The sequence below is a fragment of the Wasmannia auropunctata genome, unplaced genomic scaffold (assembly GCF_000956235.1).
Source record: "Wasmannia auropunctata unplaced genomic scaffold, wasmannia.A_1.0 LD335365.1, whole genome shotgun sequence".
Taxonomy (NCBI): Eukaryota; Metazoa; Arthropoda; class Insecta; order Hymenoptera; family Formicidae; genus Wasmannia; species Wasmannia auropunctata.
In genome coordinates, this window is record NW_012027525.1 from 392,270 (window position 1) to 453,217 (window position 60,948).

General features: G+C 39.4%; 6 protein-coding genes across 13 annotated transcripts in view; 2 read left to right on the top strand and 4 right to left on the bottom strand.

Moving 5' to 3' along the window:
* LOC105457137 (transcriptional repressor p66 alpha) overlaps window positions 1-9,594 on the top strand; it is an 11,395-nt gene extending 1,801 nt beyond the window's left edge. Inside the window, exons 1-9 of one of the 8 annotated variants that reach the window (XM_011701623.1) lie at window positions 2,860-3,120; window positions 3,842-3,910; window positions 4,307-4,593; window positions 4,701-4,929; window positions 5,020-5,308; window positions 5,604-5,669; window positions 6,220-6,650; window positions 6,888-7,186; window positions 7,354-9,594. In XM_011701623.1, coding sequence (XP_011699925.1) covers window positions 3,861-3,910; window positions 4,307-4,593; window positions 4,701-4,929; window positions 5,020-5,308; window positions 5,604-5,669; window positions 6,220-6,650; window positions 6,888-7,186; window positions 7,354-7,607 — 1,905 coding nt within the window. In that variant the 5' untranslated portion in view covers window positions 2,860-3,120; window positions 3,842-3,860 and the 3' untranslated portion in view covers window positions 7,608-9,594. Of the gene's footprint in view, window positions 1-2,859; window positions 3,121-3,599; window positions 3,723-3,841; window positions 3,911-4,306; window positions 4,594-4,700; window positions 4,930-5,019; window positions 5,309-5,603; window positions 5,670-6,219; window positions 6,651-6,887; window positions 7,187-7,353 lie in introns of those variants that run through there. The other 7 variants (XM_011701622.1, XM_011701626.1, XM_011701621.1 and 4 more) reach the window with 7 other exon arrangements.
* A 1,208-nt stretch (window positions 9,595-10,802) lies between these two features.
* On the bottom strand, window positions 10,803-15,836 carry LOC105457138. The gene is made up of 3 exons (XM_011701630.1): window positions 15,288-15,836; window positions 14,250-14,367; window positions 10,803-11,917 (listed from the first exon to the last, which is right to left on the bottom strand). The coding sequence occupies exons 1-3, from the start codon at window positions 15,456-15,458 to the stop codon at window positions 11,727-11,729; spliced, it is 480 nt and encodes a 159-aa protein (XP_011699932.1). The 5' UTR covers window positions 15,459-15,836; the 3' UTR covers window positions 10,803-11,726.
* A 1,010-nt stretch (window positions 15,837-16,846) lies between these two features.
* On the top strand, window positions 16,847-21,237 carry LOC105457139 (MAU2 chromatid cohesion factor homolog). The gene is made up of 8 exons (XM_011701631.1): window positions 16,847-17,158; window positions 17,881-18,060; window positions 18,147-18,425; window positions 18,517-18,766; window positions 19,044-19,291; window positions 19,494-19,699; window positions 19,895-20,097; window positions 20,164-21,237. Exons 1-8 carry the CDS (start codon window positions 16,934-16,936, stop codon window positions 20,358-20,360), a joined length of 1,788 nt encoding a protein of 595 aa, XP_011699933.1. The 5' UTR covers window positions 16,847-16,933; the 3' UTR covers window positions 20,361-21,237.
* A 1,132-nt stretch (window positions 21,238-22,369) lies between these two features.
* LOC105457140 (probable NADH dehydrogenase [ubiquinone] iron-sulfur protein 7, mitochondrial) lies at window positions 22,370-23,767 on the bottom strand. The gene is made up of 3 exons (XM_011701632.1): window positions 23,663-23,767; window positions 22,694-23,263; window positions 22,370-22,624 (listed from the first exon to the last, which is right to left on the bottom strand). The coding sequence occupies exons 1-3, from the start codon at window positions 23,679-23,681 to the stop codon at window positions 22,527-22,529; spliced, it is 687 nt and encodes a 228-aa protein (XP_011699934.1). The 5' UTR covers window positions 23,682-23,767; the 3' UTR covers window positions 22,370-22,526.
* A 2,943-nt stretch (window positions 23,768-26,710) lies between these two features.
* On the bottom strand, window positions 26,711-47,726 carry LOC105457143 (anoctamin-8). The gene is made up of 16 exons (XM_011701645.1): window positions 47,442-47,726; window positions 39,740-39,825; window positions 37,262-37,422; window positions 36,878-37,154; window positions 36,534-36,722; window positions 36,145-36,330; window positions 35,750-35,902; window positions 35,263-35,398; window positions 34,741-34,796; window positions 33,618-33,692; window positions 33,223-33,543; window positions 31,624-31,821; window positions 30,910-31,201; window positions 30,289-30,597; window positions 29,573-29,843; window positions 26,711-29,374 (listed from the first exon to the last, which is right to left on the bottom strand). Exons 1-16 carry the CDS (start codon window positions 47,680-47,682, stop codon window positions 28,807-28,809), a joined length of 3,519 nt encoding a protein of 1,172 aa, XP_011699947.1. The 5' UTR covers window positions 47,683-47,726; the 3' UTR covers window positions 26,711-28,806.
* A 574-nt stretch (window positions 47,727-48,300) lies between these two features.
* On the bottom strand, window positions 48,301-59,191 carry LOC105457147 (mucin-12-like). The gene is made up of 10 exons (XM_011701648.1): window positions 59,144-59,191; window positions 58,174-58,521; window positions 57,493-57,864; window positions 55,262-57,039; window positions 54,632-54,890; window positions 53,762-54,403; window positions 52,671-53,145; window positions 51,761-52,230; window positions 50,899-51,519; window positions 48,301-50,742 (listed from the first exon to the last, which is right to left on the bottom strand). The coding sequence occupies exons 1-10, from the start codon at window positions 59,189-59,191 to the stop codon at window positions 49,285-49,287; spliced, it is 6,471 nt and encodes a 2,156-aa protein (XP_011699950.1). The 3' UTR covers window positions 48,301-49,284.
* Window positions 59,192-60,948: the final 1,757 nt, after the last annotated feature.

Here is a 60,948-nt window from a genome sequence, read left to right on the forward strand (position 1 = left end):
GCATTAGACTGTGTATAGAACAGTTATAATTGTTCATTTTCTCTTTTTACATCTCAAAATTCTCGTCGTAATTCATATTATTTCATTAATAAATGACGCGAATAAATTGTACAATTTATTTTGCATTTTTTAAGTAATTTGTAATTCTTGTAAGAGCAAAAAATAACAATATATATGTATGTATTCCTCACTTACATTGATAATTTGGCTTACATTGTTAATACATGTTTACGCTTTTGAGGATTACATGAATGTTGATATTTCTCAAAATTCATTAATGGTAATATACATTTAACTATATATATATATATATATATATTAGTAAATCTAATTGTAGCAGCATATTCTCATTTTAAGTATAAATTCGGAAACGTAAAAACTACGAGAGTTTTATTAAATTATTGAAATTATTCAAAATTCAATTTACAAGATATAATTGGATTTGTGATTACAAAAGTATCTGTATATTGCGCCTATGGATAAGTAACGGATTTTGGAAATCGGCGTACATCTTTCGCGCGAAGCATCTATAAATTATCCGGAACGAAGTATCTGGGACTCATGCACGTTCATACCTGATTAAACAGATATGAACGTGCATATTGTTTCTCTATTCCTTTTCTGTTTATTTAAATTGTGATCTTGTTTTTCTTTTACGCGTATAAACACGTCAATTCGGTATTTCCAATTCAAGCATAATCATAGGAAATTGAAAAACATCGAAACGTTGGCGAAATCGCTGGTGTTGTCGCGATAGCTACGAAACATCTGCGCGTATCCGAGGTCGCGTTCAGACATATATATATATATATAATATAATTTTTTTGGATGGAAATTGATTTTTCTGTCACGCCCGAGATACGAATAATAACTTCATATATTCGCGAACGAAGATGCAAGCCGATCTTGCATGCTGTGCTCGGCGAAAGTCGGAGGAAACTATAAACCTATGGTAGTCGCATGAATTACACGCGATAGGGAAATTGTATGGACCGACTGTCGTTTTCTACCTGAGAAAAGGTACCGTTTCATTTATCTTATATGACCAAACTTTTTTCAAGCTTATTGATTGGCTGTAAGATAAGAGAACTTAGACTAGAGAACTCGTCTATTCTTTAGCCACACAGTCAGCGCGCGATGAAAAATTTGTCCTTGAAAACGTAGGATTTTCAATGGTCTCGCAATTCGTCTCGCAATCCCGACGAAACTCGGATACGCAATTCCGGCGGGAAGGTGATCCTTAACGTAGCGACGTGAAGGAAAAAAAATTTAACCTATTTAGATAAGGTCGGATCTCTAACGAGTCTCGTCACGTTCGCGATTTTTCTTTTGGTTTTATCGATAAGGAGATGCTAGACGGTCAATCAATTAGCGCATCTTCCACGTGCCACGTGGCGGATTTCTTCTCCTTGGCGTGTCCGCGGCGAGATCGGAAGCTACCGTGTCTCTTCGGGCCCTCGCGATCTTTTTCCGATCGCGGCTAAGAACCGCGCTAAATTTACAAGTCAGCGTCGAGAGATCGCTATCGGATCCTCGCGGCGGAACTTCGGCGTCGTCGGGGACGTTCGCGGCGGCGGCGCGGCACGGCGATTTCCCGGAGTCTGTTCGGGCGCGCGAAATGACATAACTTCGCGCTGTACGACGCGCGAGAAGTTGCATACTTGCGCGTGCGGAAAGTTTAGAGACCCCTTCGGGATACATGTACGGACGGTCACGTGACACCGCATGCCTGCGGGCAGAAGACGGGGCGAGAGGGAGAGAGGGGGAAAGATCTAAGATGAGCAGGGTGTTTTTCCATCGGTTTGCGTGCATGGAAACTAAAGGGGGTAAGAGAAGACCGTCCACGTGCGGCTCGCGACTCTAAATTCGCGCAGCGAAAAGGGCAACTCGGCGGCGGGCGGACGGGCGGCGGCGTTCGGCGTTCGGAAGACAAGAGCGATAGTGGGCCGGTGTGCTATCGAATATCGCCCGCAACAACTCGCGTGCGGTGTGCGAGGAGGTGTAACGGGCCGCTTGGCTAGGCACGCGCTGGCCTCTCTCCACACGCAAAATGACGATCGTCCGCGCGCGCGGCAGCAGCGGCAGATCGGGCAGAGCGGGGACGGCGCAAAGGCGCGCGAGAAGACAGCCCGCCGAAAAACGTCGCGAGCCCTTCGTTCCACCGGCGGCAGCGGCGGCGGCGGTGGTCGTCGCCGCCGCCGCCGCCGCTGCTGCAGCCGGCAGTGGGGACCCTGCCGTCGAAAAATCGATTTCCCGTAGGGCATAAGGGCGCGCGAGCGACCGGGAGGGCGGCGGTGGGGGCGGGAGACACGTACGGAGACGAAATTCGGGAAAACCCGCAAGGGGGTGCGAAAGGGAGAGCGCCCCGGGGGAGCGATGGACCGATACGTCCGAAAAGAGCGGGTGTACGTATGTGTATACATGTGTATATATATATGTATGCGTGCCGTGCGCGCGCGAGAGCGAGGGAAATGAAGATGGAGAGAAAGAGAGAAATTGGTTTCTAGCCCGTTCCCGATGCGGCCGCGTGTGTGGGTGAGCGGCTAGCGTGCCGCGGTCGTCGTAGTAGGGGTGAGAGGAGAAATAATTAATGTGCGACCATTCCTCTCTCCGCGCGCGCCGCGCGTACTCCTCCCGTCCTCACCCCCGCCCGTGCTCCCGCGTTTGCCCTCCCTTCCCCCGCCGCCGTCTCCCCGTCTCGACCGACCTACCTACTCCGCGGGTCTCGTACCGCTACGCTTAGCTGCCATTGTGTCGGGGACGCCACTTCCGAGGCATCAAATTTAATTCTTCAATTGTGGAGAGAAAGAGAGAGAGAAAGAGAGAAAGAGGCGGAGAGAGAGCGAAAGAGAGTGTATGCGTGTGTGCACTCCGCCGAAAAAAAAAGCAACGCGCGACGCGAGTGATACGCCGGCGGTCCGGATACCGACGTGGCCCGTGTTGTTCACCACCACCACCACCACCACCACCGAGGACGACGTCGTCCTCGTCCTCGTCGCGGCGAGCAATCGCGTGCATCCCTCGACCTCGTTTTCTGAAAACTCGCTCCACACCGATTCGCGTCCTAGCGATTCTCTTTAAACTCTCGTGGAAGTTAGGTTAGGACAGTTACTTCCGCAGGTATTGGCCGATCGCGCCCGCCCCGTTCTCCCCCCTGTCTCTCTCTCTCTTTCTCACTCTCCCTTCCCCCGCTCTTTTCTCTTCGTGCCTGCACGCTAGTGGCGTCGTCTCCCGTCACGGATGTTCCTCGGTTTCGCGCGTCGTCGTACGGGATCTCTCGTCTCGTCGCCGTCGTCGTCGGTGCCGTTGGCCGCGTTCGACGTCCGCGCGTGTAGCGTCCGCGGTAACTCTCGCGTCCGTCACGCGGGTGTGTATGTGCGTGTGTGATCGGCCGATCGCCGGAGGATTTTCGGGGGGGATCCGCCGTCGGGCGCGTCGTCGCGTATCCGCGGGGACGGCGGCGGGCGCGTACTCGAGAATGCGCGCAGGAGAGATTCGGTAACCCAGTTGTATGCAAACGCGAGTAACGAGTAACGCGCCTGTGCGTAGGCGTGTGTGTGTGCATGCGTGCGTGTCGCCGCCGCCGCCGCCGCGTATAGCGTAGCGTAAGGCCGGTGTGTGTTTTCCGCGCGCGAGTCTACCGCACGCGGCGGAGACCAACGGCACCGCGCGAGATCAACGTCATCGTGGCTGCGTCTCCTCGCAACGCGCGTTTTCAAAGTGTAACACGATATCTTCTTTTTTTCCGTTTCTCCCCTTCTCCCGCGAATACAATGCCCCCCTCCCCCTCTCTCCCCTCGCCTCGTGTCGATCGACTTCACGCGTGTATTTGTGATTGCAGAGTGACCACGGTCGAAAGAATGGAGGCCATGGATGTGGACGGAGATTCGGTGGTGGATCTGAGCATCAGGTAAAAGTGCCGCGTGTCCGCGGCTCCCGTTACTACACTTGTTCTAATTAATTGTGAAATAAAGGAGGAGTAACAATAGCCTGCGTTTGTTCGTTCCCCGTGGTGATCTTACCTTAAATTGCATAATTTCGAATGTAAAAATAGAGGACGGTATATTATTCAATGGTAATTGATGATAATGCCGCCTTTTATCCAGGCAGGAGCTTCTTATCAGTATTTAGGTTCTTATCACCGTGTGTGATGGACGAAGAAGTAGGTTGTTGTTACTTCTTAGCATGACGCATGAATATACTTAAGAATAGTAGAATATTTTTTTTAGCCTCGCGTTTATGCTGCACGATAACAAATATTTATGCGACAGGTCTCCCCTAATTCTCGTAATACGTGATCTTTCAGCAGCAGTGGTAGGCGTAATTCCCCGTCCCTTTCTGTGAATTCCGGCGACATCCCGTTGGACTTGGGCATTCACTACTCCGCTAGTTCCAACTTGGAGAACAATATGCCAGAGGCACGCAATATACAGAACGCGGCTCGCGGTATTTTGGCTCCTAAACGATCCCACGGGGACGAACGTAAACCACGTCGTAATCTTAGACCTAGGATCGAAAGGAGCTATGCCGAGAGTCCTGACGAGCCTAGAATGAACGGATATCTGAATGGAAATGCATCGGACAGCGACGAAGGTTATTATTAATCTTTTTTCTTATTTTATTACAAAAAAAAGAGTATAATTTATGAATTTTTTACCCCAATAACGAATCGCGTCTCATTATGCTGAATGCTTAAGCAGGCAATGACATGCCGCCGCTGCTGCCAATCAAGGAACTGTCGTCCGACGAGCTGGCTGAACGCGAAAGAATGCTCAGAAAATGTAGAGAGGAGCTCAAATCGGAGGAAATGAAACTAGTGCTCTTGAAGAAGTTGCGTCAGTCACAGCAACTGAAGGAGAACATCGCGGCGGCGCCCAAGGTTCTCAGCAAATTACCACCGCCGATAACGACGCAGCAGGTGCCTCACAGGTAAAACTTGGCAATAATATCGCTCTCCGAGTTGTAACTTGGATATATTGTTGCGTTAAGTCGAAATAAACGTCGCTTTTCTCATCGCAGAGCCGGGAAAGCGCCCCCGCCGTTGCTTAAGGGACAGCCCGCGCCCAGCAGAAGTAGTAGTTTACACGCTCCCCCGGTTGGTATGGTACTAACTCCTACCGCTGGTAGAACTGCTCTTCCAAGCGCCGGCGGAATGCCCCCGAACATGGTGATACCTCAGCCACCTCATCCGAGAGGAAGACCAGCCAGCGTAGCGGCGGCGACCGTCTCGAGCTATCACGCGCCAACGGACAGAACGGAGAGGTCTACGAAGGATCCGACACCGACTCCCGCGCATCAAGTAAGTAAGGTATAACATCACACTTTTCTTCATCATTTCCGTTTAATAACCTTTACGTAGTTGTAACTGTAGTTTTACGTGAACGTTAAGAACAAGTCAATAAGGCCCTTGGAAAGCTCCTTTACTGAATAATTTTAAGAACTAACACTTTCACTGCTATAATCATTACTCGGGCGATCGCTACAATACGATGCATTACGAGCGATCGTTGTCGCGAACTGGCCCCGGCCGTGAAAGTGTTAAATAATTCTTTAATTATGAACAACGTATGTAATCGATTTATTGTGTTTTTCTAAACACAAAGCTGCTTGCTGGATCGCAAGAAAATAAAACCACCGCATCCTTAAGCACACCTGTGAATTCGGAACAGGTATATTTATACGTCGATCAATGTATAATGTTCTCTGTCTGTATTCTCTAAAGGCTGTTAATCTGTTTTGTTTTCCTTACATTGATTATGATATTTTAATTAAGCTTTTCTGTTTTTTATTTCTGCTTTTTTAACGATTCTTTATTTTGTTTTATGAATCACATACAGGAAAGTACTTGAGTCTTCATTAACGCATAAGTTGTAAAACGTGCAGCATTGTGCTAAACTTTTACTAACATATCTATTTTTTAATTGCACATTATATTATTCATATATATATAAAAAAAAGAAGAGAGAAATATTGCATAAAGAATACATTCTAATTTGCATGCAGCTATTAAATTTATACTTTGATATGTATCTATATATCATACAACACATATTCCCACGTACATGAAAATGAATTATCTAATTCCTTTAACCTTTATTTTATGTGTTTACTTTTCCCATTTATTTAAGCTGTTTGTCTTTTGTGTTACTGAGAGATTAACTGTATAAAGTAAAGGTTATGACGACAAACGATGTTTATTCTATATTTTCGATAATGTAGGAGAGAACAACGCGAGAGGAGACGCCTGCTCAACGTCAGGCAGCCGCCAAGATGGCCCTAAGAAAGCAGCTCGAGAAGACATTGTTACAAATACCACCGCCGAAACCGCCGCCTCCCGAGATGCACTTTGTGCCGAATCCCTCCAACACGGAATTCATATATCTGGTCGGTTTGGAACATGTGGTCGATTTTATAACGAAGGAACCGGCAGTACCGCCACCTCCGGAACCATTCGAGTGCTCACAATGTAAAACAGATTTCACGCCCGTGTGGAAATGGGAAAAACCTTTGCCTGGCGGTAAGAAGGATAGTCCTAGAGGCCAACATGCAACTTTCCAACGACCACCAGCGGGTCGCGATCCGAGGGTCATATGTGAGCATTGTGTAACGACTAATGTGAAGAAAGCGTTAAAAGCAGAGCACACTAACCGGTACGTTTTTATGTTCATATTAAAATATTAAAAATTTTCTTATTTTCTTTAAATCCTAATAATAAATTGTTATTACTAAATCTAAACTAATTTATTACTAAATCAATTTGTGTAAGACAGATATGTTCTTTATTATAATTTAGATAAAACGAATAATTTAGTATATTTTTGCATATGAAATGTAAAAGCTTAAATAACGTTATCCTCGCGTCTAATGGATTTTATATGGTGTTACAGATTAAAAACTGCTTTCGTAAAAGCGCTGCAGCAAGAACAAGAGATTGAGCAAAGGCTAGCGCAGACAGCATGTCCGAGTCCTGATCCTCCCGCTCCGAAACCAGTTCCTAAGGCAGCCACTCCTACACGTAGAGTGGCTACACCGCCTGCGCCTCCGCCGCAGGTACCACCGGCACCTACGTTGACGCCGACACCACCCGCGCCGAAGATGCAGGAGCATCCCCTGATGAAACTGGACGGGGGGAAGTTCAGTCCGCACGCAGCTGCTGCGGCAGCCTTGCAGCAACAATTGCTCAGAGGTGAGTGAAAAGATCCTTGAACACATCTTGACTGAAAACTAATCTTTTTTCATTCTTTGTCATACTCTACTCCCTTCTTTAGCTAATAATACTAAAAGTAGATAAATATTCTATTCAGGTTATAAAATAATGAATATTCTATTCATTCTCGATTATTATTGTTACAGAATTGGCGAAGAATCCAGTACCGGGTCTACCACCGCATCAACCTCTTCCTGCTCACATGATGCCGCATTTTACCTCGATACTGTATCCTTACCAATTAGCAATGGCTGCCAGTGGCAAAGGCCTCGTAGAGTTACAACGACAAGCGGCGGATCTTCAACGTCAATATCTGCTCGACATGATTCCGTCGCAGGCGTCCCAGGCGCAAGGCAATCAAGCACCGCCAAGAGCCCATCCACATAACTGGAAGACGTAACCGGACGCATTTAAAGGATGATGTAGTAGCAGCAAATGCGAATAAACAGTGAACGTGTAGCGGAAGAAATGGAAAGAAAAACTAAAAAAGGGGCAGTTATAAAGTGTGCAGTCATAATTTGGTGCACCTTACGCTGTCAACACTAGTGACTCAATTAAGGTGAAGCTCAACTTGAAATACATCGGAAGATTGACACCGATTAATATTGTATAAAGAATAATCGTTGTGAATATGTCAATTGACGTTTATGACTTTATTGTTATCTAAGGGGTAAAGGTTTTATTTCCGTCACTGAAAACACGCACTCTACGTACGTATGAGTTGGGACATAGAATTTTGTGTCACGTCTAAATAATTCGTTGTTTAGTGGAGACCAATCGAACTCTCTCCCGGAATTGGAAATGTGTCGTTCATTTCCTTTTTTCCCGATCTTTCCTCGTACATGTATGCGTTATTATTTCGTTAACGTGTCGTTAACATTGTCCACTGAACAACTGATATATAAACATAATAATTAATTTAAGTGTATCGACAAGCATATAGTAACATTGAATGCAATTGCTTGAATTATGAACACCGAGTTGCCTAACTAGGCGCGAGTGGAGCGATCACCTCGCTTTTTCTATAACTATTTTTGTTCTTTATCTGTATGATATCCTATGTCCTCTTTTTATTATTATATAATGTCATTATTAGCAAAGTTGTATTATCTATTTGTCCAAGATTTTGTTGTTTTCTTCTTCGTCTTTTTTTCTTGGTCTGTCGTTTATTCGCAAGGATTATCTGACGTGGTGAAAAGCAAAGTAAAAATGCTCGCTCGCTCGCATGATAATATCATAAGTTAGACAACTCTGTTATACAACATAATATAAAGAACCAAATAGACATTTACAAGGCACTAAATAAATCAATAATAAGTGTAAAATGACTGCAAATCGGATTATTAACAATAATAGGGATAATCACGAGAGGGAAGGCACGAGTGTAAGACGAGGTAAACGAAAGTTGATGGAAAGGATCTTTTTCGGCCCTTAGATAGTTAAGACGATTTTTGCCGCTGTTTCCAACGAGTTTTTGCGATCATCGGCAGTACCTGTAATATGTGTATATTTCATTATTTTCTCCGAACTGTATTTTTAAGACGAGTTTAACGCAAGATAGAGCTGTAGCTACATACGAGGAAAAAGAAAAAAAAAACCTTTGTAAGAAAACGCGTGCGTGAGTGAAGATAAGCCAGCACATGTATAGCAATCTTTTTCTCTCTCGACATACGGAGGTACGCATCGGCGAGTTTCTAATGGAAAGGGGCACGAATGTTGTTCGCACAAAATATGATTTTCTTGTGCGACACTTAAGTCGTACGTTAAGATATACGGGCTCGCGCGAAGTATGCACTTGGGCGATGTGTGTGACACACGACTTAAAACTTGGACAGTTCTTGTACGTTAAAAAAACGAGACTCACACAAACGAATCTGTAATGGTAATCGGGACTCGAGTTAACGCAGCGCGATTGATTTTCATGTCACATTCGATGTAAAAGTATTTAAAGAAACTTACTAGAGGAGATACGTAATCGAGATTTTTGCGAATTGTTACAACACGGCGACCGCCGGATTTTTACGACGTCCTCTACGAGTCTGCACTTGAACGAGTTAAAAAAAAAAAGTATCCGGCACTTGTCCCCAGTAATACCAGCCCTTCCTACCCTCCCCGGTCCTACCTTCCCCCTTCCTCCTCCACTAATAGTCTGATTTAATTAATTCTGGGCTAACCGATCTTGGTCTCATACATTTCCGAATCAATTAAATATATAGTACTATAGTCTTGATATTTCTCGGTATATGATACAACTTAATAAACTAAAATAGCGCATAATCATCTCTCTTTGTACTACGTGATAGATTTTGAACTCGTACTTGATATACATGTACACCATAATAAGTCTACGATCGCATAATAGATCAAGATCTGTGTTTTTTGTGTAAGAAAAAACGTAATAATATGTCGTCAACTAATTATCATCGGGGCACTACCGTCGTCGTCGTCGTCGTTGTCGTCGTTATCCTAAGATGAGATCCGGGAGCGAAACAGAATGACAACGTGAAGGAGGAGAGATTCTTAAAAGCTTGAACGTACTTCCCCGAGAAAATCGAGCAATATTTTGTATAATTTTGATAATTAAAGACTATTTCCAAGTTGTTTATGTTGAACAATTGTTCTTTAAATGAGCAGCAGTTAAAATTAGAAATTATAATCTTTCACTGCTTATTAATTAATTTGTTCAATTGATTAAATTATTGATTCACATAATTTAAGAATATGGGAAGGAATTTGGATGCGATTTTCGTGGAACTTAAAACTACTTGGAAATAAGCTTATCCAATTCCACAATCGCTTACGATATGTTATAATCTCAAACGAAGGAATCAATGTAAGAATTTACATTTCAATTTATTTTCCGATCTAAACAAATGATAAAAGATATCTTATTTCTCTTTATAAGATTAATATAATTGGCGCGAAGATGTGCCTGATGTATGACTCTCGGAATTTACGCCAATTCGATGAGAAGCAAATTGTCGTCACCATTATTATTATAATCATCATTATCATCTGCAAACAGACTAACCGCATATGGTAATCATATCGCGTTTCGTTTCTCACAAACAAAAAGAATACGTTTCTTTCTATTTTTCTTTTCTAGTCTTGTCTCTCTTTATTCTCTGTGTGGTGCTGTTAGCAGTTAAACACTTTCAAAGTGCGAGAGAATTTTATATCCTAAAAAAAAAAAGGGAACTCTCTTTTCGCTACACGACAGAAACGAGGGATGGCGAATATTTAGCAGAACTAGAATTCTAAGGCATTTGCAAAATACAAGAAAAAGAAAGAAAGAAAATACGGATTGACTCCGCTCGTTTCACGGGGACACAAACATTTCACGACTATGAATATTGAGCCGTTTAAGACTGCGTGACGTGCGCACATTTTTTATTTTGTCAAGAAAACAAAATTGCGAAATTCGTACACCGATTTTGGAACATCTGTCCGAATGAAAAGCGTTGTCCCCACGATTTATAGAATTAGTGGATAAATAAAGATTACCGAATACTCTGGAAAACTATACGAATAAAGCTTACCAATGATTGTATTAAAAGGTGATATTTATTTATCTTTTGTAATATTTTCGTTTCTGTTTTTTTTTTTTTTTTGGATTAACGCATCTGCGAGATTTCCGATAGTATTGGTAATCATATATGTTTATATCGACGAATCCAAGATTATGTGTGTTCTGTTATATAATAATTTCTTAATTATTCGATGTCTTGCCAAGGATAAAAAAAATAAAATGCTGGTGGTATATGAATCTATGTATTCGCAAATTTATAATCGCATGACTATTAATTTATACAAAATCTCAATCTGTAAAACCAACTGAAAAAACCCAAAGATTTTCAATTTTGTAGAAATCAGATTTCTTTGAAAGGAGATTTATAAAATATGTAATCACATAATAGTCGAGATTCAGGCTAAGAGAATTAAATAATAAGTTATAGGGTAATAAGTATAAATTCGCAGAAGCGTTCTCCTTAATATACATCCAACTATACTTTTACAAATTTTAATTACAATTTTAGTTCCTGTCTATAAATTCGAGGAATCGAAACAATTTCTGTCTCTAAGTAACAATATTTTGCAACAGTATTTTGTAATACCATTGTACAAATAATATAAATGTCTGATTGTAGATTCGTCATTTTAACGATAATCGAGATTCAGGTACAATCGGTTGCAGGACGAAAAATCTTTGTTCGGACAAAGTTGGGGCCCAGAAGTAATCAGGTTGGACCAGTTTAACGGCTTCGAGGGTGAACGCTATATTTAGAGGCATGGCGGTAAAAACTTCGGGTTGTGCAACTTGCGATACGATTAAGTTAAATGTCTCGCGTCTCCCCGATCTCGTTAGTGGCGTTCGGTCAGAGCGTCTACGATGCAAAACAATTTGATCGCGAAGAGAGGACAAGTCGAATGCGCTTCCGTTCACAGGATCGTCGATGATCGTCATGGTAAGCCAACTATCACAGTTGAGACATCGTCGAGCCGGGAGAGATCTCGGCGCCTAATTCAGTTTCTTCTCGTTATACTGCGTCAGGCATTTCTTGAAGTGCTTGGCGCAGAAGGGATACAACGTCGGGTGATCGCATGTCCTGCAAGCCGCCGCGAGATGAGAGCAGCATCTCAGGCTTTCACGGCAACAGGAGGCCCACAAGTCGGGTCCGGCGGCGGCGCAATCGTAACAGAAACAGTCCCCTGCAATTCACATTGACATATCATATTGACACGTAATTTAAATGTCAATGATTTACCAATATAACGATTTCCCTTTAAAATTTCCCATAAACACTTCCTCGATTTCACTTGCGTCGACATCTTTTATTTCCGACCATTCAAACGCCGCGATAAGCAGCTTCCGCGTTTCAGCGAGGATGATTAAACAAACGGCTATACCGGATTATGTTTCACCGTTGCCAGCGCGATAAAATCTGGTTGTAAGGAAATGCGTTCCGGATCACCATTTTCTAAACGTTAATAAAATAAAATAAAGTTTAATTAGAGATTAATATTTTTTAGTACTTTTTGGAGAGCGTTTCATCGACAATATTTTAGAAATGTTACATATATGTATAAGGAATTTTGCATTAATAGATACTTTATAATTGATGATACTCGAAGCATAGATAATGAAGCAGATTAATTTATTCGTATTAATAGATATTTATAATTGATGATACTCGAAGCATAGATAATGAAGCAGATTAATTTGCTCAAAATAGATTATTTTTATTACTTTAGAAGCAGTTCGTGTTGTATGTATGTTCATTTTCTCATAATTTTTAGGACGACGTTTAAATTTAAAACCTGTTTCGCATTCAGTTGTGCAATTAAAAAAATGTACGAATGATTTGCCTTCCGATGCTCTCACTGTATTACTTTCTCTTATCCGTTTGTATATTTCGTCTTACATATGTCCGTATAACGCAATTGCAGTAAACCCGTGACGTAAAGACGAAGGCGTATATAAACCGCACGGATTTTATTGCGATGAATGTAGGATAATTAGATGAAAAAAATTATACGGGTTTTAAAAATTTTCCGACCGAGATAGCGCACGTACGCTTGTTTCTTTACTCGAAAACTGGTTGTATACGACAATCAGGACACACATTCGCGGCAGTGACATTTACGAGATATACATATATATTATGCTGTTTCTCAATCGCGCAATTATTATGATTTGAGAACAAACTTTTAATTTGTCGACTGAAATTATCCGGAAATACGCGTTTGATGGCAAAAAGCTCACGTTATTCAATGTCAGGTTGATTTCGGTTACATTCAGTGTAACTTGTACATAAAATTAACCTACATTGAAAGAGCGGTTTTACTGAGGTATCTGAAAAATTTAGCTATATAGATACGGATCTAAAAATAATTTTTTGGACCATCTAAATAATTATTTTAGACGCTCGAGCAGGTTGCTTATAGGATGTCGAAACTTTTTCGCAACATGATCATGCTTGAACGATCTCAATCTTAATTATTTTAATAGACTAACATATAATTATTCTCATATCTATAAGCTAATTTTTAGATATTTTTAGCAAAATCGTTCTCTTTCCATCTAACTAAAGTAATATTTTATAAAAATTATTACTAGACTATTAAAATCCTGCCCGATGACTGAAATGTAGCAGTAATCTCTTTGATGTATTTTGAAATATTTTTGGTCGCGCAAAAGTGTTTTCGCTCTTGCAATATCTGATCCTTGAGAATCACTCTGCCATACTTTGCGTGCACTCTGATGTATGTACATACATGTATATTACTCGAAAGCGCCTTGCACGTAACATGTGTCACCTAGTTAAAGCAATTAGACTTTCTCAAGCACTGATGACAAAATGCGAAAAGTATTCCGCGAGGATCCGCGCGATGCGTTTGAACATTCGTCCGCGCTCTAACATTTCAAACAACGCCTCGATTATCGCTTTCCGACGTTACGTGAAATCTCGTGAGCACGTAATAATACGACTGCCGTGAGCTGAATTTTCCTCGATTCGAATTCATTACATAGAGAAAGGTGCGATGCGCGCGATGCAGACCTAAAAACGCGGCTGCGGCGCTCTCCTTTCTGTGATGTCACGCGACCGTATTATTATCTCGGAGACGGCTAAATAAATTCATAATCCGGAGATAAATTCAAATCCCGAATCGAGGGATAAATTTTAATTCCATCCGCTTCACTCGAGTCTACTTAATTTGTTGCGAAATCAGATAACGCTCTAATGTTTAATGAATATCCCCAGTTATTTTTCAGAGCAGTCGCACCGGGATGCGAGGCGAGGCGTTAACGCCGCGCCGCGCGCGGCATTAAACACTGCGTCGGCGAACATAGTCAGTCATCTGGGAGCGGCTATTGTCAAGGTCAGAATCTCTATTGTCAAAGAGCGAATAGCGATGTTTTTTTCTTTTTTCCGTAATAGCGAGGAAGCTCGCTGCAACGGTATGTGGATCGCATTGCGGTCAGACGTACACAGCCGAGCCCGGCGACGACGACGCCGCGACGCGGCTACGCGGATTTTACCTCGAGGACAGTCAACCGATCGTCGAGCCTCCGCCCTTCGGCACTCCAGGCCCTCCTCGCCCATGGGACAGCTCGTGAACGACGCCTCGATAGTGTTCTCGCCAAGTATCGCGTCGATCTGAAATTTAATTTCGTCATCATATCGCTACCTGATGAGCGTATGGAATTCCGTCGCGAACACTCGCCGCCGTTGCGAAACTCATTTCGACGGCAAATGTTAGTCATTGCGTCAATTAACTCGCGACGTCCGTCGGATTTTTTTTTTTTTTAGAAATTCTTTATCGCGTTGCGCTCCCACAGCCGCTGATGGAAAGTTCTCCCTCGAGTGCAGCCTCGAGAAAGTTTGTTTTTAATCGTTCGCTTTAGTGGCTCGAAAACCACTGTTCCGGCATTGTCTCGCGAAAGATCTATAATTAATTAACGATTAAAACTTAAAAACTGAGATTAGAAAATGATTTAAGATCGGCAGAAAAATTTGAATTTGCGCTTAGAGAAAGACACCCTGTGCGCCGTGCACGTATATAAGGAGGGCTTAACCCATTGCGAGGCACATTTGTTATTACGGGCGACGTAATAGAACGCACCGGTGATTATTTCTCCTCGTATGCCGCGCGCGTTTATTCCTCATGCGACGACGTTGCATCACGAGCGAGAGACACGATTTGTTTGGAATTATAAATTTGACTCGCGGGAGAGGGACCGCGGCAAAAACTGGACGGCCGTTTCATCAAGGTATCGAGATTTTCATTTTCGGATCTCACGTGACACAGATGCACTCGTGATTCTACCTTAAATTTTGTAAAATTCCGACAGAGTCAAACTGCCAAAAGTGGCACTTCGGTCGTCTCGACCTGTTTTGGCTCACAATGATTTTGGTACCAGATTTTTAACGCAAAATTTTGTTGGAAACGAGAGTTTGCGCAGCACGACCTCGAAAAATGAGAAAAATGACAATAATAATATTAATAATTATTAATTATATTTTTAAATAACTAATGCGAAATAACTAAATCGAGTTCGACGTCCGCGCCGGCTTACCCGCTTGAACGCGCCCGGTTTGGAGAACATCTTCACCAGTTTCGCCAACGCGTTTTCCGCCTGGACATGCTCCGCGACGTTGGTGACGTTCGTGGCGCAGTGGGTTTCGCGCGGCGGAAGAACCGCCAACAAGCCGAAGAGGAACGCGAGCACGCACCGGCCGGAGAACATTGTGCGTAAAATAAAAAAAAAATTGAAAAAGAGATAAAGATCGCCGAGCTCTCGCGCGTTCGATCCCGCGCGATTCGAAACAGGCGACTGCGATGATCAGCTGGCGGCCGGGAACTCTTGCGCTTGCTGAGTACCTGGTGGGGATATCCCACATCGACGTGGAAAAGCATCGCCTCGTAACGCGGAATTTATTCGGTCTATGAAAACAAGAACGCCTTATGTCCGACCGCGTAATGTAGGCGGACTGCAAATACAATTTAATCCCGTATTTTCTTAATTATTATGCAGTTATTCCCAGATAGCACAGAGAGTTTATAAAGAATTCAGTCGTATTTCATCAATTCTGAATATTAATTTTCAAAAATTATTGTAAAAAGAATTATTTTTCTACAAGTTCTGAAAAAGATTTCTTTTTGCACCTAAAAATGAAACTCAGAATTGATGATATACGATTGAATCATCTTTTTGAACTTTCTATGCTATCTTGTACAATTTCCTGCACAACGTTTGTCGATGATTACATGAAGCTTTCGACATGATAAAAAATATATAAAATGATTTTTATAAATCAAGAGGCTGAACGACTGAGCTACGTACGACTGAGTTAATTGAACTAATACTGCTGTACGCACTCCAAGTAATTAGCACGCGTATTAATCCACTTGTTTTATACATATTTCTTAAACATATCTAATGTTTTATAACATTAAAGTTTAAAATATACATATTAACATTAACGAGTATTACTTTGGGATAGCTCGATTAAAAAAAATTTTTTTAAATAATAAAAATAAGAATGCAGATCAAGAAGGAAAAAAATTGAAGATGTTTCTGTTCGATAGTGATAAGATATATCAAGATGTAAAAGAGAGTCTCTCTCTACACACACACATACACATACACACACTATATATATATATATATAATATATATAGGTATATAATTGCATTTTATCTCAAAAAATCTTTTAGAGGAAAAAATAAAGCTATATAATTAACACGCAGTTGCGTTTCGTTTCAATAATAGATTAGCGGAAAGCCATTGTAGTGGCGCTTAGTAATTAATCAAAAAGATAAATGTTTTAAAAATTTTAATATTACAAACCATTTAATATAATATATATGAATCTCGCAGATGTGTAATAAGACTAGATAATTTAACATCCGAAACGTCGAGCCGATATTTGGAAAGACCATTTAAATTTTTTTAGATAATTTAGAAGATTCTAGCCTAATTTATTGACTAAAATCATACAAGTTCATGCGAGTTCGGTTAGACGCACTATACATACTTCCTCTTTCATGTATGACGAATGTGTATGACATGTATATGTATATGTATATGTAATCTCCTCCATCTGTTTACGGTGAGCAGCGTCCTCATTCTGCTGCTAGGCGCATCACTTCAGTCACTGGGGAGAGAACTGTAGAGGCGGTAGAGTTCGTCTGGCATCGTTTGTGTGGTGAAATGTTAAAATGGCGTCTTCTCAGGACGCTTGGTATCTCTCGTTGCTCGGCCTGGCCGAGAATTTCCGCACGTCGAACCCGCCCAACATCAAGTCGTGCATCCAGTGTCTGCAGGCGGTCTTCTATTTCAAGCCGCCGCAGCGCGTCGAGGCGCGCACTCATCTACAGCTCGGCAACATCCTGCTCACGCACACGAAAAACATCGATTTGGCGCGACAACACCTAGATCAAGCGGTCAGTCTTCCGTTCACGTTCCGCATCTACCGCGTCGATTACGAGCGACACCGCCGCCTCTTTCTTACTCCTCGCTCCGTTTCCACATCCCCGCGATTCGCGCGATTCTGCACGCCCGCCTGTCCTAACCTCTCCGCGCGCGATGACAACAAATATGACGTCAAGCTTGTGTCAAACTGCGCGCGATTCGGGACGATTCGCGTCCTTTGATCTTGGTCGAAAACACCGCTCCGCCGACGAATTGGCTCGAGCGGTGAGCGAACGCTAACCCGTACGTCCGTTCGTTCTATTCGCAAATCACTACGAACAGCTAATTTCGAATTTCGAACTGCTTCTTGAATCGCGCATAATCTGGCGCAAGCTTCAAACGTCACGTCAATTCACGGAGCTGCGTTAAGCGTCGTACAACTGGACGATTTAAGAAAATTGATCAGTCGTATTTCCATTTCCACCAATGAAGATTAACGTTAATCTCGGTTTAACCTACTCTTCATCCATTTTCAATTCTCAGAACTGGAAAAAGATGAAGAGAAAGTTGAACCGAGATTCACTGCATAGAGATATGTAAGATTATTGCTTTACATTTTTCTATGTGCCACGTGCTTAATCGATTGTTATTGATCAATTTTCTTAAATCTTGATTGTAGACGCTTGAATATTCGATCGGAGCTTTCATCGTCTTCGACGATATTTGTAATGACTCTTGGTTTTATTCCCTTTAGTGGCGGCTGAGTCAGAATATAAATACATTCGACGACGTGAAGTTCGAAGCAGCTAGCATCGTCGCGGATCTGTACGAGCAACAGTTGCAGCCGAACTTGAGCAAACCGATTTTGAGGAAGGCGATAGAACTGTCTCAGCACAATGTCTACTGGCATTGCAGGCTTATCTTTCAACTTGCGGTAAGGCTTAACAAGCTGAATTCTTTGCATCACGGAGAAATAACTACGTAACAACAGGTACTCGACTGACGACTTTTGGATTGCAGCAAATTCATGCTTCGGAGAAGGACTTTGTCGCAGCGAGTAGCTTACTTGCAGTTGGCGTTGATTACTCCCACATAAGTAACGCCGGTTATACCAGAGTTCTCTTTCTTCTAAGCCGATGTATGCTGCTGTTGATAGATAAGAAGTTCACCGAGGTGCATCCTCTTTTAAATTCAGCGAACCATCACATAGAGAATTGGCAGGGTAACTCGTATCAGAAGGAGTATCTGAAGGTGTACTTTCTAGTTCTTCAAGTGTGTCACTATCTTATGGCAGGCCAGGTGAGGAATAGTTATAGGTGTTGCAATTTACAAAAAAAAAATTGTATAGGCCATTCTGTTCTAATATTATCTTTCCGTATTATTGAAACAGGTGAAAAGCGTGAAACCATGTTTGAAATCATTGCAACAAAGTATACAGACGATAATGTCACCTAGCTGGCCGACAGACGACGTGGTGGTCACGGGCTCCAATATCGGAGATATGTTTATATGGATGCCGAAGGATCATCTATACGTCTTGGTCTATTTAGTAACCGTTATGCATTCTATGCAAGCCGGATACATGGATAAAGCGCAGAAATATACCGATAAAGCGCTTAGTCAAATTGAAAAACTGAAAAGTAAGTATATGCACGACGTTTTAATTAATTTAAGTAAGTTTAATGTTCTCGAAATGGTTTACACCAATTCATCTTGTATTCCCTCACACAAATCTTTAATTTTCCAATGAATCTCTTGAAAATGGAGGCATATGCGGGATGAAAGAGAATCGGGATCCGCCGAACTATGAGTTGGCCGCTCTCTCATGGAGCCACGTGTCATCCCGCATTACTTCTTATTTTCTTACATTGATTTAATATCCAACGACATTGAATTCTTTATTGTTACTGTTTACAGTTATCGATAATAAACCTATCCTGTCCGTGTTTCAATTAATGCTCTTGGAGCACATAATCATGTGCCGGCTTGTAATGGGAAACAAAAGCGTGGCCCTTACGGAAATTTCTCAAGCCTGCCAGCTCTGCAGGCGGCAGCCTAGGTTACTTCAAGGCCATAGACCACAATTACATGTATTACTAGGTTTATATGCAATGTCTATGAATTGTATGGAAGCTGCGGAGGCACAGTTCACCGCTGCACTCAGAGTAAGAAAATGAAATTGTTTTATCATATATTATAATTTAAGATCTTTTTATGTTTCTGATCTATATTGTATATGCTTTTTTATAAGTGTTTTAAACATTTTTTGTATTTTTATTCTGACTAAATTTCGCACGCAAATGTAATGTTAATTCTTGTTATAACGAGAGGGCAGAGATTAAAAAATATTATTTAATTTTTTTTCAGACGTCACAAGAGAGGGAACTCTGGACATTCGCGAATTTGAACCTAGCGATAGTATATCTCAGATCGAAAAAGGAAACCGAGCTGGGGGTATTATTAGAAAGGATAAATCCAGAATCTCTACCGTCGCAGTCTCATTCACTAAGGGCAGCTGCATATTACGTACAAGGACTCCAAGCTTTCTTCGGTGCTAGATACAATGAAGCAAAGTATGTAACATTTTTTCAAATATTTATTCTCATATCCTAATAAATGCATGAAACTTGTAAGTTTAATTTCTCGAAACAGTAAAAAGATGAAAGATAGAACAGTCTGATTCTCAGTTAATAATATTAAAAAAAAGCTTAACAACGTGCGATATAATTCGAATGCATCGATGTAAATGTGCAAATATGATTTTTTAGGCGATATCTTAGGGAAACCTTAAAAATGGCTAATTCAGAAGACTTGAATAGACTCACTTCCTGTAGTCTTGTGCTTTTGGGACATATATTCCTTTCGTTGGGAAATAGTAGAGAGTCAATGAATATGGTCACACCTGCGATGCAATTAGCTTCTAAAATACCTGATGTACATGTACAACTGTGGGCTACTGCCATTTTAAAAGGTATGTATACATTGAAAGTAGTAATTTTTCGATTTAACTGTGCACTATATAATTGAAATATTGCAGATTTGTACAGAATTTGTGGCGACCCTACTCACGAGGCCGAGGCGTATCAAATGCACTGCACATTCTCTCAAACCCTCTTGAAGGACCATTTTCAGAGTACTCAAATAAGCGAGCACTCGCTCATTCATTGGATAGACGGTCCGGTGCCTGCGTTGTCAACCAATCCACCACCATCTACGTCGCAAGCAATTCTCTAATGGCATAAAAGATATTTAGGTGTGTCCTTACTTAAATTGTACAGAACTGTCTGAAAACCATGTATATTTGTACTAATTATTCGCATTGAGTTGTAAAATGAAGTTGGGTTCAGCCTCATCCAGTCTCAGATATTAAAAGGACTATGATGTTTCAGAAAATCGGATTTAATTGCGAAACAACGCGGAAAAATAGGATTAATGGATATTTGATATATCCAAACTTTTTTAATACGTGAGATCTGCAGAGAATATGGCAACTAGTTGTAACAGAGCTTGATAAGCAGTTTGTAATATTGTTTGAAGCATCGAAATTTTTCACGGCAGGGACTGACTATATATTTAGACCATTGATATTTTGTTTATTTGTTTATCTGTGGATCATTTTTTGTATGGAAGTACACAAGAGAATGAGGGACAGATGCTTAAATCATCGTAATGCAGAACAGAGACGCGTTTTTTAGAATTGTATAAATCGTTCTGCCGCACAATGCGTTTAGACAAGAAGATTTGTATTGCACATATAGAAAATAGATCGGAATACAGAATAAAGGTTTTAATTTTTGTTTGTAAATCTTGTCGGCTGTACTTTTCTGATTAAATGTGACTTCGGAAATCTTTTTATAACTCCACTATCTTCATCACACGGAATAAAAAAATATTAATAAATTTTTTAACCAAACAATTACATATATTAGAACATTTTAAATTTGCAATTTCAATATTATGATACAGATAAAATTTTGTTTAGAAAAAACAGAATTGATCTTCGAAATGTTAAAGCGTAAAGAAGATGGGGAACAAGTATCAAAATAGATATTAAATTTTTGTATATACTTTTTGGATTACAATAAAAACCAATCGAAGTAATTAACTTTCAGCAACGTTTAACAAATTGTCCATACGTCCAGTGGATTATCGAAATGATTTTTAGTTCTTTTTTTAATGGTTTTTTTTTTAATGACCAAAGTAAACATTAATAATTTGGCTGTGGCACAACAGAATAATAACGATTCATTAAGCGGTATAACGAAATAAAAGAATGATAGGTACGAAACTTTGCAAGTCGGTTAAAAAGAGGCAAATTCTTTACCTATTACATGTACAAGATGTTTCGGTATATATACATGTATTTTTATTAAAATGATATATGTATGTATTGTATGAGTATATAATAAAACTGTAATTGTTATATATTAGTATTATAGTTACAGTAATAAATAAAAAAAGGGGCCTTAGAACATGGTAACTTAAACAGCAAAGAACTTGTGTGTAAAATTCTTTACTTTGTTTAAATTATTCTAAATATATTTTTTCCACATTTTCTGTATATTAAAAGAAATAAAAAGTACATGCAAATAGTAGAATAGAGAATGTAATAAAACAAGTTTGTACAAATATTTCCTTAACATAATACAATACAGTACAAGCTTCATTTATTGTAGCACGTTTTATGTGTGTATATATATGTATAAAGCAGTATTTAAAAAATATAGATTTTACTGCATAGACTATTAATATAACATAATTTTATGATTATTCTAATATTGCTATCTTCCGGAAAAAATAAATTTAAAATATAAATTGGTAATAAAGAGAAAAAGAAATAGAGAAGACAATTTTTTGACAAGATAAAATTAATAAAGTTTTTCACAACACATTGCATCCAAATTTAATTATGTATAAAAAGTTTTTTTGCGCCCCTTTTTTTGTATTATAGTATGTTAAAAAGAAATCGAAATTTTTTTTCATTCTCACACAATTAATTGTGTGACAAAGTGTATATATATATTTGATTATATATTTAATAAAAATAAAGATGAAAATATTAAACAATCTTCTATGTATCTTATGTAGAACATTTTTGAACATATTTTCAATTTTACAGTTACTTATATAGATATATATTTTAGTAAACTACGTTTTCATCACAGCTAATATATAATGATGCAGAATATGTTAGTTTTATATATTTCTTTTTTTAAATATGCGTACGAAGTGAACAAAACAGATTTATGGTAATAAAAAAAATTTTATTTTTGAAATGTGATTTATTTCGTCAATCACATTTTCGAATAACGTTCAACTCCTCTAATTACTTAATTATATATCAATTATTTTACAATTTTATGATAATTTATACATTTATTACTATAGACGTCAGGTACATTACTTTCTGTACCAAACTTGTGTGGTTTGCATACGTTTAATCTTTTTCTGCAACTGAAGAACACCGTACAATAATGCTTCAGCTGTTGGGGGACAACCTGCAATATTGAAGCATATAATAACGTTGTATACATAAAATAAAAAAATACAAATAATTGCAAATTTACCAGGCACGTAAATGTCCACAGGTATTATCCTGTCGCAACCTCTGACCACAGAATAGCTATAATGATAATATCCGCCTCCGTTCGCGCAGCTTCCCATGGAGATGACCCATCGGGGCTCAGGCATCTGATCGTAGATCTTCCTCAAGGCAGGTGCCATCTTATTCGTTAAAGTGCCGGCGACGATGATGACATCCGACTGTCGGGGCGAGGCGCGGAACACCACGCCGAATCTGTCCATGTCGTATCTAGGCGCGGCGATGTGCATCATCTCCACGGCGCAGCAGGCTAAACCGAAGGTCATCGGCCACAGCGATCCTTTGCGTCCACAGTTGAGTATGTCGTCCATTCGGGCCAGGGCGTACTCTGCCATGTTACTGGGCTGTTGGAACGGGCTGTACGGCTCGACCTTCTGTTTCTCCGGCAGCGGCGCCTTCGCCTCCTGCACGGACGACTCCGTGGCCTGCTTGGCCATGTGTTTAGTCTGAACCTTCAATGTAGCAGCAGCAGCAGCGGGTCCCGACGCCGCTACATTATTACGCGCCAGGGACACCAGTCCCTGAGGGACGTTATCTACAAAAAAGAAGAAAGATATAAACAAGTCATTACGAATGATAATAAATATCAATAGCCAGGTTGCGTTTGAGAGGTTATGACAGCGTTTATTATTTTTAATCGGTCGAACGTTTCGGAATGGGAACTGGTACAGCTGGTGCGAGCAAGTAGACGCACGTCGAGCGTGACGTATGTCAGAATGCAATCTTATGCAATAGCGCGGCATCAAAACGGAAAGTACGCAAGAAGTGCGAAATTTGCTCCGGGACAACATCGATCGTCCGCGGTCCAGATGCACGGCGGCATCTCACCCGACGTGGGATTAAAATACGCGTTATGCCTGAACGGTGCGTCAGGATCGAGCATCGTGACGTTCATTTAACGGCAATCGGCATAATTCACGGTGATATAACTCACGTGTAATAGAACGAAACATTTTCGACCTCACGTCACGGACTTGCTGCTACATCGCAGGTTATGCGGGCGCATGCGCCGGTTTACGATTGAGAGACATGCGATTTAAATACCTACTACGCATTTGTGAAAATTGAGATCATATTGAGATCTCATGGAATTCAATCAGTTAGGATAAAGGGAGAAAAAAATCTTTCTCTCCGTTAATACCGGAATTTTAATTAGTGCGATTTTTTATTTGATGATATTTCCTGCAATTTGTGCTGCATTTCGTGGGCTCGGTTGGACTATTTTATTTTGAACGATACGCATATATATTTAGAAACATTGAATATATGTATATATAATTTTACATAATATATATTTTTACGAAATTAATAATTTCTCCATTTGCGTAATTTTGGTTAACCAACTATATGCAGAGAGAAACCTCAGAGAGGACATAATTACGGTCTTTACCTCAAAATGCTCTATATATGTGTACCCACGGTGCAGAAAAGTAATGTTGCTATGTAGTTTACATCCACTTCTGCAGGGGGTGTTAGTGCACGAGGGCATTTTGAGGTAAACAGGCAAAAGGCCGACTCGCGTGGTATCGCAATGTGATCGGACCAAAGTTGCCGGAATCTTCGAATATTCCGTAGCCATTAATTATAACGAAATGTAATGGACATATACGCATGGACATTCGGCTCTGGGACGAAATGATACATAACGTTCGTTGGTAAGCAAATAAATGTATTAAATCTGCATTTACTTTTTTACAACAATATCTAACTGTCGCAATAATATGTAGGTATAAATATACGACATTCGTACATTGACAATCCATTAGAATGTGTACAAGTCTTAGATTTATTTGACGGAATATCTATCGCGCGAATAGTTTTATATTTTCGAGCAAATAGCTAGTATCACGAATATCTATCTTTAATATTAATACGCCTTATATTCTGACGTGTTACGCAAAATAATAACCGTCACAAAAGGCAGACGTATAATATATCTGTTGCTTGAAATGCGGAAAATGCATGAACATGAAATTAAAAGCAGAATTCATTATAGCAGAACGCATATAGTGTCTCTCCTGGCGCGTGAAGTTGCCAACGCGAGAGACGAAGCGTCATATTGCATTTATACGTTTGCATGACGTGATCATGGACGCGCGGAACGAATCGGCTCTGGAACAAGTATAGCGTCGCGACTCGATCAATTGCGGTAAGCATGACATAAATTTACTCTGCGTTTATTAGTTATTGCAACACATCTATCGCGTAATACATGAATTTGGCACTGATAATCCGCTTGTCAGACGCGTGTATTTTCGCAAAACTTGGTCGACCGAAGATCTATCGCGCGAATTAATCGAGTTACGGCGGCGTCGCTCTTAGCTTCGTCACGCCAAAAAATCGGAAACCTTTTCGCCATCTTAAGACACATTTCGTTGCGCTTCGATATTTTATTTGTAACACATCGCGGATACACGTCGAACGTTTCATAATTTCGAATAAGATGTAATTTCGAGTGAGTCGAAATTACGAATAAGATAGTACTTGCATGCAATGATTATTTTTCCATATATTTATTTAGGATATCATTTTTATTTAGATATATTTAATGTGTTACAGAGATCAGTGTTGTGTAATTCTAACTTGTACATCCGTAACGTGAATGTAACGCGAGAAAGAGACAACTTGTTCTGACAACTTGTAAGGAGATGGAGGAACCTTGATAATCTGAGGGGAGGAAGAGGTCTAGGAAAGGCATCGGGCGCCGGTGGAGCAACCTTGTGGTAATGCAAATGATTCTAAGCAACACGAATGATACAGAGTTTGATAGCGAGGCAATTATATGTTTACGAACCTTAATAATACCACGTAAAAACAGAAGACGCTGGACAAGAGACAAAGGGCCTCGACGGAATGAATATACATTTATAAAACTTAACTATTATGTATATAACCTTATTATTAGTTTATACATAATAATATAGTCTTATAACGTATATCTTTTGAGACCTTTTGCTTCTTATCAAGCGTATCCTTTTTTGCGTGGTATTATTATTGATTTCGAGAACGGCATAATTAGAGGAGTGTCCTGACCAGATATACTCTCTCGATGGTTTACCATTGTCTTCCGAGAGGTAGCGATCGAACAAAAGTCCGATGTTTCTGGCTGAATTTGAACCAGGTCTTTGACCCAGAAAGCAGACGCACAATTCTTTATACCACAATCGCTACAAACATTGTACGCGCTCAGCAATCAGATCAGCTTAAGCGCTCAGTGATTCTTTGTTACGATTGATTTATTCCAGCGAAGAGCTAACGGCAAAAACCAATTATATTAAATAATTACTGAGCATTCACTGATCTGCTTCGTCTGCTGAACGCGCCCATTATTATTTACTTGCGTAAAATTAGTAGTTTTTCTTCTTTTATTTGGTTTGATTTATTTTGATAGTTGAAAAGTAATAATTAGATAAAAAGAAAGCTGAAACTTTATAAAAGTTTATTTTAATAAAAGTCTGTCTGTAAAATGTATAATTATTTTAATAAATATTTAACTTAGAAGCGATTAAAATATTCTGTACGTGTAAGAATTCTCTTTTAAATCATTGATTATTTTAAGCATTATTTTAATTTGGATCTTATGTTTGTATGTTATAGAATCATCGTAGCTACGTGGCTGATAACTCCACCCGTTGCGCATCAATCGGTGAGTGACAAAAAAGTTATAATTTGAAAAAATTCGGCATACATATACTATTTCTATTGCAATAAAATCCATTTCTTTTTTATTGGATTTTGTAATAAAAAATTATTAAAAGAAAGCTTGAGAATCGTCTCGCTTTTCAAATTCATTCTCGCAAAGAACAGAAAAATTTGCGTTCTCTTTGAAAGTACTTATCTAAAAATTAAATTATAGTTTCGTTCGTTGGATTTTTTTATCATTTTAAAGCTAATTTGTACTATTTTATCATTTAAATAATTAAATATTTGAGTACACATTTCGTACATATTTTTGAAACAAAGAGCAAATAAAAGATCGTTATTTTGTAGAATATTTTTATTGGCTCAATTCTCTTGTTTTATACAAAACATCTAACAAACACAGATGCTTCCGGCTGAATTTATTCCGACCTGCCTTTACGAAAAGCGGCTAATCTATCAATTTTGCATCTAATGCACTTGTGTCTCGCAAATTCCCGAAGGGTACGCTACGTACAACGCGATTATCGGTTTGCTCAACAGTGCTCAATGTGGATGCATCTAATGGTTAATAAATACTAAGCTAACAATATCGGTAGATGTAATAAAATGTCATGTATCTGCGTATGTTTTGTACATATGTGTATGTATGATGTGTGTGTATGTCTGTGTGTATGTGTGTTTTTGTATGTATGCATGTGTATTCGTGTGTAATACTCAACAACTCTGCGCTAAAGTTCAGCCGCGGACGGGGACATGAGGCTAGGCCATGGAAACCGATTTTACAATCTCTGCGTAACATTTTTTTTTCCGCTATATACAAAAACGACCACTAGATCCTTTTTAACTCGTGTCTGGACGAAGAGCTTCGCGTGCACCTCCGCGCTCTGCTCACTTGACTCTAATCTCATTTCGCCGGCGAGTTTCGCGGCGTGGGCCGCGAACTCATCCTGCATCCACGCGCGCGTCCGATCTTAGGGGACGAAGACGCGAAAACTTGAGTGGCGACGGCGACGACGCGGATGGTCTCGACAATGTGATATGCCTTCGTAAGAGATCTATTTAGCAAAAAGTTCGTTTAAATCCATTAATGCCTAAAATTTTTATAGATTAATTAACAATTTATTACCGCAACAACAACAAAGTTTTTCCTCCTCCAGAGTTTTTCGTTGAGTTTCGCGCCGAGAACTCGGCGGCTCGCTGTTTAGCGAGAAAGTGTAATCAGATACATTACAATCTTCTCCGAAAGGGACCTTCGTGACTATATTCCAGCCGGTATTTTTCGGTACATCTCTCTTTCTTTTTCCGCGGTGAATCGGATCGTCGCGTGGGACCGCGCCATCGGGATTCCGTTGCACGCGCGTATTATGGAGCACAGCCTAGGATACTCTAATTTCGGCGTGGAATACTGACGATACGAATGGAACGTTTGAGGCTCAACGGTCTACGACGTTGAGCGATCTAAAGCTAGGAGAATGTGCCACTTAGCAGAGCATCGAATCGAAGGAAAATTAGAATTATCGGAATGAATACGTTCGGTTTCGGAACTGCGCGTTTTTAAAGCGTTTAGGAAACAAAAATTCATAATAAAGATTTTATCGCCCGGGATTAATTTCAGCCGTCAGTGCGTACGCGTGTTCTGATAATCTATTTGTAATTATCTATATAATAAAGATCTCCGCGAGAATTGGGAGTTCAAGGAATTCTTAAAATCAGCTTATAATGCATACTTTCATGTATTTATTAGAAAATTAGTAATATAGCTTTTCTTCATAAAATTATCGCTTTAATTTTTTTTTTAGAATTGACAAAATTTACGCTTTTTTGCTTTTCTGTCCGTACAAATTAATGCTCTTAACGATCTTTCGTGAAATCATTCCGCCACAAGTCAGCGAAATTTTCGTTTTTACTTTTCCCCTTTCTTTTTTGGAAGTAATAGTCATTTTAAAAGCCTCATGTTGCTATTCGCGATGTCGTTCAAAACCGCGTATAACCGTATTTGAGGATTTTCAATCCTCATCGCGGAACATGGTCATTATTTGCATAGAATCTTCGAAGCGCCACGCGTAGTCGCTCCGTTCCGGAACCGAACCGAGCTGCAGGAGACCATCAGGTTCGATGCCCTGGGCCTACGATACCTAGGGAATCGGTATCGAGAGTAGTTTCTACGGAATGTCATCTATTAGGAAACCTCGTGTCTCTGCGATGATTCGTAAATTGTGCGCCTCGTTCTCTCGTCCGGTAACGCGCACCTGCACGCGGCCGTTGGGATCCGGGATTTTTTTTCTCTTCTCCTCTCCGTCGCGATTCAATACGCGGAGAATCTCGCGATCTCGTCGTCGGTTGCGCAATTGACCCGCGTGTCGCGGTACGCGAACGGCTCTCTACGTTAGCGTGGAAACAAAAGTGTGAGAAAGACGGTCAGAGTCGTCAAAGCGGCTAATGATTCGTCGGTCGGCGCATCTCCATGGCCGCGATGTCGTCCACGGAGATAAGCTTTTCTATGGGGATGCACGAGAGCTCGCCGCCGACGCACGACTGCGGCTGTTGCCACCTGGCCTCCCTTTCCGCCTCCTTGGCCTTAAGCTCGGCCTCCCGCGCGCGGCGTTCCTTCAGCTTGAGCGAGAAGATCGCCACCGAGCGCGCCCGTTTCATCAGGCTTTGCTTCACGCGCGTCTTTTTCGCCTCTCGTTCCTCCTTCGTCGGAGGCCTCTCCTCCTCCTGACTCGAGATAGTCTTGCTGGAGTCCGACAGCCCGCTCGAGTCCTTCTCCTTTTCGGCGTGATAGGAGGACTGTCGCTCGCGATGTTCGTGCGTTTCTCGCTGATGATGATGCTGCTGCTGCTGCTGCTGCTGCTGCTGCTGCTGCTGCTGCTGCAGTTGTTGCTGCTGCTGCTGCTGCTGTTGGTGGTATTGCTGCCTCTCCGCTCTCTCGCGCTCCTTTTCCTTTTCGGGCGAGAAGCGGAACTTCTGGTTTCTATTAGGTACCGCCCACGGCGGTGCCGATCTTTAAGTAGGAAACTAATGTATTAGCGCCGAAATATGAAAGAGGAATAAAAACGAGTGATTAAAAGACACGCATAAGAAAAATATATCTTCATGTTGTTAGGAACGAAGAAAACTATTTAAACACTATCGATAAGCTAGAAGTGCAATCAAAACGAGCATTTTATCAGTGAAAAATCGCGGTACGTATTCCTTGTACCTGAGAAGATCGCTATCTGAGGAGGAGGCGAGTTCTTTCGAGACGATGCAATCGGTTGACCTGTGCAAAGTTAATTCCTCCTCCCGTACGCTCGCCGCAGCGGCACCGCTAATCTCGGAATCGCTAGATTTTCGGCCACCTGGCTCCAGGCCTAACCGACGTACCCAGTCAACGCCGCCGTGTGGTCCGATGGTCAGATGATGGCTATACTGATCGCTGGTACCGGACGCTTCCGGTTCGTTGCTCAACCACTCCCTCGCGCGTCTTCCTACTGAGAAACTTTTCGTTTCAACGCGATCATTTTTCCGCTTGATGAAAAGTCTTTCGCGCGGTTTTGCCGCGAACTTCTGCGATAATTAACACGTCGTCTACCCAGCGAGTTTCATATGTCTTACGTACACCACAGAATTGTTATTATTATAGGTATATAATGATAAAATATCGCGTAATATAATTAAACGTAAAAATTATTAATTGTTGAGTAACATATTTTTTTATTTTACATTGGTATGTAACTATTTATGTTATGTTGTTCAAAATTTTATTTATTTTTAGGTATTAATTTTTTTTATAAGCATTAAAAAAATTTTTTTTCGTAGCGCACTGACTACTGATGATCATGGCAGAGAACGTGTTAATTATTATTATTGTGATTTGGGCGTTGTATAAATTTTTCTTATATAAAATCGCTTCACATGAGCGACAGAAAACCGGACCTCGTTCGCCTCCGGGTATGGAACATCTCGGCGTGTTACGAATGTCTCGGACGTTGGAATTGCTCTCGGGTAGGAACGGGCTGGTCTCGCTGCTGCTTCCGCCGCTGCCGGGGGTTCCGGCCTGGGGTGGCGTTTCCGCGATCCTCGGCACCGCCACGGCGCTCGGCGTGGTCGGACCGCTCGGCGTGTGGGTGGTGGTCGAGGCCAGGGTCGGGGTGTCCGCACGACTGGACATGGTCGCGTAGGCGGCGCGATCGGAAAGCAACTGCTCTTCGGTCTCTCCGTCTGCTGGACTCACCACGAATCTCCCTGAGTTCGAGCGAAATTAATAGCTGGTAGGAGGAAGGAATGCAAATGCGACGGACAAAGCGACGGGCAAAGCGATTAACACTTTCTCGCCGCTCTAGAGCGGAGATCATTCGCTACACAGGATGCCGGATAGGCGGTTAATAATGGCCACTAGATCGGGAAAGATGAAATTGGAGGATACGAAGATATTTTAATTTGCATAAAGGTGTCATTTAAAATAACGTTGATTGATAGGTAGATAGTTAGATAGTAACATAGACGAGCGGTAAATAGTATACATAGATGAGCGTCACATAAAGATGAATTATGTACCTATCACTGTTGTCGGTTGTTGCTCCGGTGACGGAGTCGAGGACAACCTTCGGACCGCCTCGCGCCTTAAGAATTCCACTTTGGCCATCTCGGTGGCGACCCAATGAGGTATATCAGGAATCGCGCAAATAATCACGAATCGAATAGCGAACATGATGTGTTCCAATGCCACGATCAGTAAAATCGTTTGCGTTGCTGACATCTCCGGAAACATTCGTTGCACCTGCCCACTCAGTCCGATTAGGGCGCAGTTTACCAGTATAGCGACCAAGCCCATCGCCTCCATAGCATTCTGTCATCATATCAAAGTTGCAAAATTAAAGTTGCATCGATTGAACTATATATACATACACAGTGTCTCCTAATAATTTCGAAGATGGATTTAGCACGCAGATATAAGAAAGAGTTTATTCTATTTGATTTTAAATTACAATTATTTTTATCTTTTAATACTTTATTTTTATATCAATAACTGCTATAATGATTTTTTAATAGATATTAACGATATATGGCGAGGCGAGAGTTATTATTATAGTCTAAAGTAATTATTTTGAGCATTTTTTGTACTAACTGATACAATATAAAAATTAATATAATTCGTAAGAACGGTATTAAATATTTATTAAAATTTTTTTTAAATTATTTTGCTAAATATTCATTCTCACGTTTACACTCGTGTTTATTATGAGCTTTCGCAAATCGTTCTTCACTTACTTGCCACGTCCCGATATTCGAGACTCTACGTCCGAAAGGTCGTTGAAGCACGAAACATAGTTTGAATGCGTCACCGCGTAACTCGAGCAAATTCCCAAGTAAAGCAGCCATCGCAGCTAATGGGAATGCGGAAGAGAAGAGACAGACGTATCCCAGTTGCGATAACATTTCAAGATGCTCCGAAAACGCTCCGTCATACTGCAAATTGAAAATCATTATTCCTTAAGTTTAAGCAACACATCTTATTGTATTTTTCTGTAAATTACTTATTATAAATTTCAAAACTACTAAAAAGAGAGAGATATTTTTATTAGAGTACACATATAAATTTATATTATCTAGTGCGACTCTTTACTCTGTTAAAAATAGAAAACGCAATTATTTTATCGTCTAATTTATAACTATAAAGACTTTCTATTACATTTATATAAATTCGTATCTATTTAATGCTAAAAAATGCACAATTTGCTAGTTCTATTGCATATATTGTTTAAATAATTACATATAGAACTTTTAAACTAACCTGGCAATATTTGGCAGTAAAATAAATAATGTTCATTTAATTAATATTATTAACTTAATAAAAATGTCTAAATCTAGTTAACACGATGCTAAAAAAGTATGTATATTCAGCGCTGATCTTTGAATAATTGAAACATTTGATAACTTATCATATCTTGGGTGTGGATCTACGTGCATACATTAAAAAAAATTAAACCTCGGCAAAGTATACAAATTGAAAATACGTGGGTGGGCTCTGCGTGATAAGCCGTAAAAACTTTATTTATTCCTTTCGGTCACTCTGCTTATACTACGTAATACTAAAAAATGTATTTGCAAATATTCCGACAGTATACATATTATGCAAGGAATTAGTACTTGGAGCTAAATAGACTTTTTTTATTATCAAAATATTATAAAATCACTATTATTTACAGTGTATAAATATTTAATAAAATTGGATTTTATATATAAATTTAAAATAATATTTTGATAATATCATCAAATATTACACTGTTATATAATGCATTTCGAAAATAGTTCAATTAATCAAAATTATGCATTTTGCATTTTTGAGAAAAATCGCGATTATGACAGAAAGGATTGATTTTTAATGATAGGATGAGTGTGATATTACCTTCCTGGTCGATACCTGTGCGTCGTCGGTGGAATGGGTGTGAAACGGAAAAAAATCATTAAAATTCTGCAAAAAAGAAACGACCAACAAACGCAACGTGACATTGATATTGCTATTAATAATTCGGCTCAGTCGTCATGCGCAGAGTGCAATCTGAGCAGAAAGAATGGACAAAAAGATCTTGGAGGCGAGATAAATGGGTCGATTTATGATACGACGCGTTCGATTCACTCGCAGTCTCATGCAACCCCCTCGAAACTCAAGGAGAGAGACCTTGACGGGACGGCTCAAGTACCTATTAAGCATAATCTTGATAGAGGGAGAGAGATTTAGTCTTCCTTAATTTTACATAGAGTTTTACATAGAGTTTTCAATTGCGAGTACTTCGAAGGTCGATATGCGTGTGCGGTGTAGTGCTCCCAGAAAAAACGAAACAGCTATTGGCTAAATCTAGACCAAACCTTGAACGTAACGTCACTAAGTAGAGAATTAGTGGGATGCCCTACTCTGTAGAGGGAACTCTCCAATTCTGCCTGGCTGACGTTTCGCGGTTGCTTCGTTTTGCCGCCGTCGGGCCGCTCGTCCTTCTCCTCGGTGTCCTTACCGCCCTGCATCTCCTCACCCTCCGGCTGGCCGGGTGGCGGTCGCGCCTCGCTCGGACTCAGCGCCCCGAACAGCTCGAAGCTCAGCCGCGCCAGCCGTAGTTGCTCGATCAGATACGGGATCGCGGATTCCTTCAGATTGCCGATTACTTGGCGAGCTATGAGCAGCGCCGCCAATTGCTGAAATGGAAATTTGTATTCTCATGTGATTATAACACATCTCGCGCGGGGGAGGGGGATGGCTGAATCCTCACCTCCTTGAGTCTCTCTTGATCTTGAAGATAGAAGGCGATGTAAAACAGCGATAGGAAGGAGTTTACAAACTGAAACTGAAATATAGGATAGCCGTTGCAGATTATCCGGAGATCACAGTGCCGTTAACACACACATCATAGGTACCAGATACACACAAAAGCACGGTTACGAAGACCTGTGATGTATAAGATTATTAAGCGTAAGCAAAAAAGTGTTCTTTTGCAAAAAGAATGTTCATGCAGCGACAGAGACAGCCAGAGCAGGCACTTCTGCTTTGAAACAAAAAGCTCAAAGTCTACATTGTATTTTTCAAAATGTCCACCTCTAATATGCGATTGCTCTTCTTCAAACATTGTCGTTAGTTTTTAATTAATTTTTTTGTAAGCTCATTTGTCTGAATCGCAGATTAATGCATCAAATTTGAGTAGTGAAATTATTTTTCCAGTCATAGAAAATTTATTTTATAAGTGAATAAATCCTTTAGAATTTAATTTTTAAGTATATTGCGTTATATTTTAGGTAAAATTTATGTGTCAATTTAGAATTAGAATAGGTATATCATGAAAAATTAATTATAAAAAAATAACTTGAGATTAATAAATTATATTTCTATAAGATTTTTTTCTGTGAGAAAATTTATCTATTTAGTCACTTTACACAGCAGTGTATCTAATAAATTGTAACATAATGAATAAAGAAGCGATTGTAGTAATTAAATTATATCATAGTTCACTGAAGTAATCACGCATAATACAACTATGAAGTTATTAAACTCGTTTGAATATAGTGTTATATTTGATTTCGATTTTAAAATTAATTTATGATCGCGAGCAATTAGTTGCAAAATAACGATTAAAATAACAGTGATCAAGTTAAACGATGCAGACAAATTACAATATAATTACATAATGTCGTCTATTACAGATAGCTATTAATAAAGCTTAATATTCAATTCGATTCATGACACACGAAAATATATATTTGTGATAATATGAGGAAAAAAAAAGATAGATTTTTATATTTATTTAATATTATTTATCGCATTTATAGAGGGGAACATGTGTACAACACAGCACAACACTGATATTCTATTCGTTGAAAATGGAGAGTTCTTCTTATTACCAGTGCCACTTTGTAGATCAGATGATTCTCGTACTCGGTGTCTAGTCGATAGTTTTCTGCGTCCAACACACAAAAATCACAAATACTATCTACCGCACCATGAACGCTCTCCAAAAATTTAAATAATAACGAAACTGTATCTATAGTATGTCACGGGTTTAGTCACATAAAAAAATAACATAACAACAATCTTTCATGTAAACATATGATGTTCTTGTTACATAATCTTTCAATTATTCTCTAGAAGAAGCTAAGCCGTGGAAAAATTATCGAAAGTATATGCTATGCTTTTAAACTAGACGTGCACAGTGTACCGTAGAATACACATATCGATGCGAAAAAGTCGGCAAATGGCAATTGTTCGTATTTTGAGTCGCACGGATATACGATCATGTGTCGATAGAGAGATAGGAAGAGAGAGAAAGAGAGAGAGAAAGAGATAGGAAGAGAGGGAGGGAGGATAAGAAAGTTAGAGGAAGATAGTGTAAAGTACAGGGACTCGATTATTATTGGGACACATACCCAAATCGTTTAACCACACCGCGACTTTGAAGTACGCTTCGTCCATCAATGCGATCACTATCGCAAGCAGCACCTTTGGCACGTAACTAAGCCAAAATCCGTAACCTCCAGATTCGAGATGTGCGTCCCACCAATCCTGTAAGTCAAACAAATCAAAGGATCTGTAGCATAAATTTTATATCACGATTTCTTCAACTTCTTTCTCTTAAGAATAAGTTCAAGTAAATTTAATATATAATTCATATATACATTCAAAATAAATAAGCCTAAGTAAAAAAATTTTTTTGCTATTTGGATTCACAAGTTTTAGATTTAAACAATTATTATGTTTGCATCGCTTTCCTATTTTTAAATGATCAAAATTGCCTTATTATATGCAGAAATAAGTCTTTAAATAATTTTAATATAATCATTTTCGTCAATCAATTTAAATTTTTTTACGGTTAATAATAATTAATTAATAAATGTACAGGGTACTTATATATACCTGTATCTGAAAACTCAGAATCATAACGATGAAGACGAAGAGTAAACAGATTGCGATAATAGGCACGCTCACGAAGTATCGAAACATATTTCTTCGCCATCTGGGATACGTCGGTTCCAGCCTACCCGTCACCGGTGAAATCTCGAGAGTTCCCTGAACACAGTTAGGATCGAATTGATTAAATCGAATAAACTTCGACAAACGGGTTTTAAAAGTGGACTTTCGTTCATTAAAAATCCCTCGCAGAATTCTCTATATTTTTAATACTACATAGCAAAAGCGTATTCTATTCTCATAGACGCTGTGCAGGTGTAGACGCTGGAGTAGCACACTACGGCGTTGCCATACCGGAGCATCGGAGTGCCAAGTCTTAAAGATGTTTGAAAGATTCTTACTGTAAATAGAGGTCTAGGCTCGACCAATAAATCGTCCCTCTGATCCAAAGTGCCCCACCTGTACGCCAATTCCGCGCCCCGCCTTTTCCACGTCTCCAGGTATACGGTAGCCCATATCACGTTGAACACCGAAAACAGTACGTACGCCACGTCCTCCACCGCTTGGTTCCTGCCGATGATGCCGACCTAAACAGTCGGGATTCGATAATTACCTATTTTTGCTCGACTTCTAATTGAATCCAAGACCACTCCGTTGTCCGAGAATCGGTTCATTTCAAGTCCAAATTTTTCCCATTACACATTTTTCGTTTTATTTCGTTTATTAAATAAACAGGATATGCTACGGGCTTATATTCGTTATTTAAATTACGCGAGACGCGTATACATACCCAGTATATGACACCCACTGCAGCTGGAACGATCAAAGCGGTGGTGTAGTGGCCGAGCCAGGCGAAGTACATGGTGATTTTCACCCCGAAGTATTTACAAATATCGTCCAACGGTTGGGGACTGAGGAACGCGCGGACCCAGCTCCGTTGCAGTTTCTCTAACGCGGGTAATTCGTGAAGAGGGAAGACCTGACGAAAGCAGAATCGCGTCACGGATTCTCCCCTTCGACGAGACGAGATTCGAGGAGGTCCTGGGGAAAGGAGATTTGAGGGAGATTCCTCAAATCTCGTCTCGTCGAAGGAGGTGCGAAAAACATTAAAATTAATACACATGTATATCGCACCTGAGAAATAATACCAGATGAAATGCACTTTGGGATAATCGCTTGACCCTCCACCATCTTAAGACCGGATAGGCTATGGAGATCGTGAGGGCCGGCCCTCAGGGTGTGAAGTAGGTGCAACACCAGGGACTGTCTTTCCTGGGTAGTGAAGAATCGTATCTCGTCGTCGCTGCCTTCGAAGCAGTTGGCCTCGGAGCCGACGAACTCCTTGAATCCACCGCCGAACTCCTGTCTCAGGGTCTTTGGAAGATGCATCTCCTCGGCGGCCTTGAGCAGACTGCGAGCCGAGTTGGAGTTACATCTATACAGCTGTCCTCATTCGCGCCGTACATATTTTTCTCAAAATATATGCCTTACGCTCTATCGATACTCTGATACACTTACACGCTAAATGGTGCCGTAATGTAAAACCCGTAACTGTCCGACGAGGCGTGATGTCGCACGTGAACTACTAGCCCCGGGGTTCCAGCCCGGAGCCGACCTAGAAGCCACATCAAGGTCTCGTCGTTTGCCCCGTTGGGGAACATCATGACTACATCGCATTCCTAAAAGAATTCAAGCTATTAAGCTTTTTGTGCAGTTTCTTCTTGAGTTTACGTGACAGAAAGTCACGTGTTGAATTTAGAACGCTTATTTTTCTATATACATTTTATTTATCTGCAGGCAGATCTATGTACATATAGATCGATGTTATCTCTAATGCGAATATAACAAATTAAAAACAATTTAAGTAATTTTTATAAAAATAATTTTATAAGTAGTATTTAGTCTACGTCTGTGCAGTCACTATAATAATTGTTAATGATCGCAAAGAAAAAGTTTTCGAAGGGCATATTAAGTTTATTGGGCTACCGCGTAAATCCATTAGGTACGCTCTCCGAGGAATAGTTCAACGGTCTTACATGTCTTTTTCGTGAAATATTAATGGTCTCCAACGCGACCGAAAAAACCACTCGAAGGTTTAGTGGTGTGGCCAAGTAGTTACGTGCATTACTAGGTCAGCCGTGTTATCCGGGTATCGTTGTACGTGAATTGGCAATATCAAGCGCTATACTATTTGGATTTCAGCCAATTTATTCTGATTCTCGAGAAGTTAAGATTAGGCGTGGAGATTTTTTCTACTGCCATCGAAAAACTCGACATTATATTTAGAAAAGAATTTGAATTTCGAAGTAGGTATATAATTGAGCAATGAATTAATTCCACATTGCACAAGAAATTACTTATATTATCATTCTTAGTTTATTATTTATTTGTTTACTATCCACTTTATCAGTATTATGCCATCAAAATAATTCCTTTTATTTCCTGTTTTTCTTTCTTTTCTAATTTATAAGATTAATTAATGCGTACAATATAATTCTTCTCGTCTTATTTGACCGAAAAAGTTCGCGATGTATTATTTACTTAAAAAATATTACGTTACAGCAAAAATATTTGTTAAATTAATACATTCCATAATTTTTATTTGTACGCGAGAAAATATATATTATTGCAACTGATGAAAACAAGTGAGTTTGTAAGTCATGTAAATACGTAAATTCTATAGATGATATTGTGTATGTGTGTTCTATAGATGATATTATGATATCTATTGCATTTATATAAATTAAATCGATGAATTAAATAATATTTTCGAAAAAGAGAGAAGAGAGAATTTTTGAAGTTTTTATTAGAAATAACATATTGTTAAAATGGTAAACGTCCGATATTTCATAAAATAACAGATCCAAGGTAAATTCACTTCACATCGTGCTAACACGACAAAAATCGAATCCGTAATTCAAGACGGAGAGAATAGCAGAAGGACAAACAAAATAGTAGAGAATCAACAATGTAGCTTGAAAGAGTAAACATCGCGATACACGCGAAGTTCTTCGGTACTCACTAATAGCTTAATGTGAACGATCGATATATTATTACTTCCATGGAAACAGAACTACCATAATTCTTAACGTTTGTTCACACAGTGTCGAATTCGTTGATCCAATTCAGAGGAAACTTTTTGTTTGTCTCTTTAAGTATATAAAATTCACAGTTGGTATTCTTATTAAATATACATATGTGCCGACGTGTTTCTTTTATCAGATTAGAGTTTCGCGATGATATCGTCGAGCCACGCTGTATGCGATGGTTGATGAAGATAGTCACGTACATGTGGAAGAAATAGAGATACTTAAGTACGTATCGATAATGGCGGCATACTATTGTTATCGCTGTGACCATGGCAATCGAGTATTAAAAGGATACTATACAAGCGATATTGCATTATCAGGCGAGAAAACTGGCGTTGCCTTTCATCATAAAGCAATATTCGTGCAATAAACATACATAATGACCGGAGTGAAACATGAATGACGCATATCTCACTCTTTTAATGTGTTTGAAATCAATAATTCACCTGTGTAAATATTGTTGCTATGTATTAAAATTAAATTACTGTGGCATTGACGTATCTATATATTTCGAGTATAATTGAACAAAGCTCGCGAGGCGGGCAATTTCATTCATTTTTTGAAAAAAAATGAATGAAATTGAAGTACTCTGTGCAACAAAAGGTTCGTAAATAATATTATATTTGTCAAATTTGGTGTCGAATAATATTCCACCAAATTTGATATTAAAGAACATTTTTAAAAAACATTTTATTAATAACTTATTTCAATTAAGTGTTACTTTTAAACGAAAAGTTATGAAATTTCACTTCTATTGTCGATTGAAAGATATGAATTTCCGTCAAGTCGTTTACGGAATTCACGTGTTATCCACGATGCCGAGCGAACACTTAATAGTTTTATTCTTATCGTAAAAATAAGTTTCGATCTACTTTTAATTGTGTTTAATGATACTTTAAATACATACCTGAGTAGGAACCTTTTGTATCCATAGGCGGCGGGGGGTCATTAAATGGCCTGTACATGGTATTTTTCGTCTCAAAAGACGAGATGCTGCAACAAACAAAGACATATACACAACCATTAAATTTATGTTAGATACGATATAAACTCATATCATTGGTTGCACTAAGAATTAAAATATAGGGATGAATGAAAGTTTTAAGTCTTGATACGCGTGCAGCTTCTGTAATATTTAATATTCCCAGTTATTTATTGACATGGCACGAGTGTATAATTTCTTTTATCGATTCTTTTTTTAACTGGCATGTGTCGTCTTAGCTTCATTGTGGGCGTATGCCCTTTTTAAAAATCGATTTTCGAATTATTCCCAGGTTGGACCTCGACCTCATTATCGAGGAAATAAATTTATGCACATTGCAACATTGAACGGCGATTCTTTAAATAAACTAGCGGTACGTTTCTTGGGCTGAAAATTTTACTACATCGTTACAATAAGAGTTTCGCGATCGCGCGCATATTTCTAATGGAAAAAGAGGGCATCAATTCCTTTTTTTTCGTGCAAATTTTCTCAAGCATTATAAATATAAATAGACTTTTTAACATTAGAACTTTTTCTTTTTTTACATTTTTCCATAAACTATATGTTGTTATGAAAAAATAAAAAGTGATAATTAATAGCTATTTTTTTTACATAGAACTAGAATTAGTTGGATAATCTAATAAGATGATCATGTGAAAGAAGTTATATTTATTATGACGCACATAATTCACTTTTGTAGAATTTGTTTGTAAAGCAATTGTCAAAGAATAACGTTTCATCTAGAGCCGATCCCTCTGACGTCAGTTAACTTCAGTCGTAGTTTGATTGTCTCTCTTGTTTGCTGAAAGGGGCGGAGAAACAATTAAACTACGGTTAAAGTCAATCGATGTGGTAAGAATCTCCGGACACGTATAACGAAAACCAGGTGGTAAATTATACCTCCGTGCAAAGGATGCGACCATTAATCTCGCATACACGAAAACGTGTAATGACTAAAAATCCCTCGACAAGATAAAGTATGTGCGATTACTTTGAGCGGAGCCGAAGGTATCTAGCGTAGGCGTGAAGAAGGGCATCCATCTATGTCGACCGCAAAACTTCAAAGCTCTCATCGGAATACACTGTCGTTAAACGCCAGTAGATTTCAAATTTGCGAGAACCAGGTTTTTATGGGAAAAGATCAAACGTTTGTAATGTCTTTTGCGAATTTTTACATAAAACTAGACATTCAATTGTTCATAATTTTCATTTCTCTTATTATTTACTTAAATAATTAAAAATTTTAATTATTATCTAATTATAATGTGATCATATAACATACAATGCGTAGAAATAATCAATTATACAATAATTTCAAAGAATTATTAAATAAAATAATTAATAATAATAAATACAGAGTTTTGTTCGTATAAGATATACGAAACAGTAATGTATATTTTAATTATTTTTATTAAATTTTTTGTATATAGAAATTTTTTTTAATTACGACTTTATTAGAGTATTTTAATAGCAAGTATATTAAATTGTTGTTTTTACTAAACTGTTATTCTGGGAGCTTTCCCAATAATGTAGAGACAATGTAACGTAAATGATGGCAGAGTTCCAACAGTAGTCAAGTCAGAAGAATTGCTAATGCAAGTGTACATAAGTTATTCTGCATTTTATATCTTGTTATCTCTCGGTGCAGACATATAATTTGAATTACGAGTTTCATTAACATCATTTATGTGCAATAATACCATAGCAATCAATTTAGGGTATCTTAAGATCTTTTAATAGGATCGTTTTATTTCCATTTTTTAATTCTTGATATTTATATATTTTTGAAATTAAAGAAACAATGTGTTAGATAGATAAATATCATGAAAAGGAGAAATTCGTACAATTTTAGAATTTTAGATTATTACGTGACGTAATAATTTAGATACAAATATTAGTTCTTCTAACCCCGTGACATGACAATTCATGGTGTAAATATTGGTTCTTCTAGCTCCATAGTAGATACTTCGAAGCTAAATCTCTTTAGAAATATTTTAAGAGACACTCGAAACACACATTATTATGTAATTCGAGAGAAGAAATTGTTTACGACATGTATATATTTTTTATAAAAAAATATTTTTTTTTTCTTAACAAGGAGGGGGTAAAATATTTGGTACTAGGAATAAATTAATAGAGATTTTGTTAGCTTTATATTACTCTCTTGATTATTAATGCTCTGGTGCGCCGCGGTCGTACGTGCTCCCGCGAAACTATTTGAATAATTAATAACTCGCGAGCCACATCAGGTCGGAAATTCGCACCTCTGAGATCTAGAATATACACCGTGGTTAAGCTGCCGCAGAAGGTCCTCATTCGGAATCCCTTCGGATGAACCGTCGCTGAAATGCTACCGCCCGCATCTCATTTCAGTGGGGGGATGAGGAACGGAGCGAGAATCCCTCTTACGTCACAACCGCGCGTACATACAGACATATTATATATATAGATATATTATCTATACTTTCGCGCGCGAAGTGCACACGCTATCTACATCTCGTTTACGAACGGTGCTGCACAAAACGCGGAAATTACGGACACGACCGCCTCGAACGAGAAATCGCGCGTTTCCGTTTAAGGAAGTTTAACATTGTCAATGCCGCGCATCACGGACGTCGCACTTAGGCAAAATATTATCGTAGCGCGACAATTACGCGAGAAGTGTATATGTGCTTCAAAATCCAGATTTATTAATACACATACAACATGTTATGTAGATTCTACACTTGATAGATAACTTCTTTTTCTACACTCTATACTTTTCATACTTATATAATATTTATCGATTTCTCGATTAGACTAGACTATATACATCTCCTCTTAGCAAAAACATTTGAATATACTTTATTTTCTACTTTTAAGTTGGTGAAAATTTAGATATTTCCGCAAAACGAGAGGATGACGTAAATGCGTTAGCATTTTTAAGTAAACTTAGTATAATTTTAATTTAAAATTTAGTTATCAAAATTGTGCAAAATTACCGCGTTTTATCATTTATAGATTTTTTAATCGCATTAAATACAATTCTCTTTTGTTTATAAAATAAAACGACAATCGTATTATTGCATCGTAATATTTAGCAGCATATCTCATATTTTTCCGCTTGTGCCGTCATATGGCTGCATAAAATTGTCGAAAGATTTTTCCTGTTTTCAGTTTTCGCGATGTATATTTTATTATCGTACAATCCTCCCGAGAATGTTAACAAGAAACCATTGCTTTGCTTTGACAGATTGAGATCAACTTTGTTTACGTCTTTTGGTCCAAATAACATATTTCATTATCTTCTCACCTATTTAGATCTTTAATCAATTTTGTATATTTTATTACAAGTAGTAATATATTACTGCAGGCAAGCTATTTTCGAAGTCGATGAAGTACGCCTACAAATAATTTGTGCGCCATGCAAGAACTTTTTTTACCGATTGTGAGTAGTCATGCTTCATCGACTCGGTATACTCGAAATGAGGTCAATGCACTTTGTTTACACTTGCAGTCCGATGACATCGAACGACTTCAAGGCGCCAGTGCATCTATAAAAGTATAAAAGCTTTTCCATGTTGCGCTTTCTTGAGGAAAAAGCTTTTGCAAATAGTTGCAATAAAATTACACTAAAACGTATGAGCAGAAGATGAAATTATCTTTAGATATCTTTCTTTTTTTTTTCACCCTAATGTGTATTATAATAGATAATTAATCTAGTTACCGTTTTTGTATTAGTCACCTACTTGAATATCCATAAATCTTTATATTAAAAATTCTACCATTAATTTTTATATTTTAAAAAATTTTATATTTTAAATAGTTAAAATTTATTTATATTTTGAAAAAAATGTATTTTATTTTTTTTTTAAATAAAATTTTTATTATAGCAAAAATAAATCGCTATAAATACATATTTTAATATTACATAATTATTTGATATAAAGAGATTATAGAATACAATTTAAGTCAATTTAAAGATATTAGACTAGTAGAAAGGTCTTAGACTTTGCAATGAAATGTTAACGCAATAATAATATAATGCGATTTTGTCAAAGTAGTAACATAGCTTTAATTAAAAGTTTCTTTAATACATAAAAAATGTGAAACACTAGAAAAGAATCTACCTCTTTATTAACATTTTTACTCGCATTCATCATTCGTAACTGCCGAAGAAAAACGATTACATTATGTTATGCTATTCTTGTTCAAAAATGTTATACATTCGTTATAGATTTTTTTGCAATATTTTCTTAACAGTGTAATTATCGTATACTTCAACGGGATACGCTGTATAAACTTCTTCTTTACTTCTCTTACGAATGGGGGTGATTTAACTTAGTTGTCTAGTTCATCAGAAATTTTCTCTTTTATGAAGTCTTCCAGAATAGCAAGAAGAAAATAGTATCGAAAAAAGATGAAAAAGTTAAAAAAGATTAAAAGATATTTTATATAAAGATCTCAATTAAGTTTATGAAAAAAAATTGATATGAAAGAATTCGTTAGAATTTATAGATAAACAAGAAAGAGCGACACATCGCGAATTTAGTTTCGCCCATTACAAATTCTTTGTAATCGCGAATACCAAATGATAACTATTGCAATCACTGAAATTTGCATTGAAGTCGTGACATCGACTATCGTGTCTTCGTTTTAAATTCCATATACGTTGTTTCAAATCGGCAATCAGTGAAATAATACACAATGTAGATAATACACAGTGTGTCACATCATTCGGTTCAATGCGCAATTGTGATATGACACAAAAACAGGTCGAGTAGTCGTATTCGAGCAGCACGATTGGGATCGACGTTAACAAACGCTAAGCGTTCCTCTTTGCTTTATGTCTTCTGAGAGCTGTACTTTCTAAGAACACCGGCGATCCTTCAAACCTTTTTAACTTTGTCGTCGCCGGAGTTGTTCCATTTTAATGTTTACAAGATTCGACAATTTGAAAAACGGACAGTATAAAAACTTTTCTGAAATATAAAATTTACAGTATAAAAATTTGGTGCAAAGTCTTTGTTTGAATTAATTTGGATTAATTTAATCGAGATTTAAGAATAATATATTTAAATTAAATAATATTAAAACAAGATATTAGGAAATCTGTATATAAAATCAAGTAAAATCTAATAATTTTATCCTTTTGCATTAGTCAAATCTTGCGCCATGTGTCAAACGAATTTGGGTTAACGTTGTTTTCGAAGTTGAAACCGAAGTTTCTAGTCTCATGTGAATTTCGTGCTAATCAAATTTGTTAATAAGAAGTTTTTGACTTTAGTAAACCCGAAAATTTCACGGTTGTTAGCACTAGCTGAATTAATTATAACTTTCGTCTTATCGTAAAATTATATATTATAATTTCAATCATTCAGGTTCTGTATTCAAGATATTATGTTGTAAATGTGTTCAATGTCAACTTAAATATTTCGAAGGACAGAGAATTTTTACAAGCAAATTTTTTTTAAGTTTTATTTCTACAACATAATTAAATGTGATGAAAGATTTGTGAATATTTTTAAATAAATATCCGAAACATTAAACTATATACGAAAATTAAAAAAATACATTAACATAAATCATGATGTAAATTAAAGAATGGATGTTTTTACATTTGTCCAATTTGACATCACAATTCGTTTCTATATTGCACCCAATTTCCAAATTTATTTATGTTTTAATTGAAAATTTAGTAGTATCAAAATGTTAATATAATCTTCCTTTGTTGAATATATTCAGTTTGATGTTCTATTATTATTATTATTATTATTATTATTATCGAATTGTGTACTAATTATTCTGTAGATATTATACAGCACAAGCAGTGAACTATTTTTACTACATACATACATACATACACACAAACACTAATGCATTCAGCCCACGTGCAAGGGATTCTTACGTAACTCCCGTGCGCGCATAAAGTGCACCGAATGTTAAAATTGGCAAAGCATAGGAGAAACGATGAGATTTGACCACGTAGAACAACTGCAATCCCGGAACTGCAGTTATTTTTACAAAACCGGATTTTCTTATTAAACAAATCAGTTATCATTACAATTTATGAAATATTTAGGAATCTTATGTTATGAAAGAGGAATTATTAAAAAAAAATGCTCAATAATTTATTCTTAATTAAAAATTTTAAATTTATTACTTTTGTTACATAGCAAAACAGGAAGAAATAATTGTTTGATTATTATTAATAATAATTAGTTCATTATCTCTTCCCTTTTATTTAATGATTTAATATATTATTAATAGTGATATATATTATATACATTTAATTAGGTTTAATATATTGAATTTATTACGTTTAATTATTAATACATTAAATTTATTATTAAGTTACGCAAGCGTCCATTTGATAAATTTGTGACATTTAGAATTTTAATTTTTATTTCATTTTTGTTATAATTTTGTATGGGACGAGAAAAAATATAACAAGTTTAAATTCAACATTGATTTGCCGTTATACACGTGTAATACACAATTAAGAGGAAATTTAAATTTCGTAACAGGTATACATGTTATGCATTCCGAAGAAGATGCTATCGATTAAACATGAAATAATTTCTATTTCATGTTCTATCGCGCGAAAATATGTATATGCGATGCGTTTATTATACCAACCCGCATAAATGCCATAACAGCAACCATTTCGAAAGTGCAACTGCAACATGGCGGTCTGGAAATATCGAGGTCAAAAGGGGGATCAACATAACATAAAACATGTTTTTTTTGCAATGATATTTATCATCGTAGATCGAGCGCGGTGTCATTTCGCTGTACCGCCGGAAACCGCATGAATTCATCTCTCTCGAAATTTATGTATTATTTATGAGTCTCGTCATGTTCGCAGATACATCAATTGAACGATTCTAGCATATCGAACATGTCCATCAAAGCGTTAAAATGCAAAGATGCGGAAGTAACCGCATAACTTTATGTTTACGTATTGCTTAATAATAATAAATTAGGATACGTATAATGAATATTGTTTTAATAAACATACAAAAAATTATTAAATACGCAAGCGTTATTTTATAAATTTGTGTGACATGTTTTTAGAATTTTAATTTTTAAATCGATTAAGCCTATATGACATCTTAATTATGTAGAATGTTAATTTTCATTTTATTTTTGTTATAATTTCGGAGGAAAGAATAGAGAAAATATAACAAAACACATAACATTTGAATATTGAAATGTTCAGATGGTTCATGAGAGTTTATGAGAGAGATTAATAATAAATAAAATGCGACAAGTGATTCGATCCATAAGATTTAAATCTGCATCCTATGGTGACTATCTTTAATCACTGATCGCAATATTAGGGGCAACACGCGATCGAGATACATAGATGACTTGCAAATTGGTATTAACACACATCGGTTCGCTTCTCCGCTCGGTCACTCCGTTCGAACGAGGCCAGGAACGGAGAGTGTTCCGTCTATCGGGCGGTATCACGGGGAAGAGAGATCGATCCCGATATCCGTGCACCAGAAAGTCGAAAGGACTCGGGGCTAGGTATCCGCAGCGACGAGCGGTTACGCTAAGTCTCTTAAGTAAATGATGATGATACGATGGGGAACGCGATGGTATCGCGAAAAGGGGTCGAAGAAGTTGGCGCCTGACTCACCCTTATCGAGGGTCTCTCGGGCCGCGTGTATGACCTTTCTGCGACGGAGACCGTCGCCCGCTAGGGCGCTCGTCATCGCGCTGGTGAAGGTCGTGCCGGTGCTCGTCGCCGATGACGCGGTCCTAACATCGTCGCCGTTCGCGCACTCGTCCGCCGTGGACGCGGACGTGGTGGCGGCGGTTGACGCGCGATGATAGTGGTGGTCGAGGAGATTGATCGGGGACCCCTCGCCGCCTGGCATAATGTCCCGGACTGCCAGAGGGACCGTAGTCCTTAGCCGGAGGACCCTTGCGCCTCAACTGGACTGTGACTCCTCTCACTACGTCGTTCTCGTCCGTCCCCTCCCCGCCCGCCCCACCTCCATAGCCACAGTTTACTCGTTGCACCCACCCCTCCTCGTGGCCTCGTCACTCCTCACCCTTCGCCGCCTATCGTGCCACCTAGCCATCCGTTCGCACGATGACGACGAGGGGGGTGAGATCCCTACGAGCATCCCCCGTCGTATTTCCGGTGCCGGAATACCATCCCTCCATGACGTGGCACCATCTGCACGAGAGGGGTTGAACTTTGCCGATCGATGACGACATAAGGGTAGGTTTTGGCCGAGGCGCGAGATGAAGTTCGTCTTGAGAGTGAAGAAAAAGTTACTAGAGCGGCAGCGTAAATCTTATATAGAATCAATCCATTCATAAATTTTACATTCATATATTTTTTTTTGTATTTACTTAAAAGTATTAATTTACAAAAAATTTAAATCTTTCTTTCAAAAAATAAAGATTCTCGTAATTAAGAAGACTAATAAATAGCTTGCATTATTTCGGATTGTTTAGGAAAAAGAGGAAGGGATAAAATACTTTTGTTTTCTTGCGTTTTCACATCTTTATTAAAATACTTACACGCTTAACTTACACGTATACTACACAAGTATGTAGTTAAATTAAATAGACTTAGCTCCCTACGTTACTCGCGCAAGCCGGGCTTCTGCGCTTCGATCTCGCTCTGGAAGGACGCCGGCACACGCTCGGCGCCTTTTTTATAAGTGCGCGTCGCGACGGACGATCGATTTGCCGCCGGCGACGCAGAATTTCCTTCCCAGACATCCCTTTTCACAACTGATATCACGTTGATATTTCGCTTTCAACCCTCCGACACACATAATTTGTCGCGACATCTTGAGCGATGCCCTATATCTCCCAGCGATAAAATATCCTCTCTAAACGGAGGCGCCTAGAGAGAATATTGATCATTCCTTACGTGTTTATGTGTGAGACGAAAACTTGGTGATCAATTCACTGTTCTGCTATTGCGCCGTAATTCGGTTGACATTTTAGGCTAAACATAAATTTATCTTTTGTGACGTAAAGAGAGTCCTTTTTGTTTATGATTTAATGTGTAATTAAGAGAATTCTGTGTGCGAAGAACAATTTAAGAGAATATGAGGACATAACTCTAGTTTCGGGCATTAACAAACATGACTTTTGTACGACTTTTGGAGATTGTTAATACGATATATCTCTATCAATAAATAAAAATTATTCAAAAAGTTAACACTTTTCTGTCCGGAAGTTTCAATTATTTGATATATATATATATATATCGTAGCTTAGCTCTTTAGAACCTTCTTACGGATCTTTAAAATCAACATATGTAAAAGTAACAGTTAACATATACACACGCGTATTGATATGAAAAATGTTGCTAAGTTTTAATATGTTTTACTGCATTTGTCAATAATGGTAGATATTCAATAAACAATTCTCGAGTTTTCTGCCTGTCACTCTTAGTTTACCTTTCAACAACCGGACAGGAAAATGCTAATGATAACCCCACAACCGAATTTCCCTCATCTCGTCATAGCGTCCTCCATCTTGGGTCTCGTCATCACGCATCGACCTCTATAGCAAATCTCCGTCATGTGGGACACCTTCGTGGTGGTCGAGGTTCTAAGGACCTTGCCCAGCATCGTAGAGTTCGTCCTGAACACATTGCTTGCTTGTCTGAGCGATGTCTTCGTGGTCGTCGTGGAGGGTTCTGTTATCGGGGTTCCCTCGGACGGTACCACCGTGTTCGCGGTCGTGTCTGGGATCAGCGTGACAGCTTCGAAAGTGGTAGGGCTCTCCTTCGTCGTCGCCTCCTGCGTCTCCTCGGGTTTCGTCCCGTTCTCTTCGACCTTGACGCGTTGGGTCGCAGAAGTGTCCTGCGGAGAGCCAGTCGGTACGGTTCTCCGATCGATCTCTTCACTTTCATTCGCCGCGTGCGCCGAAGCGGTGCCGTTCGAGTTATAATTGTCTGTCTCACTTTTGGCCTCGACCACTTTTGCGACCTCCTCGCCCTCGGCGTTCTTCATGCTGTCGAAGATGGCCTTCACGTAGTCGGAGAGCGTTTTCACGCTGCCATCGCCCTCGTCTTGCGTAACGGCACCGGGGATGGCCGTCGTGGAATATGAATTCGACTTGTCGAGAGCCGACGGGTATCTCACTTCGCTCCACTTGGCTCTGTGATTCTTCGGGTGCGCCTGATCTTCTTTAACGTTTTCCTGCCTCTTCAACGTCATTATGTGTTCCTTCTCTTTACCGATGGCACTCAGTTTTCGTATATCTTCCTTCGGGAAGCCGGTTACTTTCGTTGCGCTATCCTCGTCTTTATTCGCGATGCCTGATCCGGGTGAATTTGATGGCAGATTATATCTTTGATTAAATACTTCGACGTTTTCCAAATCGTTCTGCTCGCTTTTGTCTTCCTGAGAATTCTTGTACTCCTCCGATTTAGATACTTTTTGCACTTCAGTTTCTCCTTGCGACAAATGAGTTGTTCCCTCTGATGTCACTTGAGCCTCGTCTTTCGATCCGTTTGAATCTTCATTTACCGTTGTAACGCGTTCTTCGTCGACGTTCGATGTCAGCGTCGTATCGATCGGTGTGTAATTCTCTTTCATGGTTGTAACTTCACCGTTGTCGGAAAAAACGTACGGTGTTGTCATCGGCGTCGACATCGTCCAGTCGGGCACCTCCGTAGTGATCGCGGTGACGCGAGTCGGAATGGAGACCTCGTCGTTCTTCAGCATCTCCTCCAAGAAATTCTGGAGGAGCGATTTCTTGGTCGATTCTGCGGCGGCCGCGGTACTTGCGGTGACGGTCGTCGCAATCGGCTGGGCGGTGGTGAACCTCGAATCGTGAATCGGATTGTACTTGTATTGATCTTGAACCAGACTGTTCACTGCAGAGTTGTAGTGTTGAGATTCGGCGGTGACGAAGTCGTCCGTGAGAGGTCTTACCCGCACGCGAACTTTCCTTCTTCGGGTCTGAAAGACAAATTTTTTATTTATTTTGTATTGCCCCCTGCAGAATAGAATATTACAAAGACAGATTTTAAATTTCAATGCTACATTCGAATTTAGTACTTAAAATTAATTATTTATTTTGCAAAAATATCAAATCGGTCTAAACTTTTATTTTACCTTTCTGCCGGTAGGAGAATCAGGTTTCGTAACTTTCGCGCCGTCGTTCATCTGTTCCGTAAAGTTTTCATTCTTGCTGTTCATCCAATCCCGCGTTTCCTTATCGCTCTGGGATTGATCCTGAAGTGCTGTTATCGGATTTGGCGAATTCGTCACTGCCCTCGTGGCGTTCAATTTCTCCGCGGAATCCTGCGCGTTCGTCTTCCATCCGAAACCATCCATCACTGTGTCCATATTGTCGGCGTCGTTCGGGTGTTTCTGATAGTCCGAGGAAACGAGCACCGTCACCGACGACATTTCCGGTCCGGCCGTAATAATCTCGGGTGCGTTCTCGTTCTCCTGCTCGCTGCCGGTTCTGCCTCGGCCCCTCTTTGACTCGCCGGCTACGCGATTCGAGGCGAAGCTCGGCTGGAACGACGTCTTCGACAGCTTCGTGGACCACTGGCTCTCGGCGCCGTAAATGTCACCGCTCGAGTGCGCGCCCGCGTCCGAGTTCACGCTACCCGACTGGCTATATTTCTTCGGCGGAATACTAGCCAGCTGGGTCTGATCGTATTCTTCGCGTTGCGACACCTGCTCCGGCAGATTGCCGAAGTTTAGAACAAATTCTTGAGGCGGATACTGCTGGAAACATACACATTGCATTTCAGTAAAAAAGAAGTGAGTCATATTCTTTTGAAAAGTATTGGAAACAGATTTATCACCAAATATTTAATAATATATATTACAGTAATAAATTAACTTTCATATTTTACATTAAATGAGAAAAACATTCCGTTTCTTTTTTTCTCTTCGTAATATCTATTTATTATATCTGGTGTTTGTTCCTTCACAGCGCGATTCCGTCAGAGAATTCACTTACGCTTTCGCTGTTCTCCTCGTAAAACTGTGCCGGTCGATTCTGATTCGGCACGAATTGCGGCGCAACGTCGAAATTGTCGTCATAAAGAGGCTGCTGTCCGCTCGCCGTCACCGGCAGCTGTTGCGACGTTATTCGAGGATAGTTTTCGTCTAGCGGTAATTCGTTGTGCGCGTCGAGGCCGGATTCCGTCGTTGTCGTAATGCGTTTCTTCCCGGGCCGACGAAGTCTCGTTCGTATTCTCGTCGACTTCGGCTCGTCCGGTTTCGGTTTCGCAGTGTACACGGTATCGTCTGGCATTGTCGTTGCAACAGGTACGATTTCCGTCGTCGTGCTCGTCGTCGACGTCGCGAATATCTTCGTGGTCGGGCGACGGTTCAAGGTTTGATGGTATTTGGAACGATTTTTCAGAATCTGACTTGGGCTCGACTCTACCACCGTCTCGTCGTTGGAGAGAATGTGCTGTATCTGCGTTTTATTTTTCAAGCGTTTCAGAAGGGTGATTTCGGATGCTTTCTGCGCGATGCAGTACATTGAAGGGAAGATTGATGGGGTGTTAAGCGGAAATTTCATTTTAAAGTACTTGATGAAAAATACCTTTCGGACATTGTATTAAGAGGATTGAAAAATTTTAGATATTGAAGATTGATGGATTATTAAACAAAAATTTAATTCTAAAATATCTAAAAAAGATATAATGTATATTAAAAGAAAATTGAAAACTTATATGCTGATATTTTATTAAAAACTGCTATTTTTCAGTCAATGGTTATATACTATTATATCAATAAAATTGTATTGTAATTACTATAATGTTAAAATACGACGATCCTTTAAAACATCGTAGAAAAAATTGTTGTCACAATTTTTTTTTAATGTAAAATTGCTCTTTTTTCCTATTATTTCGTGAAACGTACCTCGGACAAAGCGGGTCTATATGTAATAGGCGCTTGGAATCTGCTGTCCGCCGGATGCACCGGTTGCATCGGCCGGAAATTCGGTGGTCTTATGAATCCGTAATCGACGTCCTCCTCCACCGTGGGAGCTGCCATGGTCGTCGTCGTCGTCGTCGGCGGTACGGTAGTGGCGACCAGTTTCTGCTGCTGAGCCGCGTGTATCTTTATGTACTCGTTACCCTCGGTTTGCACCTGCGACCCGTGACTTTGCGGACGCGCGCGTGCCCTCGTCCTCAATCCGTCGCGGTTCCGATTACCGGCGCCGCGACCGGAATCGTTGTTCACAGCGCTGAAACGTACGTACTCGTCCTGGGGGCCGCGGGGTCGCGTCTGAATCGCGGAGTCGTGATGCGTGCGTCCGCCTCCTAGACGAGCTCGGACTCGCTGACGTATTATTACGGGCGCCGGAGTGGTCGTGCTGGTCGTGGTGATCTGGGACAGAAATAATTGTAACGATATCTAAACGGTAATAAATCAAACCTTATGCCTAAAGAAAGTTATAAATCCTACAGAGTAATATTCATAAGATAAGAGAGATTCATAAATGTTGTACAGAGAAATTATTAGTAATATATCAGTTATATAAGTTGTAACAAATTTAATTCTGTATAATGGAAATTATTTTCTGTGGAACATTTCTATAGTATTCTATACGAACGATATTACTGAAAGATTTAAAAATTTTGTTGGATACAGATCTAATAATTCTTGTTGGACTATCAAAATAATTTTGTTGAAAGTAAAAAATGATAAGCATTGCTATAAAATATTCTGATATTCTAGCAGCAGTTTGACTTTCTAACAAAATTATTTTGATCAACAAAATTATTTTTAGATTTGCAGCAAAATCGTTCTTTCTGTGTATTGTTTTTATTATGTATTAATGGCATATAACATCTTTAATTAGTTATATGTTTAATTTATAATCGATTACAATTTATCACATGGCTAGTAAAATTTCAACGAAATTTCGTCACATAAGAATCTATTTCTTTAGAAGATGCAACTGAACATTCGTACAACATTAATATTGTTTTAATATACGTACTTCAATAAGCGGCTCCGTAGAGGGAATTGGTAATTCGTAATCCTCCTGCTTGTTCTGTTGAAGTGGAACGAAAACCGGTGACGCATTCGGATCAGTTTCTATCGCGGTGCTCTCGATCTTGCCGGCATTGTAATCCGCCTGAGTTTGTGCCACATTGCCATCGTAAATCGGGGAATACCGATGCTCCTCGCCGGGCGTGACTCGCGGGTCCACCGTCGTGGGCAGATTGTAGTTGACTTCTTCCTGGTAACGCGGATATTCCTTGGGTCTCTGGGAAATCGTTTGGTCCGGCGAATTCTCGTTTACAACTTGATAGTTGAATCCGTTCACCGGCGCCTTCTCGAGCGCCGATTGCTGGAAGCCGTCGCTCTGATCGTATATCGCGTCTTGGTGCTGGTAGCGCACCTCTTGCGGGCGGTTTTGCGGATAATTTTGATCTCTGGAGTAATCGTTGGACGCCAAGGGCGTGCTGTGCTGAACCGTGACGTCGCGCAACGATGGCGGGTAATTTTCGGTCTGCATGGGAGTAGTCGGATAATTGTCCGGGTAATTGCTCACCGGAGTTTCCTTCCGGTGGAAATCAGAAGCGGGTCCGCTCGGCGCCGAGTACGTGGCGGGAGAGGCATCACTCTGCGACTCGCTCTGTGGATAGTTCTCAAAGTTAGTTGTTTGAACGTTGTGGTTTCGAGCCTGAACAAGTTTAGAAAACAGTATTTACGCGAACGCGCGGATACAATATTTCCACGTTTTCTTTCTTTCAAAATCTTGATATTAGTATATGTATATATATATATATATATATATATATATATATATATACAATTAATATATAAAGAATGTAGGTGAAATTAAAAAAAAAATTAATCGTACCGCGGACTGGGAATTCGCTCTATCTCGATTCCTGTACTTTTGCGCTCTGGATACTGGTCTTCTGTGTTCCGTATTCGCGTTATATTTCTGCGTAGTTTCCGGCGTCTTCGATTTCGTTGGTTCGTAAGAGGATTCGCGATACTCCTCCGTTGTGGTCGTAAATCTAGACTTCGATCGATTATACGTTGGTCTCCGGGTTCTTTCCGTTCTGTTACCAGGTGCTTGAGTCGTTCTGGCTCTAGTAGGTACGATTCTGCCTCTGTGCGTGATCAGACATAATTCTAATATATTAACGTCTCACTGACATTCACGATTGAAAAATTTTTATGCTCTACTTAGCCTTAAACCATCAATTTCTCTCAAATGGCATTAGAGTAATTCATGTGAAAAAATTATATGTTTTCCACATAAATTATATTACGATGCATTTTGCCATGAAAACCAATAAGAAAATTTTGAGAAACGTTACAGACGAAAAGATACTTGAATTATTAAATCAAAATTAATAATTTAAATATCTATTTAAATTTTTTTAATAACAAAAAATACTTTAAAATTATGTTTTAAAAAATTGTTGGAACCACATGAAACGTACAATATTATGAATTGTAATAATAGAATTACACTTACCTTCCTCGTGGCCTATAAGTCGTGGAGCTGATACGAGTAGTCGTCGTCGTAGGCGTCGTGGTCGTGGTCGTTGTCGGGGGTGGCGTTGGAGCGACAGAAAGCTTCTCTTGCTTATCCAGCAAGGAATTTACCAAGCCCGGTAAATGCGGGGAGATCGGCGGTAATTCCGCTGGTAAATTGTATTGCGTCGGTCCAACTGGCGCTCTGACCTCGTTGGCGTCGTACGATTCACGATGATACTGTTCGGCGGTGTATTTTTGAGGCTCTCTCTGCTGGACGAGCTCATGATTGATAAGCGCTAATTGGGCCGCCAGCTCTTGCTCCTTTGTGGAGGGATCGTGTGGACTCACTGACCTGTCCTGGAAACTTGGTGTGCTAGAGTAGACCACTTCCTGTCTATAGCTGGCTGTCGTATCGATTTTCGGAGACTGAGTTGTGAATTTGGTCTCTTGCTCGTAGTAATGCTTCGGCTTATTGTCGTAATACTGTCTGAATCTGAACTTCGAATTTGAGGGCGGCGTTGAGTATGCCGGATCGTACTTAGGGCTGTTGGATTCCGGAGAGAAATTCTGAGTGGTCGAGGAATCGTAGGACGCGGTGGTAGCGATGGATCCGCTTTGATCAGCGTCGCTGTAAGAGTTCGGCTCGATTAACGGCGTCGGATTGGGATTCTGCTCGTTTGTCGGGGTGCTCGATTCCGAGGATGTTTCCGACAAGTTGTTGACCACGACGGAACCGATGTGCGGCGCCGGGAAGGGAATCTTAGAGTAACCCGCGGGCGGATCGAAGCTCAGCGGGGCGACGAAAAAAGGCAGTTTGTCGACCTTGCGTTCCACCCTGTTGTGATCGATCGACGACAGGTAGGGGAGATCGAACTTCGCGTAACCGTAGGGAGGGTCCAGATTTGACGGGCCCACGAACACCTGCGGGCTATTGGGGCCGACGGTATCCAGGACGGCGATGGTTTTCGCGTGTTTTAAGAGCTTCAGGACATCGGTAACCTTGACGGTATCCAACCTGGACGTGGGACTGCCCATGTAAACGGAGAGGGGCGGCTGATTGGGCGACGGTGTGGTTGTGACCTCGCGATAATTCGACTGTTCCTGGTACTGATTAACTCGTGGACGTTGCCTACCGCGAATCTTTTTTATCCTGGTGCCATCCGTGAGTTGTGGGCGACGTGCCTGTTCGCGGACCAGAGCTTGGGACTGAGGGTTTTGAATATTCGGACTGGTAACGCGTAATTGATCCTCCTGTTGACCTTCCTCGCGTAGTCTGGCCTCTTCCTCGCGGCGTCTCTCCTCCTTGACGCGAAGTTCAGAGAGCCGTCGGCGTTCGAGCTCTTCCTGCCTCTGCTTTTCTCTAGCCTCGCGAATTCGATCCAGTTCTCTTTGCCTCGCCATTTCCTCCAGCCTTTCTAATTCCTTTCGTTGCTTCTCGGCCTCCTTTTGTCGCAACAATTCCTGTTCTCTCTGAAGGGCTTCCTGCTGCAATCGCGCTTTCCGTTCGAGCGCCCTCTGCTCCTCGTTCAATTTAGCAAACTCTTTCACGCGTTCCTCCTTCAGGAACTGCGCCGTCTCCTCGTGTTCCCTCTGGATCTGCTGCAGGACTTGCCGAGCGAAGGTTTCTTGATCGGGCGAAAGAGAAGTTTGGTCGATGCCTCCTTGGTTCTCTCGTTGAGGATGCTGTTGGCGAACAGGATATTGCTTCCTTCCGCGGTTCCTTTTCGGTTGACCTCTTTGCGCCAATGTTTCCACCGGAACGTATACTAATTGAACCTACAAGATGTCGTATTTGATGCTGTTATATGTAATGTATATCTTCAATTCATGGTTTATATATATATTTTTTTTACAACTTAACAATTATTAAAATTGTCTATTATATTGTAAATAGTGTTATAGTAATGTTATAAATATGAAAAAAAATTTGAGATAAGAATTGAAATTGCTTGACCTATATCTTTGTGAAGAGTTCGATATTTACTGAAATTAATCATTATCATAAGTTCCACTTTTGTGTTTAAGAAACCAGATCAATTTATGGCTTTTCTGTGCTTAGTTCCGGTTCCGCTCAGTTGATATATGAATCTTGCGTATTCTATGTACGCTCTGATTCTGTTCAATCTAATGATACCATCGCAGAGATGCACATTGTAACAATTGGTCAATAGAACTTGATAAATCGTCGAGAAAGAAAGCGAGCTACGCTGAAGATTTCATTGTACGAACCTCCTCCTCCTCATCGCCCACGCTTCCAATCAGAGAAGATTGTCCTTTCAAACGTTTTCCGTCGGGTTTCTGACTTCCTTGTTTCGTTATGTAAGCGTGCGGTCCCTCTTGCGCGTTCCCACCGCTTTGGCCGTGCGGCAGTATAACTTGACCCTGAGGCAAATTCGATAACTCCTGGTAGGCTTGTCCCGGTCTTTGTGGCAGGAAGTTCTGAGGAGGACGTACCGGCGGAAGTGCCCCCGTGTCCGGATGCGGGGGTACCAGAGCTTCCGACGTTAATTCGGGCGGCGTTTGCAAGTTGCCTAAGGAACTCGGTAGTACCTGTTTCTCATCTTCGGCGTTACTGTAATCGCCGGGTAGAAACGTCTGAGTCTGTAAATGGAGGCAAAATCAGTTTGATGAAATAAACAAAAGGGAACCGAAGCTTATGCATATAACTGTTGAATCCTTTATTAAATTTAATAAAGTATCTGTAGTATTTTTGCCAAAACGATTTTGCCAAATTTATCTTCTTCAATATAAACATAGCTTCAGCCTTTAAAAAAAAATATATTTGATAAAGAGAAAGCTGTACAATGAAACATAAATTTCTCGATATTTACTCGATGAATATCTCTTATAAAAATAATAAATTTAAAAGTATCTTGCATTCTCGATGCATCGCAAGCTGAACCGTTTTACCTGAAGCAGTTGCTGCTGAGTTTTGAGCTGCTGCTGCAGCAGCAGAAGCTTTTGTATGCTCTCCTGCGTTTTCTGCAGCTGAATCAGTTGCTCCTGGTACTGCTGCTGAAGGGCGGGCGGTAACGCGAGCGTTTGAATTGGATTCGGTAGATGCGTGCTGCTAGACAGAAGCCCGCTCTCCGCGTTGCCCCGCGACAGTTGGCCAGACGCGGTCCCCGGATTAGCCAGGGGGATCCACTCGCTGTTGGAGACTTGTCGTGACCATCGCTCGGCCGCGCATCCGTCGAATCCGCCTAACAACGTTAGGACGATGAATACCGCGGTCGGTGTGAAGCACCTCCGCACAATCTAAAACCGATGATATCGATTAATTGATCGCGAACGGCTGATTAATTAACTTCGGCGATGACACGTACGCTACATTGACAGCGTAAAATTGCTTTGATTGACTTTGCACGGTGGATCTGGGTCAACATCGACGTCGGTTCGTTTTGGCGTAGTTTATATTTTTTTAAACAAAGCACTCTTTCTCTCTCTCTCTCTCTCTCTCTCTCTCTCTCACTTACTCGCTCTCTCTTGTGCGCGTATGTTGTGTATTGTGAGTGGTGTGCACTCCAGTTTCATAGTACAGGATAAATTGCGTACCATATACGACTCATAAAATTATAAGTAGCATTCTATTATATTTGGAATTCTGACGCGAGTCACTGATTGTTTAAATCGAGTTTAATTGTCAAAATATATGAAAATTAATTAAGTATATGAGAATTAATTAAATGATTACAATACGAAATGATTTTCTACATGTAGAATAATATATAATGTCATTAATAAAGGATATATTTATTATAATATACGGAGATAGAATCACGTTATCTCATGTATTAGGGAACAGGATGCAAAATGTGCATTAGAGGGTAACAGACAAAACGTGGTAACGCTTCGTAGCGGAAGATAACAAGAAACCAACCGCAATTTCACCGCATTTATCATGATGCGAATAAGTAATCGAGATCATGGACCGATGAATTGGCTGCAACTTTATGGTAACTTAATGGAACCTGCGGTTTCATAATGCGACAAAGCTGCGACGAACAAGCGTACGCACGTATACAATGTTATTAATTACTTCCGATATAATGCCGATATTATTTCTCGTCAAACGTTTCATCGCTTTCCATGACGATTATAAAATCTTTGAATGAATCGTTTCCTCATTGAGGGAAAGTTATTATTTTGCGAGTAGAGAAAAGACATTTGACGTAAAGATAAAATTATCAAAATTTATTGGGAATACATTTTGGTAAAATAATAATTATATTATCATTCATTATATCGAATAATCGTTGTTTTAATGTTACGGACAGAATTTCTATTATTTTCAACCTGTTCTTTAATTAAAGAGAATCACTTCTCGTTTAATTAGATTTAATTATATAAATTTTGTTTGATAGTAACAAGAATAGATTGTCATCAGAATTGCATTTACTTCCTATTAAATTAATTGTATAAATTAAATTAAAATATCATATAAATGTTTTCCTTATTGTATGCAATTGGTATGTAGATGTAATTACGCGATAAAAGACGTGTGTCCTTTTATATAGTTTTTTTTTCGAAAAATATCAAATAAAAGTATTAAATTTTATGTCTATACATTTACACGTAATTAGATTAAATTTTTGTTCTTCTAAAATGGGAAAGTTTTATACCGTGCAACATTTCTATTTCTGATGTTTGCGATTGGCTCGTTGCGCACACATCGCGTGTGTCGTCGATCGATCGTTCATCTCGAACGGAGATGCGAATGACGCGTATTATTGCATCGGAATAACGTAGCGGCCGTTGTTCCGATATCTGCTTTCGATACAGTTTTCCGTTTCGTTTCCACTTCATTTACCGCACGCGGAATTGCACGCCGATGTATTAATACTCTATTTTGCGTTATTTCTATCAAATGATCGGTTAGATGAAGAAATAAATCGTCAGCAAGCGTATCACGTAATATCTGATAGTCCTATCATCGTATCCGGTTTCTGCTTGATTTTTAAACAAATACGTAATATCTAAAGCTAAATTATAGCCTCATAATATGCGCCAGGCATGAATCATTAGACACAATTACGCGTGCAGAGACAACTTTCACTCGCGGGCTGTCGCTTTTGTCTATTTATATATCCGCGCAATCTGTATGTTCCGATGTATCGAGAAAGGTTGCTAATGATTTTAAATGTTCGGTAATAATAATTTAAATCTTATTAATAATTATAAGACTATTAAAGCGAAAGAGTTTAATTTGTACTTCAATCGTGCATACGTTAATCAGAATCTTATAGGAACGTTATAATTGTCTAGGTTTAGATTGGTTAATAATAACACGATATGTTTCGCAGGAAATATTTGAAGTGTCCGGTGACATGGCTCTCCAAGTGAATGTAGTCGGCCTTCTAGTTGCGAACACGGAAAGTATAGGCATGTGCAATGTACTGTCTTTAATCTATTTTACATCCGCAAGCATATTTACGGCAGCCTAAACATTCACACGTTAAAAAAAAAGGATTCTTTTTTTGTTGTTTGAATGCTTTTTGCAATGTCATGGGCAGTATTAATTTTAATAAATTAATAACTTAATCGTTAAACTATTAATAAATAATAGTTATTTATTAATAAATATAGTTATTATTTTAAATAAATTATTGTTATTAGACTAAATAATAAGTGTAAGAAACATGAAAAAATTAATCAAAACTTATTATTATTTGCTCAAAATTAAAT

What these genes read in the sequence shown, in the direction of transcription:
- LOC105457138 (XM_011701630.1), bottom strand. Translation starts at nt 15,458, where the DNA reads ATGTTCTCCGGCCGGTGCGTGCTCGCGTTCCTCTTCGGCTTGTTGGCG. An exon ending in AACCGGGCGCGTTCAAGCGG is followed by an intron (nt 14,368 to 15,287) that starts GTAAGCCGGCGC and finishes ATTAAATTTCAG; the next exon opens with ATCGACGCGATACTTGGCGA. An exon ending in ATCGGTTGACTGTCCTCGAG is followed by an intron (nt 11,918 to 14,249) that starts GTAAAATCCGCG and finishes TGTGAATTGCAG; the next exon opens with GGGACTGTTTCTGTTACGAT.
- LOC105457139 (XM_011701631.1), top strand. Translation starts at nt 16,934, where the DNA reads ATGGCGTCTTCTCAGGACGCTTGGTATCTCTCGTTGCTCGGCCTGGCC. An exon ending in TCAAATTGAAAAACTGAAAA is followed by an intron (nt 18,767 to 19,043) that starts GTAAGTATATGC and finishes TACTGTTTACAG; the next exon opens with TTATCGATAATAAACCTATC. An exon ending in GGCTACTGCCATTTTAAAAG is followed by an intron (nt 20,098 to 20,163) that starts GTATGTATACAT and finishes GAAATATTGCAG; the next exon opens with ATTTGTACAGAATTTGTGGC.
- LOC105457140 (XM_011701632.1), bottom strand. An exon ending in TGTGGACATTTACGTGCCTG is followed by an intron (nt 22,625 to 22,693) that starts GTAAATTTGCAA and finishes TCAATATTGCAG; the next exon opens with GTTGTCCCCCAACAGCTGAA.
- LOC105457143 (XM_011701645.1), bottom strand. Translation starts at nt 47,682, where the DNA reads ATGCCAGGCGGCGAGGGGTCCCCGATCAATCTCCTCGACCACCACTAT. An exon ending in CCGAGAGACCCTCGATAAGG is followed by an intron (nt 39,826 to 47,441) that starts GTGAGTCAGGCG and finishes TGTTTGTTGCAG; the next exon opens with CATCTCGTCTTTTGAGACGA. An exon ending in TTAGTGACGTTACGTTCAAG is followed by an intron (nt 31,822 to 33,222) that starts GTTTGGTCTAGA and finishes TTCAATTTGCAG; the next exon opens with TATGACGGAGCGTTTTCGGA.
- LOC105457147 (XM_011701648.1), bottom strand. Translation starts at nt 59,191, where the DNA reads ATGATCTCGATTACTTATTCGCATCATGATAAATGCGGTGAAATTGCG. An exon ending in CTCAGCAGCAACTGCTTCAG is followed by an intron (nt 57,865 to 58,173) that starts GTAAAACGGTTC and finishes CTCCATTTACAG; the next exon opens with ACTCAGACGTTTCTACCCGG. An exon ending in ACTTATAGGCCACGAGGAAG is followed by an intron (nt 54,891 to 55,261) that starts GTAAGTGTAATT and finishes GATCACGCACAG; the next exon opens with AGGCAGAATCGTACCTACTA.